General features: G+C 52.5%; 2 protein-coding genes across 9 annotated transcripts in view; one reads left to right on the plus strand and one right to left on the minus strand.

Annotated features, from left to right (window-relative positions):
• Positions 1-3199, plus strand: part of ADRA1D (adrenoceptor alpha 1D) — an 18622-nt gene extending 15423 nt beyond the window's left edge. The window contains exon 2 of the mRNA XM_036093339.2: positions 1770-3199. Within this exon, the coding sequence (XP_035949232.2) occupies positions 1770-2371 (602 nt within the window). The 3' untranslated portion in view covers positions 2372-3199. The remainder of the gene's footprint in view (positions 1-1769) is intronic.
• An 8539-nt stretch (positions 3200-11738) lies between these two features.
• Positions 11739-60190, minus strand: SMOX (spermine oxidase). 8 transcript variants are annotated; one of them, XM_078056976.1, is made up of 9 exons: positions 60006-60190; positions 35577-35810; positions 31673-31920; positions 27690-27910; positions 27428-27623; positions 26518-27277; positions 25699-25859; positions 23749-23838; positions 22847-23307 (listed from the first exon to the last, which is right to left on the minus strand). In XM_078056976.1, the coding sequence occupies exons 2-9, from the start codon at positions 35782-35784 to the stop codon at positions 23170-23172; spliced, it is 2022 nt and encodes a 673-aa protein (XP_077913102.1). In that variant the 5' UTR covers positions 35785-35810; positions 60006-60190; the 3' UTR covers positions 22847-23169. The 8 variants fall into 8 exon arrangements, with proteins under 8 accessions (XP_077913106.1, XP_077913102.1, XP_077913104.1 ...); XM_078056978.1 differs by having other exon boundaries at positions 31673-31899; positions 60006-60188; XM_078056977.1 differs by lacking the exon at positions 60006-60190 and adding an exon at positions 53979-54201.
• Between the last annotated feature and the right edge of the window lie 758 nt (positions 60191-60948).

Here is a 60948-nt window from a genome sequence, read left to right on the forward strand (position 1 = left end):
ATCCTTTCCGGAGAAATTTTGGATTTCGCAGAAAGCGTGAGACTTGGATGGCTCACTAACTTGCTCAGGGCTGCATGACCGCAGTTTCGAAGGCCTGTGCCTCATGACGCTGGGTGACTCCTTCTGCCACTGCCACCGTGTGTCTTGGCACCGAGATTTCTCTATATGGTGGGAGGTGGGGGATGGGCAAGTGCTCCCAGGTCAAAGGGGGGGCCTGGTGCCTCTGCCCCCTCAGTAGGGGACCCTGCTCTCATTTTTGGGGGGCAAAGGGAGAAGAGAGCAGGGCCCATGATTTGTCAAGGACCCCTGCCCCTGGCCCGCTTAGTCTCACGGACACCTGCAACTTTTGCCTGGGGTGGGATGCTCCTGCCACCTCCCTCCCCCCCCCACCCCCAGCTGCTGCTGAGGATGTGAGAACAAACAAGCGTGGCTTTTGCTTTCTGGGTCATGCCCTTGCATTTTGTCAGGTGCCTTTTGAGGACAAGACCCCCCAAGTCGGTGGTGGGGATGCCAGGGGAGAAGTGTGTGAGGAGGAGGGTCTTTCTGACACAGCTCAGGTCCTAGTGCACACACCCCCTCCTGCCTGGCACTCTGCTCCCTCAAAGCCACCCCCAGAAGCCCCCCCAACCACTTCCACTGGGACAGCCCCGCAGACCTTCGCTCCAACAGCCATGGGCATTGTGTTTATTGAGACTTAATTCTAGGCTCTGTCTCTCGCCTGCTTGAAAATATCCATGGCTCCCAACTACCCACAAATAAATGTGGAAATTCCCAGCATTTCAGGCCCTTCACCTTCTGTCCCAAATGATGTTTTCTCGGCGTATGGCACAGGACATTCCCAGAACCCCAACTTGTACTCCTCTTGCCCACCTGTCCCCTCCACTCCTAACACCCTCTGTCCCTCCTCATCCTGCCAGGCTCCTGTCCATCCTCTGAGAACCCTGGAAACCCCCCGCCCCACATGCTGAGCACTACCATCACCCTGTCTTCATTCCCTTGATAGTTCATGCACATAGCTACTCAGGGAATGGGGCCCTGTTTGCTGTGAGCCCAGCACAGTGCCTGACGTGGGGCAAGCCTTGGTCAACATTTAATTCAAAGGTGCTTACCCTTTTTATGCTACAGACTTCTTGGGCATCTGGCAAAGCTTATGGGAGCCCTTCTTGGAGTTACGCTTTCAACTGCTAAAACTAAAATACAGAGGATTGCAAATAAAACCAATTTCGCTGAAAACATCAAAATATTTGTGAACGAAATCTGTGACTTAGTAAGTGATGTGCTTCTAGGTTAAGGCATTAAATAAGAGGATCTAGTGGTGCGTGCTGATGTCTGTCATTTCCAAATGGTGAGCAGCATAGACAGTATTTCAAAGCATCTGCAACAACTGAATGTGACAGGAAAATATCTGGCAGGACCTGCTCGTATCAGGTTGAATCGTAGGAAACTGCCAATCTGGCACCAGTTTTGAGCTACAAGAACGGTGATTGCATAAATGGCTTTGTCTCCTTCTACTCGGGTTTGTTGCTGACGCTCGTCTTGGGGGAAACGCGCAGTATCAGGTAGATGTGAGTAAAATGGAAGATGATGATTTTTCCTCATCCAAGTTCATGGACCCCTCGAATGATATCAGGGACCCCTTGGGGGAGAGAACCTTGAGAGCCCGGAGTTGACGACTGGGCCCCTAGCTGAGGTCTTTGCGCCCAGGGGCTGCCCGGGCCTCCCTCTCCCCGAGCGGCCGTCTAACAGGCGTGGCTCTCTGCCCCCCGCAGGGTCCCTGTTCCCGCAGCTGAAGCCGTCGGAGGGCGTCTTCAAGGTCATCTTCTGGCTCGGCTACTTCAACAGCTGCGTGAACCCGCTCATCTACCCGTGCTCCAGCCGCGAGTTCAAGCGCGCCTTCCTCCGCCTGCTGCGCTGTGAGTGCCGGCGCCGCCGGCGCCGCCGTCCGCTCTGGCGCGTCTACGGCCACCACTGGCGGGGCTCGACCGGCGGCCCGCGCCCCGACTTCGCTCCCGGCCACGACGCCGCGCCTCCCGGGGCCCCGCTGGCCCTCACCGCGCCCTCGGCCCCCGGCTCCCCCGGCACGCCCGAGGCGCAGGCTCCCGTGGCCGGCCGTCGAAAGCCGCCCTGCGCCTTCCGCGAGTGGAGGCTGCTCGGGCCGCTCCGGAGACCCACCACCCAGCTGCGCGCCAAGGTCTCCAGCCTGTCGCACAAGATCCGCGCCGGGAGCGCGCAGCGCGCAGAGGCCGCCGGCACCCTGCGGGCGGAGGTGGAGGCCGTGTCCCTGGGAGTCCCCCACGACGTGGCCGAGGGCGCCACCTGCCAGGCCTACGAATTGGCCGACTACAGCAACCTCCGGGAGACTGATATTTAGGGACCCCGAGCGAGGCCGGGGAGTGTGCTGGGGGAGGAGGAAAGGGGCTGCGGGTGGGGGAAGGGGGGAGGGCGGTGAGGGAGGCCGGGGCCGGATCAGGGACCCGGACACGGATCAGGGCGGCTGCTCTGTGGCCTCCCTGAGGAACTGAGGCGGGGGTAGGGCCCTGGAAAGGTGAAAAGTTGTGGCCTCCTCCTGGACACAGGTGCCTGGAGCTCCTCCTTTCGGAGAAAGGGGCTGCGGGTTCCGGGGGCGCCATTTGCTCCCAATCCCTGTTTGAGAAATACTGCCCCATCCATGCCCTGAACCCTGGACAGACAGCCTCAAGTGTGGCGAGGCAGGCCCGCCCCTCCTCTTGGGGAGGAAGGGTCGCAGAGGCCCTGCCTGGCTGTCCCCAGTGCCTCCCCGAGGGAAAAAGTCAGTGGGACCAGGGCTTTTCCATGGACACAATTTCTCCTTACTGACGACTGGAGGAACCCAGCGGACCTGCCACCACCACCAATAAGCTTTGGTGGCAGATTGGATGAGCATCCTACAAGCCTGTTGTATTTACCCATGGACTCGCTCCCCCTACAGAGGCTCCTCCATGCATACCACATCACCTGGCCCTGCCCCTCATTATGTCCCAAGGGCCTTACTGTTTACACTCTGTACATAGTGCCTGTGCCCATCACTTCTTGCCGGGATCTGGAGCCATCAAATGGGGAGAGCTTTATTTGTCATTTTGAGACATATTTATTGGTGAGAGTACTTCTATTTTGTCCAAACTGTGCAAACTGTCCCTCTTCAGCTTGTAACCCATAAAGAACTACCTTTTTTTTTTTTTTTTTCTAAAGTCCTTCAAGTTCTAAAGCCCCACAAGAGGATAGATTGGGTCTGCATTCACCTTTCTAGTTTCAACTTAACTCTCTTTAACTGATGGCTGCTACCCTCTGGGACTTTTAGCATGACCAAAGGACTCAGGGGTTTTGTTGGCTTTTAAAATTTACATGATTAGTCTTGGGAACCAAACAGTAATCATAAGCATAAATTTTCGCTTTGTAAGTCTCCCTAGATGAATCTGTGATGCCCTGAGGGCCTCAGTGAGGAAGGTGGCCATCAGTTAAAAGGGTGAAACATTACATGAAAAAATATACAAGCCCAAGTAGACAAGTGGGTGAGTGAGAGAACACCTACCTAGGAACCATGCTTGTTAGCTCTGAGTGAAATGTCCAACACTTGTCCCATTCTCAAGAGATTGCAGGTAGTTCAGTCTTCAGCTGGATAATATCAACCACATACATACAACCAGAGTGGGGGTGGTGACTGTGGTCCAGTGGAAAGCTGGTTAGGCGATTCCCCAGGGTGTCTGGAGTGGGAATGTTCTAAAACTGGAAGAGCCAGTTGCTGGGGCCAACATGGACCAGTAGTTTGAACCAGAAGATTCCATCCTGTACTGAGGAAGTCATCTGTTTGAAAGGTCACCCCAATTTTAGACCTCTCACCCCAATTTTATAAGGTAAAAAGATAGCCAAGAGTAGACATTTCATACTGTGGGTCTGCAGCAGATTCTAGACTTTCAGGCCTGGCATCCCCCCCAGGCACAGGAAGGGCAGTTTAAGGCAGGTGCTGGGAACATAATGCACACCCCAGAGAGGGCCCACTTTACAGCACATTGACCACCCTAAAGCTGGGGACAGTCCTTGTTATCTTCTCACAGAGGTGGGGGCCATCCCTCAAATCAGGGGTCAGCGAAGGGGCTGACCCCCTTGTTGGAGAATTGAACATTGGGCTCCTGGGCAGGGGTTCCAATAGCAGGGGAGGGTCTCTGAGCAGGTGAACGTGGGCTCCCATGTGCCAGGGCAGTTGAGCCCACAGGAGGTCAACAGTGCGGACAAGGGAGCAGGTTGGGGAGGGAACCTTCATAAGGGGGATTTTAGGGGCCCTACCTGCCCTGGATAACCCAGTAGGTGTGCAGGCAGGTAGGGCTGGCAGCTTGCCCAGTACTTTCTCTAGGTGCAATGATTAATCTGCAAAATGTATCTGCTGTTCAAGCCTCAGCCCCCATCTCCCAGGCACAGGGCCCTCTGCACACAGCTGTCTCTTCCTGTGCCCCCATACCAAGCCTTCGGGAGATCAGGGAGAGCTACAGAGCCCCCAGAGAGGCTGTGCCACAGGGACCCTCCAGGGACCCAGTTCTAATCATCAATAAAGCACTGAGTTGCTGACCTGGTGTCAGGACATGCCAAAGTGTCGTAGAGTGGCCCAGAGGGATGGAGGGACTAGCAAGAGCCCTTCTAGAGGAGGGAGCCTCTTGCAAGTGATTTTGGGACATCTGGAAGAAGTGCGTTCACTGCATCATTTCCTGAGTCCTCAGGCACCCCAGTCCACACATCTGATTAGAGATGCTGTCTCTGAGGTACATACAGAAAATGAAGCCCTTATCTCCAGGAAGGCCTATGACATGGCAGGGTGACCGGGAGAGTGGGAAGACTCTCTCAGCACGCATCAAAATGGGAATAAGTGTTCCTTTACACGATCTTCAAGGAATGGGGTGAGGCCTTGAGGGAGTTTGTGAGTGGGAAGGGGATGGCCCTGTGAGATGGGACAGGGACAGAACGAGCCTCCAAGAACACTGGCATTTGCCTGAGCCCTTTGCCCCTCACCACCGTAGAAGGCTTCCTTCCTGCTGCCCGCTCCAGGCCCCAGTCCAGTCTGCCTGCCCTCCTCTTGAGCTGGGCTCTTGCCACCCATCTTACCTTGCTTCCCACACTCTTTCAGGGACCTCTGTCCCCAGCCCCCCGAGCTGCTTTTGCAAGTCACCTGGGACGTCCCATTTCCTCAGTCCCCTCTGTCTCTGCCACAGTCCACGCTGGTGGCTGCAATGTTCTTCTCCCTGCCCGAGCCACGCCCCTGGGATCTCTTCTGGTCCCCTGACTACTCTCTCTCTCTCTGCCTCCTGTGCAGGTGGGCGCCTCTCTCTGCCCTTATATGTCCCCCAAGGTTTTCCTCTCCCTTTTCTCAACTCTCCACGCGATCTCATCCACTCCAAATCATCTCAATGACCACTTGTACATAAATGGCTCCCAAGGGTTTGTCCGTAACTCCAGATGTGTGTTCACCCTCCCCTTTGGTGGTTCCCAAGCAGCCCAAATACAAGCCCACTCGCCTCCCGCAAGGCCGTCTCCTCGACTCCATGTGGGCATGACGAGGCCACTGGTGTTGAGGCCATAAGCTCCCGGAAGTCCTGAGACTACCCACCTTCTCCCCTCCTTCATCTTCCCAAGATCTTCCTAGATCCCCTGCTCAAAACTAAGCCTCAAGTGTCCCTCGGCCTCACTGGTGGCTCATACCAAGATCATCCTGGCCTAGAGCCCACTGATAGAATCCATACCTATGTATGGGGAGAGGGCTCCCTGTCCCCAGAGCTGCTCAGGGCTGGGTGTGAGTGTTCATTAAATCCTGGATTGATGGAGTTGGCCCACTGACCCTTCCCTGGGACACTGCCCCACTGCCCACCTAATGCTCAACATCACTGTCTTTGCAAGACCCTCGCCCCCACTGGTTCCACCAGCCCTCACAAGGCTGGAGCCTAGTCCTCCCCCAGCCAGAGAGCAAGCTGTGCCTGGGAATTCTACAGAACACCTGCTCTATGGGTCTTGCAGCCCACCCACCCCTCCACCTGGAGCCCCATCCCAAGCCCTTAATCCCTCCTGCTCCAGGCGCTGACAGGTCCTGGCAAAAGGTTTGGGACCTCAGTCGCCCTCCTTTCAGTGACCTGTCAGAGCCCCGACTCCTCAGTGCCCTCCTGACCCTGTTTCTATTTCCATCCTGTTGCACCCCCAGGGAGTTACATGTTCACCGGCCACTTGGAAAGAATTTCCTTTTTTTTTTTTCCTTCTACTTCTTGTGGCTCCAGCGAAGCACAAAACCAGATGCTTGTCAGGGCTAAACAGGTCCACAGCCTCTGCTCAGAACAGCTCTCTGTGGTGGTGCTGGAGGTGGGGCCTTCGGGCAGGGGGGCTGCCCCGGACTCTCCCACCATTCGGAGCTGGGTTTCTTCCCTTCCCCAGCCACACCCTGGCAGGAGCAAGGAAACAAAAGGCATGCTGAACAGGACCCCAGCCTACATTCTCAAACTGCTCTGGTCTGGGGAAGAACTAAGCAGGAATGGCAGGATGCATTTAGAATTAAGAAGAAATCCAGGAGCTGGGGCCACGACAGCCTGAGCTCCCGAGCCAAAGGGAGGGATGCATCGGAGGCAGTTAGTTGCAGGGCCCTCCCCTGTGAGGTCTGTGGACCGGCCCTCCAGGGCCTCACCATTCACTCAACTCCACCATACCGTGTGTGTCTACCTCTTTCCGTCCTGCCAAATCCGAAGAAGGGGTCCCCATTCCCACTCCTATGAGTGACCCAGATTGGTCCCACTGATCTCTTGAGCCAAGCCACATGGGTCACTGGTCAGCCTCTGGACTGGCTAATTTGGTGCCTGATCAGCTGGGCAGGCAGATGGAGGTGGGTCAGATCACGTGTTACAAAACACAGCTGTCCGGGGACCAATGTCCATGGTTGGAGTGATGCTCCCAGATCAGGCAGAGGCAGACAGCCATGGGCATCTCCAGCATGCTGGAAAGGTTAAGAATGCAACTGCAAGTAATAAGGACGCTGATTGACAGCTGCTTAAACGTGGGGCAGTATTTTTCTCACTTGACAAGTTACAAGGTGGGAGGCTGCTAGCATTGTCCTTTGCAGGTCTTTGCATTCTAATCTCTGGTGTGTTGACTTGTATCCTGTTTGTTGCCTAATCATGATCAATGTTTCCATAATCCACATTCTTATTCAAAACGGGGGGGGAGAAGGAGAAAGGTCTGCTTTTATCCCATGACCTGCAAGGGAGACTGCTAACCTCAAAGGTTGGGTGCTTGGGGGCCGAGGTCTGCGGTCAGCCCACCACCTGATTTTGTACAACCCACAAACTAAGAATGAGTTTTACATTTTTAAATGGTTGGGGCAGGATGGGGGGGAGGATGTCAAAAGATTGTGTCACAATGGGAGAATTATATGGAGGTTTCCTCTTGCCTCACAAAGCCTAAATTTTACTATCTTGCCCTTTACAGGAAAAGTTTGTCAACCCTTGCTTTAGGGCAACGAGGATCACTGCCTCTCATTGGGCACACTGCTATCCTGAATACAGTCGGGATGTGGCAGTAGGAAGAAGGAAGGAATGGCTGTGGAGCAGGCAGCTCTCAGTGCCTACGCCGGGCAACACATTTCAAGCCTGCATCCAGTTAGCTAATCTGCAACGGCAGAAACAGAGTCCCCCCTCTAACTAGGAACCTGATGCAAAGGGCTTTTTCTGGAAGCCCTCAGCCCTGAGGACATCTTCCCAGACTGACCAGACGTATAGGATTTTGAAAGAGAATCCAGGAAATATTGGCACTGGCTATGTCTCAAAAGGCTCAAGGAGGTATTATTTGCTCCACGAACTCGCCCCCAGCCAAGGTGCGGTCCTTGATATTACAAGTCTAGAAAATGGGTCTGGTCAGGATTCCACAGTTACCAGTCTCATATAAGCCGACACAGACAGCCTAACTCACTAGGACGTGAAGTGCACAAGCCCAAGACCAATGTACTAATTTTTAATGGGAAGTGGAGCCTAACTATATACACAAGCCAATATCTTCATGATGACAAACGAACTTGATGGGAAGCCAAACTATCTGAAAGTCCCTTAGTGAGTTCAGAGGCTGAGCAGAGACGTTAATAGGAAGAGTTGTTGATTGAGTGCACCAGGCATAGGGCTCCATCCCTAGTCCACATCTTCACCTCTTTGCGCATCCTGCCTCTGTTCCCATGATACGCCCACCCATCCAAATGACTCAGGCTTCAGTCCCAGCCTTCTGTCCCTCTCTGTGCCTTTAAGTTCACTTTGCCTGTCTCCGGTTTCATCCATCATGGACCCATTTCAGACTGGAACCCTCAGAAACCAGTCTGGACAGCTTTTATGTCTCAGCTCTCAGGGAACATCTAGGGCAAGCCAACAAGCGTCAAATGCCTGGTCCTCTTGCAGATTTGGCAGCTGTGTTCCTCCAACCCCAGATGTGAACTGCACAGGTGGGGGCCCATGTGCTCACTGATGCCTTTCAACCAGCTAGTCTCCACCAGTCAATAACAAATGGCCACATGATGGTCGTTGAACAGTGCATGCATTTGATAATATTTACTGAGCATCTACTTATGTGCCCAGGAGATGGGGAGGCATCAGGGGACAAAAGAAAAAAATCTCTGCCTCCACAGAGTCCTCATTTCAGAAGAGACAGGAGTGATGGGTACTAAACGACATAAACAAAATATACAGTAGATGGTGACAAGCAAAAGAAACATAACAGGGAAAGGCAATAGAAGTGTTGGGGAGGGGGGAGATTGCACTTTGAGATCAAGTACCCAGAGAGGTCCTCAGAGAGAAGGTGATGTAGGAGAAAGGCCTGAAGAGGGTAAAGGAGTGAGCCGTGCTGATCTCTGGGAAAGAGCATTCCAGGCAGAGGGAGGAGCAGGTGCAAAAGTCCCAACTTAGGAGGAGGCCTGGTGTGTCTGAAGATTAGCGAGGAGGACCGAGTAAGTAGAGCCTATCAGGCAAAAGAGGGGAGCAGGCGCTGAAGGGGCTAGCTGCAGGAGGTGATGAGGGCCAAAGTACACAGGGCTGTGTAAATCACAGCAGGACCCTGGCTTTCCAGGTGGGGCAAGGTGAGTCAGATGGGGCCTTCGGCAGGCTTGAACAAAGAAGAGACAGGAACGGACTTGGGGGGAACAGATCACTCCAGCTGTTGTGTTGGGCTAATAAAGAGAGAGAGGGACCAGAGCAGAAGCAGGAGGCCAGTTAGAGAGAGAGATGACTGCAATGGTCCAGGCAAGAGATGGTGGTGTTTGGGCCACTGGCCACAGGGATGGAAATGAATGATGAAAAGAGGTAGAGTCTAGAAGATTTTGCAGATGGCATTTCCACATGCCATCCCCACACTCAGCATTCTCAAGCTACCATCTAGACCTGCCTGCCTTGTTAGGAGCCCCTAACAACTCAGGAATGTTTTTCTTTTTCCTGTGCCTCTTTTGTCTCCCCCTACATATAGGTATGTCCTAAAGTTCTATTCTCGGGTTTCCTTTCTTTCCGTGTCGCCATCCATAGGAATGCCCATGTCCCAAATCCGCATTTCCAACCCCAGCACTATCTCCATACTACAAATTCTGTGGTTGTCCACATACAAATTTTCTCCTGACTTTACTACTGAAATTCATACACACGGTTGGTGTAGGAAAGCCTTTTTTAAATCAAGGACAGAGACTTCCGACTTAAGATGCCATCCTGTCAAGCCCTTTATAAGACCCCTTCCCCTTAAAACATCAACAAAGACCTAAAAAGAGGATAGAAATTCAAAACAGGTCTGAAAAGTAAGGGTATCAGCCAACCATTTGGAAACAGTGGGGACTCCAGAGCTGAGGAAGTTCAGCTGAGGAAAAGAGACTCAGGGGCCCTTGCCCGAGCTTTGCCCTCTATAACAAAGGCACCACCGGCTGGGAGTTGGTATGGAAAAGCTCTACCCTCTTCACTGCATATCTCCCCACTCCCCAGCCATAACCCCAAGAAGAGCCCACCCAATTATCTAACTTCCAGTCCCTGCTCCACTGCCCAAGGACTGCTTTCTGAGTAGCTGAGGACACAGTAATGATGCCCCCATCCTCCTGATTCCCTGCAGGAACTTTCTAACTTCAGCAAAGACTTCATGCTCACTGGACCGTCCAGGCTTATGGGTCTGGGCTCAGAAGGGACCTGAGAGCAGAATAGGACGGTAGAGGTTCTCAGATGCTCCGTTTGATAGAAGAGTAGCCAGCAGCTCTGAATTTTTAGAACAAAGTTCTTCCTCATTAGCTGAGAACTGGGTAGTTGGGGGGTAGAAGATCTTTCCTCAGACTGATCAAACAGAACTAAAAGAATGCCCAGTGGCTTCTGTCTCCAGCTCTCTGAGCCAGAGTCAAGCCATGGAATGCATCCTCCAGGGAACTGAATCTCTTGGCCAATTCCTGCCAGGCCCATTGGCAGGATTGAGCCACTCTTATACCCTGGGTGGCTTCCTCATCTATGGGCCCATTGCTCGTCCTATCACCAGTGCCTAGAAATAACCCTCTTGGACTGAGCAACTCCCCAAAGAGAGGCATATCAGTCAGCTATTGCCACGATAATATTGCAAAAAAGCCACCCCTAAATGCACAGGTTACAAGAGCAAGCATTTTGTTTTTCTTGCTTATGTGTCTGTCTGCAGGTCCTAGGCTTGTTCCAGGCTTCCATGGGTTCGGATCTGTTCCCCTTTCCTCCAGAGTCTCCTGGAAACATCAGCTATCGGGGGCGCGTTCTTCTCATGACAAATGGCAAGTACATGAGAAGCGAAGCCCAGCTGTGCAAGCATATTTAAAACTTCTGCTCATATCACATCATGTTTGTTCACATTCCATTGGGTGAAACAAGCCAGAGGGCCAAGCCTAACGTGACTGGGGCAGGAAACTAAACTGCTCCCAGAGGGAAAGGAGAGTGATTGGATATTTGCTGATTAATCTTCCAATCCATCACAAGTAGCTGGGTTAGGACATGAACATATGAATTTGTGGGGGACCCAATTCAGCCCATAGTAACCTCTTCTGGGGCAGGAGGGCAAGGTCACATGGCAAAGCCTGGGGTCATGGGGAGAAGGGAAGAACCCAAGGTCACTGTCATCATCTACCACAAGTAGCAACACCAATCTAGTTCTTGCCCTGAGCTAGAACAAACACTGGTCCAGACTGGAACACCCACTCCTCTGGCCTAGAACAAGGACCCCACCATCCCCAGCACTAGGTTTCCTGGTCTGTCACTGGGGCCCAGCTCACATTTTTTGTGAGAAGCAAATGATGCCCTGTTGTACATGTGCTTTGAAGAACAGAAAGAGTGATAAAGAGAGACTGTGGTTTTTGAAGCTAAACAGGGTACCATTCAGGCATAAAGGCAAGAGGCAGATATTTCCAAGCATGAATGAATGTTTCTTTTAAAACAGTACCTTTTTAAAAAGCCCAGTCAACGTAAACACAATGAAAAAGAACAAATCTGAAGCAAAAGGGGCGTACGACTAAAGTCACAGAGAACACTGTGAACAATTTTTAAGCAGTAAATGTTTAAACCATCACGAAAAGGCCAATTTTCTAAGAAAATATAAATCGCCAATATTGCATCAACCCCCAAAAAGTAGAAAACGTTCACAGAAAGTTAACCATAAAAGAAATTAACCATAAAAGAAAGTTAACCATAAAAGAAATTAAAACTTTGACTGCAAAGTTCTACTTCCAAAAAACCAAGTCCAACCAGTTTTGCAAGTAAGTTCTTTAAAACTCCAGAAAACAGATAATTAACATTCTATTCATACTTTTCCAATGTATATAGTAAAAAGATGCAAAGCTACCCAAATTATTTTAAAAGCCCAAGAGGGGAAGAAAAAAAGCCCTGGAAAGCCCAAGACAAAAAAAAAATCTTAGGTCACTTGTGAACATAGATACAAAAGCCTAAACAAATATTTGTGCATGAAATCCAGCAACATATTAAAGTAATACTATGTCATGACCAGTGTGATAGATTGTATTATAATTATGACAACATCTGCTGCCCAACTTGCTGGGCACTTTTCTGCAGGAGGATTCTATGCCTATTCACCGACATCAAACTTAGCCACTGATTGGCTTTGACCAATGAAATGTGAATCGAAGTAACATATGCCACTCCTGAGTAGAAATGTTAAGATGTTTCAGTATCTCTCTTTTCCATCTACCACGAGATGCTCCATCAACGTGGGTCCTAGAATTAAGAAGACATGAAATCAATCCTTGGTGCTCACATGACATGAGCAATAAATAAACTTCTGTTGTAATTCACTAAGATTTCGGGATTGTTTGATACCAGAGCAGAATTTAGCTTAAGCTGACTAATACAACAAGGTAAAGACTGTCCCCAAGAGGGGCGCCTGGGTGGCTCAGTCGTTAAGCGTCTGCCTTCGGCTCAGGTCATGATCCCGGGGTCCTGGGATCGAGTCTCGCATCGGGTTCCCTGCTCAGTGGGAAGCCTGCTTCTCCCTCTCCCACTTCCCCTGCTTGTGTACCTTCTCTCGCTGTGTCTCTCTCCGTCAAATAAATTAATAAAATCTTTAAAAAAAAGACTGTCCCCAAGATACAAGGAAAATATTAGAAATATTAATGTAATTAACATATTAACAGATAAAAGGAGAAAAACCCTATGATAATCTCCAATAGATACAGAAAAAGCGTTTGATAAAATTCAATATTCATTCATAATAAAACAGTTATGAACTAGATATAGAAGGGAATTTCTTTAACCTGATCAAAGGTATCCACCAGAAACCAAAAACAAATAGCGTACTTATTAGAAACTTCAGAAGCATTCCCATTAAAGTCAGAAACAAGGCTATGATCCTCCTATCACTGCTTTACTCAACATTGTACCGGTAGCTATACTAATGCAATAAGAAAAGAGAAAAAGAAACAACAGGTACATTGACGGTAAAGAAACAAGGCTACCTAACTTTGCAAGTAATATGATCTTCTACCCGGAAAACCGAAGAAAAATAACTGACAAATAATTGAAACTAATAAAAGAGTTTGCAATGTAGCCAAGTATAAACCAATATTCAAAAACAAATAGCCCTCTTATTCCCCGGCAATAATCATTTGATGACATTTCAAATCAGTGGGGAAAGGGTGGGTCATGCAACAAGTAATATTGGGACGACCAGCCGACAATGAGAAATAAGCGTAAACCCACATCCCTGCCTCATACCACAAGTCCACTGAAGATCTAAAGATATAAAATAAAAGTTTAAGAATTATTTAAAAAACATAGAATACTAGCTTTGTGACTTGGGATAGAAATGCATATTCTTAAATAGGTTATAAAAAGCACAAAATTGATGGGATGCCTGGGTGGCTCAGTCAGTTACGTGTCCGACTCTTGGTTTCAGCTCAGGTCATGATCTCGTGGTCATGGGATCAAGCCCCGAGTTGGGCTCTGTGCTGAGCATGGAGCCTGTTTTAGATTCTGTCTCTCTTCTCCCTCTGCCCTTCCCCCTCCTACTTGCACTCTCTCTCTCTAAAAACAAAACAAAACAAAACAAAAAAAGAAAACGTTGATAAGTTTGTTCATTTCTGAGTGTAAAGCTTTTATATGTGAAAAGACTCCATAAACAATGCAGCTGACTGGAAGAAAATATTTGTAATTCCTATCACGGACAAAAAGACTATTATCCTTAATATATTTTTTTAAGCTCCTACAAATCACTAAGAAAAAGACGATACCAGAAATGTGGGCTAAGGGATAGGACAGACAACCCACAGGGGGAAAAAAAAACCCAAATGTCTAATAATCATAAGAAAAAATATCACTAGTTGGGAAATGCAATTAAAACAAAAATAAGACACCTGGTTTTACCTACCTGATGACAAAAAAAAAAAAACAACACAAATTTTTCATTACACTGAGTGATGGCAAAATTGCATAAATACAAGTGTTCTCATACCCCATTTGTGGGAGTATAAATTTGGTAAACCTCTTTTCAGGATAATGTGGCAGTGTCTTCCAAAACTGAAAATACTCTGCCCCATGATCCAGGGACCTTTACACATGTGCATACAGGGGCATTGCCTATGGTTATTGCAGCATCGTTTATAATAACGAATAACTAGAAACAACAAAACGTCCATCCTTGGTAAAGTGGATACTTAAATGAAGTATGGTCATACAATGAAATGCTATCTATCAGCTAAAAGGAATACATGAGATACATAATTTAAGCAGAGCGTTCTCCTTTTGTTGTGTGAACAAAAAGCAAATTGAAAGAGAATATGTACAGGGCAATTCCATTTATCTAAAAATACATGAACATACAAAACACAATATAATTTACATTCACATTATTATGGATGTAGAAATCGATTTTTATATTTTGGTAGGACAAACACCAAATCCTTAAGGGGGGGATCAGAATTAAGGAAATGATCACAGGAAACTCTAGCTTTGTCTGTAAAGTTCCTTTATTTTCAGGAGAATATTTTCACAACTAGTTATGTCATTAAAAATTACTTTTTAAAAACCTGAGAATTTTACACCAGTTCTATTATTACCTTCATCCACATAATAAACTTTTTTTGCACCCTTATTAAATACTTGGGTGCTATGGGGATACAAAGGTGCAATCTCTGTGAACCACCTAAGACACATGGTCACATTATTAGCAAACAAGACAAGTACAGTGAAGAAGTACAGTAAAGAAGAAAACTGCAGTGCTTTGGGAATTCAGAAGACAGAAATTGACCAGAAGGGGTAGGGAGTTATAGATAAGACAGTAACCTCACCAGAAAACCTCATTAAAGGGGATTACCTGGATGCTGAGTCTGAAAGCTTTGGCAGCTTGAGAGAAACTCTTGAGAGAACCAAGAGAGAAATGACACCTTCTTCTAGGGAAACACAATTCTAAAAACAGCAGATTACTCATCAGAATCATGGAAGCCAGAAGAAAAGCACAGCATTTAAGTGCTGAAAGAAAAGAGCTGCCCATCAGAATCTTACCTCCAGTGGAAATACCCTTCAGGAATGAAGGGGATGGGAGGCGGCTAGAATGAACCATGTGGTGAGGAAGACATCCCTAAGAATTCTCACTTAATACAGACACAGATAGTTACATATTAAAATACCCACAGATATGTATATAGACATGGTTGGTATACACATAGCTCTGTCAGCTGAGAGAGCCTAGAAGCAGCATCACCCCCATAGCAACAAGCACACCTAATACCCAAACCTTGGTTTCTAACACCATCCCCTATCAAAAGGAGCTAGGGTTGCATCAAGCAATGGCCGCTTCTCAATGTCCACAATAGCCAAACTGTGGAAAGAGCCCAGACGTCCATCAACAGATGAATGGATAAAGAAGATGTGGTGTAGATATATACAATGGAATATTATGCAGCCATCAAAAAAAACCCAAAATCTTGCCATTTGCAATGACGTGGATGGAACTAGAGGGTATTATGCTGAGCAAAATAAGTCAATCAGAGAAAGACAAGTATCATATGATCTCACTGATATGAGGAATTCTTAATCTCAGGAAACAAACTGAGGGTTGCTGGAGTGGTGGGTGGGGTGGGAGGGATGGGGTGGCTGGGTGATGGACACTGGGGAGGGTATGTGCTATGGTGAGCGCTGTGAATTGTGTAAGACTGATGAATCACAGACCTGTACCTCTGAAACAAATAAGACATTATATGTTTAAAAAGAAGAAGAAGAAGATAGTAGGAAGGGAAAAAATGAAGGGGAGGAAATCGGAGGGGGAGACGAACCATGAGAGACTATGGACTCTGAGAAACAAACTGAGGGGTTTAGAGGGGAGTGGAGTGGGGGATGGGTTAGCCCGGTGATGGGTATTAAGGAGGGCACGTACTGCATGGAGCACTGGGTGTTATACACAAACAATGAATCATGGAACACTACATCAAAAACTAATGACGTAATGTATGGTGACTAACATAACATAATAAAATAAAATTTAAAAAAATAAATAAAATAAATAAATAAATAAAAGTAAAAAAAAAAAAAAGAAATGGCTGCTTCTATGACTGGGGCAGGACATAGACAAGCTGAGCCTGGAACATCTTGTAGTGCCAAAAAGTAAAGAACTGTTCAAAAAAAGAAACACACACACAAACACACACAAATGTCAAAGGGACATAGGAGCCAACTGAAAGAGTTCCCAATGGTCAAAGCTGGAAAAATTTAATAACAAAACTAAGTAGTATTGGATAATCCAAAGTGTAAAGTAAATATCCATGAGTCCATTCTGATACATAGAAATGACTGAATAAATTAATAAAGGGCTGGGGGAGAGGGGAAAGAATTCTCCTATGCAGAAGAATTCTAACAGATTAAGGTAGATACTCTAAAGGAGGGGAGCATAAATAACTCTTATCTGTGGCTGCCCATAGTGACTTCCTTCCAAAGACTGGGACATGGAAAGGGGGAAAGAATAACTTTACAGTGCAGAAACCCGACCAACACCACCTCTGTCAAGTGAGCAAGGTCAATATCAACAGTCATAAATCCTGTTGGTGGTGTGTGCCCTTGATATGATGAGATGGAATGGCACTTGACTTCTGTGGTTTTCCTCCCCCAAATCTATAACCCCAGTCTAGTCATGAGAAAAACATCAGACAAATTCCAGTAGAGGGGCATCCTACAATATACCTGACTGCACTCAAGACTGATAACCTTGTCAAAAACAAGCAGAGTCAGAGAAAATGTCGCAACCAAGAGGAACCTAAGGAAACATGACAACTAAATGTAACGTAGTATCCTGGGTGGCATTCTGGAACAGAAGAAGGACATTAGGTAAAAACTAAAGAAATCTGAGTCAACTATAGACTTTTGTGAACGATAACCCACCATCATTGGTTCATCAGTTGTAATAAACATATGGTATTAATGTAAGATGTTAATAATACGGAAAATGGTTGGAGGCAGGGGACTCTATATATTTACATTTTCTTAAGTCTAAAACTGTTCTGAAACAATCTATTGACACCACGAAAAAAACTGATAGAACCGAAAGGATAAATACATAATCATAGTTAGATACTTCAACACTATTCTCTCAACAATTGCTGGAAATAGACAGAAAATCTGCAAGGACATAGAAGAAACCAATAATACCATCCACCAACAGGATCAAATCAACATCTATAGAACATTCCACCCAGCAATAGCAGAATACACATCCTTCGCAAGCCCCATAGATCATGTACCAAGACAGACCATATCCTGGACCATTAAACAAACTCAACAAATTTAAAAGGATTTAAATCATACAGTCCAACTTTGGGAAACAAATAAGTTCAATTTTTAATCTATTTAGTGAATGTATTTATTAAAGAATAATTAAATCTTTTTTAAGGCTGGCATACAAAAAGAAAGCACTAGGGGCGCCTGGGTGGCTCAGTCCTTAAGCGTCTGCCTCCGGCTCAGGTCATGATCTTAGGGTCCTGGGATCGAGCCCCGCATCAGGCTCCCTGCTCAGCTCCCTCTCCCACTTCCCCTGCTTGAGCTCTCTCTCTCTGTCAAATAAATAAATAATAATAATAAAAATAACAAAAGGAAAGCACTAAAAGTCTGATAGAGAAAGGGAAAGAGTGGGGAGAGGGAGAGAGGGAGGAAGGAATGAAATGTGGAGGGGTGGAAAGAGGGAGGGAGGGAGGGAGGGAGGGGGGAGGAAAGAAAGAAAATTTTATCTTGGGGCCAACAAGGTCTCTTTTTACTGTTAAGAATGAAAAATAAGTGATACTATAGAAGAAGTTACGATCTTATTTTATTCACTTATTCAATGTAAATTAAAGATACTTCCTGTGATTTGTTGGATGTTCTTGTTGAATTCAGAAAAGCCCACAGAGAATCCAGCACACACGTTCTCCCTGCAGCAAGGAGGCTGTAGTCCCATATGGCCAGCAGATGGCGCCAGAGGACTGCTTCAGACCATAAGTTTGCCCCCTGCTTCCAGACACCCTGGAGTCAGCCCCGGATCCTCCCCACCTCTCCTAGCCTTGGTGAGAAGGGGAGCCGGCCTAGCCCTTCCTGTGTCTCTCTCTCTCTGCAACTTAAGGATCCCCCCCAACAACCGCTAGGGTAAGGACAGTGAGAATGCAGAGAGAGCAAGTGTAGAAAATGCTAGCGTGAAACTTGGCTGAAAGGAAGGCAAGGGAAGGCGGTAGAAAGAGGACGGGACGCTGGGAAAGACAAGGGCATCTTGAAATGTGGATGGGAAGGATGGAGTAGAGAGAAGGGGGAGAGGAAAGGATGAGGGAAGGTCCCTGAGTTTGGGGCATGAGATGCACAAGTGGAGAGTCACATACTTCCTTTGGGGGGGGGGGACGGGGGCAGTCCCAATCAGGATGGGTGTGAAGACTAGCTATTTGTAGATTTGGCAGGGAAGTGGCCTCCAGTGGGTTCTACAGAGACTGTGAAACAGGAGACATTGTTGTCTGTTGACAGTGAGGAGACAGGGGCTTCAGAGGATGAAGGGGGAGAGCTGACAGGGGAAACCCGGGCAGGGGGGGTTCTCAAAATTGCTCAAATACTGAGCTCACTGTAATAAAATATGCTGGCATTTTGCATCTTCTAACAGAGAGCCAGGTTTTGAAAAATCAGTGCCTGCAAAATCAGTGTTCAATAGCCACTTCCAGATTCATGAGAGGCGAGACCAGCTCTTGTATCCACATCTCCTGTTAAACAGTATGAAGCTGGGCTTGTGACCAGCCCCTTCCCTTCTTCTATTACATGCCTACCATGCGCTTAGATGTCCTGGATGCCACCTTAGTAGGGCCACAATTCCTCCCATCTGTTGAGATTTGATTACCCTACACCAATCAGGAGTAGCCTCAACATTATGAGAAAGCATGTAACTCTACCATTATGTTTGGCAGACCATTCATTAAATAGGCGGTTTCTAGAACTGAGCCAGCAGCCCACCTCGCTCTGCACCTTGGGGTTACCCTTGTGCTCATCTCAACAGGCCCAAGTAAATGCAGGGTGGCTCAAACCAGAAATGCTTCTCTCCTACATTGGTTTGTGGGCGGCGCAGACATTCCACGAGGCTCCCACGAAGTAGGAGCTAACTGCTAACCTGTCCCATACCGGCAAAGGTGGGAAGACACAGTACTTGCCACATACCCTGGGAAGGAACATTTCTGAGGCTTCCACCAGACCACAGCTGAATACCTTGCTCATGGATCCACCGATGCCCACAGCACAAGACACCAATACAACCATCCTCCTAGAATCCCGTGCCAGAGGAGAAATTTCCTCTCAAGTGACTTTCTATGGGGGATAGGAACTGTTTAGCAGGCGTTGACGTGGGTGGTGGCCTGTGCATGCCACGTTTGGCACCCCTGGTAGAGTCCTCTGAGTGTCCCTCAATGCCAAGGCTGCCTCAGAGCCCTAGTCACAACAAGGAACTCATCCTCTGTTCCTGGCACATCTAGTCTGTCTTGCTTCTGAATGGCCCTTGCTTCTATCTGCTTCACATCTGTTTGTGGACCTGCAAACCATAAATGCTCCCCACGTTATGTGATTGTTTGATGTGGAGGTGGCACCCTGGAAGGCTGTGGCCAACTCTCCAGGGCCACCCCTCCCGCACCTGTCCCCACCTTCCTCCCAGGGCTTCTCTCTCCCTTTCAGATGGCATGGTCTCCAAGCTGCGTGGCCCTGAACAGTCCCACGCTGTTCTGGGACCCTCGATCTCCTCCGCTGCGAAACAGTCCCCGCCTCCCTCACATGGCTGCCAATGCCCAGATGGGGGGACATAGGCAAGGGGTCCAATAAAGGTGACATACTAGTTAATGCAGGCCAGAGCTTATCATCAGGCAGCCAGGGGGACATAAGTAGGTCCTTCCTCCCTTTATTTGCTCTCAGGATGCTTCATCTCTGCTGCAAGGAGGAAATTCACTGGGTCAACACAACCGTATATTTTGGGATGGGTGTCCTCAGATTCTTTTTTCAACTTCTTAAATTGAGTTATATCATATACACAGAAAAGTGCATAAATCTTCAGTGTATAACCCAATGCATTTTTACGAATGTCTATACCCATTCAACCACCATCCAGGTCAAGATACAGAACATTTCTGTAACCCAGAAAGCACCCCCATACTTCTTCCCAAGCACTACCCCTCCCCTCATATCTAACACTATAGTTTTGTAGGTTCTTGAACCTCATATTTTAAAAAAATCATACTGGGGCGCCCGGGTGGCTCAGTCATTAAGCATCTGCCTTCGGCTCAGGTCATGATCCCAGGGCCCTGGGATCAAGTCCCACATCGGGCTCCCTGCTCGGCGGGAAGCCTGCTTCTCCCTCTCCCACTCCCCCTGCTTGTGTTCCTGCTCTCGCTGCATCTCTCTCTGTCAAATAAATAAATAAAATCTTAAAAAAAAATCATACAGTATATAGCCTTGTGTCTGGCTTCTTTCACTCAACCTAATATTTTTGAGATGAACTGATGTTGCAAATATCAGCTTGCTTTTTCTATTGGTGCACAGTATTCCATTGTATGGATGTAGCACAGTTGGTTCTACTGCTGATGGACGCCTGAGCTGTCTCCAGTTTTTAGCCATCGCGAACTATGTTGCCATGAACGTCCTGGTACATATGTCTGGTGGGCTTATGCATTCATTTCCCTTGGGTGTATAGCCAGGAGTGGAAATGAAATGCTGGGGGGCCCATGCTAGCTTTAGTAGAATCTGCCACACAGTTTCCCAGGGCGGTGCAGCCATTTCCACTTTCTCCAGCAATGGCCTCAGATTTTTTTTTTTTTTTTCCCAGCACCAGCCTCTTCTTTTCAGTGCAATAAATAGAAAGAGCCTGCGATGTGGAGTCAGACCTCAGTGACCTTGGGGGCCATTACATAACTCTTACAGGATTTGTCTCCCCATGGGGATAAATCGCCCTCCCCAGCCTGAGTTGGCATCCATATCAAATTAAGAGACCCGTGTGCCCAGCATTCACAACTGACGCCGTGCCTGGCAGGTGGCTGGCTCTAAGTGAATATTCCCTCCTTCCCCCTTGCCCACACCTGAAGCTGCCCAACATGCAATCACAGAATAAATATTTATGGCCCTTTCACCCTCACAGAGCCCCTTAAAATTCCTCTGCCAGTGATCCTGAGCATCTGTTTATTACTTTCTTCCCCCATACTTATGTTTTAGGCCACTTCTATCCTCCCCACCTTAGTCAGTGGGGAAAATCTAGGACACGGGGAGGGTTCAGCGCACTGGGTCAGTGCCTCCCAAGGTGAAGTCAACAGACGGTGCTTCCTGCAAAGTAACTGTGGGCCAGGAAGGAGACACCCCCAACCCCCCCGGCCACAGTAAAGTCCAAATTTACATTGTCTGCATAAGCGCCGTTATGAAAGATCTCCAAGATACGTTACGTTAACTAAAACAAGCGAAATGCGGGATGGGATGAATACTTTGTCACTTTTGTGTAAAAAGGAGCGAGAAGGGCCCATATTTATATTGACATAGTGAAAATGGATGCCCAAGGCACTAAGAACATAGGCTGGGGGGAGCAGCCATGCTACTGGGGACAGGTGTGGGAGGAGATGGCCCCATGCGCCCTTTCATGACCTTTGAGCTTGCACCACATCAATAGAACCTCTTCTCAAAAAATGTTTATATACTTACAATTTTTTAAGTTATGTGTCAGGTGATGTGAGTCCCTGACACAAGCACCAGGCGGCCCCACCTTGGCAGAGCAAGGATGCCCATGCGCAGCGTGCGCGCGGTGGGTGGGCGTGCAGGGGCGTGCGTGTAAGCGGATGCAGGCAGGCCCGCGGGTAGGCCCGTCCACGTGGAGGGCAGCTCCATCATAACCACAGGCAACAGGGGGGAGCACGTAGGCATAGCAGAGCCGGGCCCTGCGCTTCTGAGAAGGGGGCCCAGCCTGAGTTCACACAGTCCGACCGGGGGGCCCACCTGGATGTGCACAACTTCCTCCACCTCCCAAATCCCTTAATTCTAGGCAATTCGAACTCTATCATTAGCAATCTGGAGTAAGAACATGACTGAATGTTCTTTAAGGTTCTGTGTGTGTGTGTGTCCGTGTGGTTGTATGTTGGTGTAAGGGTGCGGGGTGGTGTATCGTGTGGGAGTGAGTGTATGTGGGTGCGTGTGTGTGCTCACACGTGTATGTGCATGCATGTACGTGTGTGCGCGCGCACAGGTGAGTGTGTCTGTGGGCACGTGTGTGCAAGTGAGGGAGGGGAGTGTGTGTGTGTGTGCTTTCACTCAGCAAAAAAAAGCAGAAAGGACTAACGCCCCCAATAAGTGATAGGCCCCCGGAACACAGCAGGTGGCGACACGTAAGAACATCCCCCCAGAATGGCCAGACTATCCGCCTGCCCAGAAGTCAACAGCAGCCACCACCCCAAAGGCCAGACCTAGGGCCCCATGGCCAGGTGACACTCACTAATAATTAGTACATCTGAGCTTGACATGAAGCCACAACAGATGTCCCCTCCCGTGGAACTCACCTTCACTCCATGTGGCCATGCCACCCAGTAGGGCTCTGAGAGGTCCAGCAAAGGGCCAGTGGGCAGCCACAGGCCCATCCCGGAGGAGCTGAGCTGAGTAGTGAGGAGCCCTGATCCCTGAGGGGTCTCGCCGGCAGGAAGGCAAACAACCACAAACAGACTGAGGTGAGGGGTTACTCCTTCCAGTAAGAGCTGATACCTTACCTCCGGGGGGCACAGCCAGGTCACAGCCCTCCCACCATCCCCTCACTCAAAAAGGATGAGCTAAAAAAAAAAAAAAAAACAACTAGAGACACACATACACGTAAAGAGGCTGAGGTAAACGGAAGAAGAGAGAGAAGCTGAGGAGCATGGGAAGGGCAAGCCTCTTTTATTATCCCAAAATGCAAAGTATTGAAGGCACTTACAATAACAAGGCAGGAGGGGAGGGGGGGTCAGAGCACAGAGGTAAATCAACGGGCCCCACCCTGGTCACCACCCGGCATGGAGAAAAGGAAAAGCTACAGGACCAGATCTGAAGCCAGTCCGGGTGGCTACCTCTACCAAAGATACAAATCCAGTCTACAGAGGATTAGAAAATGAGGAGCACACAGCAGCGAGGGGCAGGGCTGGTAGTCACAAGTTAGTGGCTCTGTAAGGAACACGCTCGGCAGTGAAGAGGGCCCTCAGGTCCCCTGCTGGAAGAGGTCCCGGTACATCTCGATGAGACGGGCGGCCTCGCGCTGGCCAGAGAGCAGAGCACCATGGGTGGTGGAGTAGTACTTGCGGTGAGTGGCCTCACCCGAGAACAGCACCTGCATGGGCTGGGCCAGGGGACGGGGAAGTGAGGGTGGAGGAGCGAGAAAGGCTGGGAGGCTACCTGTCTGCCCCCGGAAACCGCCCCCCCATCCACACTACAAGTCAGACAGCAGGTACTGCTGCTTCCGCGGGATGAGGAGTTGCCCGTCCCACCTGGCCACCTTCCCCTGCTTCTTCCCCAGACATCCAGGCCTCAGTTCTTTCTGCTCAGATGCTGTTAGGAGTCCTGGTTGGTTCTGCAGTCTCAGAGGCTCATTGTATCTCTTACAGTGAACTCAGGGCTAGTGGTTTAACCTCCTAAGCCTTGATTTTGTCACCTGCCAAATGGGTTTGTACCACCTGCTTCTGAGGGTGGCTGTAAGGATTAATTGAAATAATGTATCTAAAGCACTTAGAACCTGGAAGAACATAAGCACTCAATAAAGTTAGGCGGTAATTTAACAAACCTTTATGGAGCCCCTATTAGGGTCCAGGGACTGTTCTGAGCACTTGGAAGATAAAAGGTGACCGGGCCGCTGCTTTGAGGAGTTTCCTTGCTGGTGGGGAAGCCAGACACGAAACCCAATTACTAAACGGCGTCATGTGTGACATGATGGGTGTTTGGGCAAGGTGCCGAGAGCCCAGAAAAGAGGCCCACTGTAAGGGGGATCACACAAAGCTTCCCAGAGGACAGGATCTTTGGGCTCCTTCTCAGAAGATGCGAGGTAAACAAACAGGCAAAGGACGTTTCAGGAGGAAGGAAAAAATGGGGGCAAAAATGCATCAGAGCAAGGGACAGTGAAATATTTTGGTACAGCCAGGGCTCACCCTCGAGAAAGCAAGCTGTCTAGGTGGGGTCCAGGCAAAGAACAAATGCTTGCATCCCAAGCTTGAGCTGGGACTTAATCCCACTGTATCTCAACCTGAACGTACAAAGGCACCAACTGGGGACCCTGCAGTATGTTGTTTCTCATTCAGCAGGTCTAGGGGGTGCTGCGAGCCTGCATTTCTAAGGCGCTCCCCCATGAGGCTGACGCTGCTCGTCCACAGACCACGCACTTGGCATAGGGAAGCTTTAACCCACCAACAAGGAGCAGCCTGAAGAGGTAGTTGGGCTGGAGGAGGGCGGGGGGAGGCCTATTGTGGCAGAAGGCAAGCTGCCTCCTCCCACATCCATTCTCCTCTTTCTCCTCAGTCACAGAGCCCTGATTTTTAACCGGCTTCATTGCCATCCAGAATGAAAAAAAAAAAAAAAAGATACCTCCCAACCTCTTTTGCAGCTGCTATAGGCATGTGACTTAGTTCTGGCCAATCAGCTCCAAGGGCACTGTTGCTTAGAGGCAAGTCTTGGGGCGGGGGGTGTTCCCCTCTTTTGCCTCCTCTGCCTGTCACAGCCTCGCAGCCCTCTAGAACCACAAGGTGGCCTGGAAGATGGAGCCAGGTGCCAGTGACGTTGGGTCCTGATACCTACCTCTGGATTTCCCCTTGTCTGATAGAAGGAAACTCTGTGTGGTTTTTAAGCCCCAGTTATTTTCATGTTGTTTCGCTTTGTGCTGTAGGCGCTAGTCCTAACTGATGCCGGTGACAAGAGAAGGTTTGGTTTTTAGGAGGGCGACTGTGGCAGCAGGAAGGGCCTCTTCCCCCTCCCGCTGGGCACAGCCAGGCCACGCACAACACCCGCTGGAAATCTTCACCACTTACACCAAAGAATTGTTCTAAATATAATTCTGTTCGGGTTTGAACATTTATCGTACGTGTGCGCTTGCTGGGGGAAACTCGAAATCCACTTTGTAAGACCAGAAATATATACAATTGTTTCTCTCAGATTTATTCTTTTTCTCTATGATTTATTATATAGTTGATATAATTTGGGGGAGGGTCAGTATTCTCAATTTTATTTTCTGAAACATATCAGGCAAAAGAAGTAAATAAACCATGTTGGGGAAACTTACTCCTGTGGAATCAGTGCTGTCCAAGAGAACTTTCCACGGTGAGAGAAATGCTTTATGGCTGCTACAGAACCCCACACAGCAACACTAGGCACACGTGCCTATCAAACTTGGGAAACGTGGCCAGTGCAACCAAGGAACTAGATATTTAACGCATTAATTTCAATTTGAATTAGTTCATTTCAATGAAATGTGGCTAATGGCTACCATATCGGACAGCAGAGCATGGAATGGCTCAGCTTCTACCAGCTCAATAAAGCGTTTAACATGTCAATTTTGATCCTAACTTTTCTTCCAGATGTTAAGTGCACATGTCCTTGTTTTCTCCTTCATCACAGGAGCTACTCCAACCGTCTCCGCTTCGCACCCCTCGGTGAGCACCGCCCGCCCTCCGCCCGCCAACCAAGCCCGCACCCAAAACACCTGCCCCCGGCCCCCCGGCCCTCCTCAGCCTGCACCCACGCTCACCGCCATCTTGGAGCTCTCGGTGTACGGCAGGGGCTTGGCCAGCTTCTCCACGTCTGCCCCACTAGAGCCCACCTGCGTGTACGAATAGGAGCCTCGGAAGTAGGGGTTGCTGCCCCAGGCCGAGCGCAGGATTCGCCGAGGTTTTGGAATGTTGGGGTTCCCTGTTGGGGAGTTGGAAGAGCCAAGGGGAAGGAAGATAAGAAATGGCTAGACACAGAAGACACCCCTGAGCAGGCTACTGCCAGCCCACGGCCGGGCAGGCATGGAAGACGCAGCAGGAAGGACGGATGCTGGGTGCTCCAGCTATTTACCCCCGCAGCGCCTCCTTGTGGACACCCCCGGCAAAACAGCTCATCCCTCCGGGGTCCTAATTTTCCCGTATGAAAAAATACTCCAGATCATCAAGTCTCCCCTTCCCACTTCAGGGGTTCTCGTGAGGCCCTTCTGGGGTAGTGGATGAAAAAAATGTTCAACTAAAAGAATCAGCGAGTGAAACGCTAATGCATCTCCTAACAGGACAGTATGAGTAGGAAATGGGCAATCTGAGGTTTGGGGGTGATACCCGAGTTTTTTACCATCAGCCCTCAGAAGAAACACAGCGCCCAAGGTTCTGAGTGTTTCAAGTTCCAGAGGGGGGCTGCGGGGAGGAGGCCGCAATCTGGGAGCCCGGGCGCCGTGCGGCGGCTCTCCCAGTGGGCGCGCCCCTCGGCTGGCAGGATCAGGGGCTGCGGAGAGCTACTGCTGGGGCAGGAGAGGCAGAGGGTGGGGCAGCGGGCGGGGGGGGGGGCACAGGCGGAGGCCGGAGGCGCGGGGACACACCTGTGAACTGCCGCAGCATCTCTGTGCAGATCTCGGCCACCGCCTCGTCGTCGCACTTCTCCATGACGAGGGCCTCCTCCCCGCAGATCCAGCCGCTCAGCACGTGGCCGTAGCGCTCGGGCGGGTAGAGGACATCGAAGCCACAGATCTTGCGGTACCAGAGCTCGGGCGGGTAGGTGAGGGTACGGCTCTCCGCCTCGTCCTCCCACACAAACTGTAGGCTGTTGCACTCGGGGCCCCAGAAGGGCTCCTCAAATTCCAGAAAGATCTTGTCGGTGGTGCCGATGCCCAGGCGGTGGATGGCAGCCACCTTCTCGGCGGGCAGGCCTGGCCGGAAGAAGCTGGTGTACTGCCTCTTGAGCACGCCCAGCGACACGGTCACGATCACGTGGTCCGCCGGGATCACCTCGCAGTCCTCACACTCCACCAGCACCGGCCACTGCTTGTCCTCATCCCGCCCATCCCCCCGGGGCTCCTCTCCCCCCTGGCCGCCCTCCCCGGCGTCATGGTTGTGGTCACCTTCGCCGCGGGGCTCAATCTCAGGGCCCCGGGGGCGGGCCGAGGCCTGGTCCCAGTGCACACAACGGACGGGTTTCCCCAGCTGGATGACATGGGTGGGGATGCCCTCGGCCAGCAGCTCCACAACCCGCATGAAGCCCGAAGGGATGATGTGGTGGGCCCCGGGGATCTCGGTCCACTCCCCGAAGGCGCTCAGGGACACCTCGTCCATGCTGTGGGAGCTACTCTCACAGCTCTCCACCTGTGGGAAGAGCCAGAGAGGAGCTAGGTGACCACCAGGGCCGGGCAGGGCTCGTAACAGGACCTCAAAGTAGTGCCATCCTGCTTGGACCCAGACTCCCCAGAATCGGTCTTCCTCCCACCAGCACCTGCTCTGAGTGGACAAGGATACCTTCAGGTACTGCTGGATCATGGCGAGCTTCAGGCGCTTGGTGGCCTCTGGGTCCTCAGGGTCATCCCTGATGCGGTTGCGCACCTCCTCCCGGGTGAACACCCCCACACTGTTCTGACTCTCAGCATTGACTGGTTTACCATGCCGGAAGAACTCCTGGGTCAAGTTATAGACCTGCCAGAGAGACCCCAGGAGACTGAAAACACACTCCCTCATCCCACCTCCATTTCAGACCAAAGAACCCCAACTCAAAAGTCCCCACCTTCCAAGTGTTCCCAGATACACTGAGCTCACGGCTCCTCTTGCTTGGTGAATCAACGTGGCACTGGGTGCCACACTCAGGCTGCACCAACAGGGCCAATGTTCAGGCTGACAAGTTGCCCCGGGGCAGCCAGCCTCCTTGCTTCCAGATGGCCCTCTAAGACCCCCTGGGTCTGTGAGGGAGAGGGAGGGAGCCCTGGAGGCTCTCGTGCTGGGCCCTTGCTGAAAACAAAGCAAAATGTTTGGTGCCCAGTGGGAAAGGAACCGCCCCCGCCCAGGGCGCTATGTGGCCAAGCAGACCAACCATGGGGGAACCCAGGTCTGCACACATTTCCTTCTTCCCAGAACCAAATGCGCAAACCCTTTCCCTGCAACTGCTGCCCAAGTGTATCTGCTTCACCCTCTCCCAGGAGGGAGAGTCTGGAACTGTGGCCCGGCCAGTGTTTGTGGGGGAGAGGGAGCAGAAGGAGCCCTGAAATCTGACCTTCCAGGAGACCCGCCCTGGCCCTGCTCGGGTCCACACAAAGTGCCCCTTTTACTGTGGAACCCAGACTTGTTTAAGCAAGATGGCCATGTTGGGGCAGGATGTGTGGTGGGGAGGGAGGCCCCAGTATGCCGAGGAACAAAAATACATTTCACAGGCATATTTTGACAAGAACTCCAACCCATACCTTATCAACAGAAAGCAACAAACAGTCCCTTGGAGCCCAGTCCTATTGCGTCCCCTGCCTGCCCGGCACATAACTCCCACCAAACACTGGGCTAGTCTCCCTGAGGAAAGGAAGCTAGTCCTGGGTCAGGCATGGCATCCCCGGAAGGCCAAGTCCGAGCCCCAACATTCACTCAACAAACAGTTACTGGGCTGTACCCAACACAGATTATAATCATGAGCAAGAAAGAGAGTCCCCTGCCCTCGCTCAGATTGGGGAGATATCATAACTGAGCTGTTTCTACATGATGCGCTGTGATCGGGAAGAACCCAGAGGTTGTGAGATCAACCCAGATGACCTTGGCGAGTTGGCAGTGAGAGAGAGAGGAAAAGATGAGGGAGAGGTGAGAGAATGTAAGTGGCTCGGGCTTGCCGAAATGGGCAGCAAGGAAAGAGAAAGTTACAAGAGATGACTTTGAAAAGGCAGGCAGGGGCGGGGCATGAGGGACTAAGAGTCATGTCAAGGACTCTGGACACTAGCATCACTGAAGGGTTGTGAGCATGAGCACACGCCCACTCTCCCTCCCAGGACACTGGCACATGTGGGCTCCTTGGCCAAACATCTGTGGCTGGTGTCAATTAGTGGTTTGTTTCCCCTCCTAAAGTGAGTTTGAATTTGGTCAGCGCACATTCATGGGAATGATGTCTGCCCTGTAACCCAGCCCTGGTACAGGGCCCTGGGCTGCTCAGTAGAGGAAGGAAGGTGACGCTGCCCATCCCCCACCATCCCACTCAAGAGAAAAACCTCCCCATGAGCTAGAAATATGAATTAAACATGTCTCTGAAGTATACAATATAAAGAAGAAAATGAGTTAAATTGTTTGCTTTTCCTCCGTGCAGTCACAAGATGCTGGGCATTTGGCCTTAACTGGAGTCCTCAGCAAATTCCTCACCCAGTACCACTGCCAAGGAGTCAGGCTTTCGGCTTGCCTCCTCCTCCCTGAGTTTTTTTCCTCTGGTGATAAGCAACATGGTAGCCAGTCCTTAGCTTATGTTGACTAAAGGCCGAAATGTGCAGCTGGGAGTGATAAATTTAGTCCATCTACATGATTCTTTGTGTCAACCACCAACTGGGACAGCCTTCACTGAACATGGGTTTGTCATAGGGCTACAGTCTCCTGCCCTGGATTAGATTACATCTTCCCAATGTGACCAAGGGAAATGGCACAGGCCTGTAACAGCTAATAATACTCACCCTGATTCTCATTAAGCACTTTACATCAGGATCTCATTTAATCCTCACGACGCTCTGAAGTAGGTTTAACTGTGTCCATTTTATAGATGAGGAAAGTAAGAGTCCTCAGAGAGCCTCAACAACTCGCTCAAGATCATACAGCTCATAAATGGTAGAACTAGTATTTGAATCAAAGTAGTCTTGCTCCAGGGACTACATTCTATGATACTAGTGCACGAACTCATTTATTTGTTAACAAATAGAATGGATTCAAATGAGCAGCCCTTCAAAGTCGTCACCTTTGGAGGAAGGCTGCATATTTCTTATGAAGCCACCCTCAGGCAGCGCTTCATAGGCTTAGAGCGTGCCTCTTAGAATGGCCTCCAGCTCTGGTTAAAAGCCACACAAGGAAACCTCTCTTTCCTCAGGGTTAACACCTCTTCCTTCTGACCCAAAGCATCACTGCTCCAACTGATAACCCACCTTATCCATCCTACTCTCCACAACTCACATTCTTAGCTTTCAAAACTCAAACCCACAAGCAGAAGCCGATGGTGATCTACTTTTAAGCACATTTAAGAGTACAAGCAAGTCATAGACCCTGAAAAAGTCATTCTCAAGAAGCATCCATGCCTAAAGCACTCACAATAACCTGGAAATAAGGATGTGACTAATTCCCAGGAGACCAGAAAGGTCTACTTTGGAGAATACTAGTTCTTATCTGCTCGTTAACAATTCAGTCTCTTTGTACGTGAGTGAGAACACACAATACCATGGGATTGCACACAGCATACCTTGTGGGTGCACACACAGAAGTCACAGTGTGCCTGCCCCCCATTGAGCAAGGACTATCCCCAAGAGTCATTTCTCCTTTCCCATGCCCAAGAGAGAAAATGTGCAATAGGTGCTGGTTGGTCAACTTACTGACCTGGAGTGAAGGGTCATTACACTGCACATGACAAGCTATCAGAAGGCAAGACCTACGTGCTACCTTGCTTGTTAAGTGCAGTTCACAGGGCCACTGAAAGATACTAAAAACATGAACATTTTTTTTAAAAACCTGTATTAGATAAGGATGTGTGCCATTGCCACTTCTATCCAACACTGTACTGGAGACACCAGCCAGTGCAATAAGGCAAGAAAAGAAATAAGTTGTCTTAGACTGTGCTGTCCAATACAGTAGCCACTAAACACCTGTGGCGATTTAAAATTAATTAAATTAAATATTTAGTTCCTCAGTGTTACTAGCTACATTTCAAGAGCTCAAGAGCCACATGTAGCTAGTGATTACCCTACTGGATAATGCAGGTCTAAAACATCTCCATTATTGTAGAGAGTTCTACTGCACAATGCAGGTCTGAGGATTAGAAAGAAGGAAACAAAATTGCCATTTTTTTGTATAGTATGTACATAAAATTCCAAAATATTATTAGAATATAAATTAACATGTTAATGGCTGTAATATTAGCATTAAAATAATACTTTATCAAGGTAGCTAAAATCAATATATAATAATCAGTTATAGTTCTATACACTGGAAAAAATTAGAAGGTAAGTTTTAAAAAATTACCACTTGCAAGAGTACCCAAAAGCAATAACAACAATCACCACCCAAGCACCTACTAATAAATCTAATAAAAGACTTTTTTTTAAGATTTATTTATTTATTTGAGAGAGAGAGAGAGAGAGCAGGGGGAGGGGCAGACTGAGAGGGAGAGAAATCTTCTAGCAGTCTCCCTGCTGAGTGCAGAGCCCAATGTGGCCGATTCCAGGACTCTGAGATCATGACCTGAGCCAAAATCAAGAGTCAGACACTCAACCAAATGAGCCACCCAGGTGCCCCCTAATAAAAGATATTTAAGGTCTTTCTGAAGAAATATCTAATCATCTGTATCAATGGTCTCTTACCTAGTACTTCCCCACTCATCATCTTCATTCTATCCTCAGATTGTCCTGATTTTCCAAATACAGGGCCCAGAGAGTATGCAAAAACATGACCAGAATCACAGAAGACCCCACAGGTCACCCAACTCTCCCCACACTGCCAGGGTGCTCCCTGCCTCCCACACCCATGTGCCCAGTTGCCCTGCTAACACCTCACCTCGTTGTATAAATCACTGAATTCCTCAACCACGTCCTTGGGGATCCTGCAGCCACGGTTGGTGAGGTAGCAGGCCACGCCATTCTTGGAGTAGAGGCTGATGCGGCCCACGCTGCGCTCCCCATCAGTTGTCTCTTCAAGGAGGCCATTGGCTTCTGCTAGATGATAGATGGGATTCCCATGGGAGCCATGGATCCAGGTGGCTCCCAACTCAAAGGTGGCGTGTCCTGATGGTGACAACAACAGCCCTTAGAGGGGCAGGGACTTCTTCAGAGAGGGCCAGAACACCACCTCACCCTTCTTCTTCCAAGAGGCTCCTTCCATCCCCACAACAGGGCAAGAAGGGAGTTAGGTCCCAGTCTGGCAACTAATCAAAGTCTTCAGTGAAAAGTTCCCAGTGGTAACCACATGTGGCACAAAATGGATTCCGCTATTCAGCTGAGATAACTGCCACCCCTGAATGACTTTGTGATCTGCTCCAGAGTCACTTCACTGGACTAGTTAGAAGGCTCTCCTTTTCCATCCTACCTTTGTCTAACATAACACCAGACACCGGACCCTCCTTCCTCATTGGTGACTCTCCCTCAGGAGACACTCTGTGGCCACCTGAGGGTACAGCGGTCCCAGCGAAGGGAGTGAGGTTATCTGAAACACCCAGTAAGGAGACCCAGGAGGAGGGCCTCTGGCTCAAGGTCCTCATCTGACCTTACTCCAATTCCTCAACATCTCCAGTGGCCCCAGAGTCTAAACCCCTATCCCAGACAGAAAGTGGCCCCTCTCCCAACTTAGTCTGGGGCAGAGGAGAGACAGCAAACATTCCAGTCTGGAAGGCTCCTCCCCAAGGTAGTCTAAAATAGACTTCCAGAGAAAACTAAGCTCTCTCATCCTAAGGCAGAAGAACATAAGGTGGCAGAACCCTGGGAGTCTGACTAGGGAAGGGGGCAACTCCTGGACCCAGGTTGAGACAGGGCTAGGGCTGGGGCTGGTTCGACCACCCCATCCACAACCAAGGCACCAGATGCTCTGGGGCATCTGTGCCTGGGCCTCAGTTTCCTCTTCTGATGCTGCAGGGACTGTGGCACATTGTCTCCTTCCTTGCCTAGCTCCCAAGGAAGTTGAAACAATGAAAGAAGAGAGAGGAACTTTTTTGTGTGTTTTGTTTTGTTTGGGAGGACTGATTCAAGATATCATGTGCAGTTAAATTTTTTGGCAAGATGATCACAATAATTCCTCCTATCCTTGTACACATGGCCCTTTGCAACGTGACCTTGCCAGTCCTCCCATCAACAGGTGGGGTCTATTTCCCCACCCCCTTGAATGAGGGCTGGCCTCTTGACTTGCTTTGATTAACAGAACGCAGTGAAAGTGATGTCTTTGGCTTCAGAGCCGAGGCCTCAAGAGATCTCAGGGCTTCCACATTCACCCTCTTAGAATGTGACCACCGTGGACAGGCTTATCCTGCTGGAGATGTGTGGCCCAGCCAAAAAGCCAGTGCCAACCACCAGACAAATGGGTAAGGCTGTCTTAGACAAACCAGCCCCAGTCAAGCCACCAGATGACTGCAGCTGAGTGGGAGATCCCAGGCAAGACCAGCAAAAGAACCACCGAGCTGAGTCTGGCCCAAATTCCTGACCCACACAATTTAAGCAAATAAACCGTGCTGTTTTAAGCTGCTACATTTGGGGTGATTTGTTAGGCAGCAACAGCTATCTGATACGCCATAATAGACAACAGTATCACCCCTCACCCCACAAACTGGACATTCTTTTTTTGTGTGCCTTCCCTCTCCTGGGTTGTTTCTAATTAAACCACCAGTTACTAAAAATAGCCCTGTATATACTATGTACCAAACACAGAGCAAGAGAAAAAGCAATCAACCTCCTGCTGGCAGCCAGTGAGAAAGAATTTACTCCTATCTCTGGAGGAGGCAGGAATGTGTATGTCCCTTTGTCCAGGAAAAGTGGGCGGATGGGAAGGCACAAGAAGCTAAAAAACCCAGTGCCATGCCTCCAGGCTTGGGGTTCCCCAAGGTGTCTTGCCTGGTTTGAGCTCCCAAGAGAAGAAGGGAGCCAACACCTTGGGGAGGGGCCTGGGCCCTCCCCAGGGCATGCCAGGGAGCTCCAAATCCCACAGCCACTGGGTAGCGACATCCAAGCACGGGGCACCCTTCCTGGCTCAACACATGGCAAAAGCAGGTTTGAGGTGAGCAGCCTGGGGTCGGCCACAAGGTCAGCATCCCACCTCTATTCGCCAGGCTCTGCAAGGAGGTGGGGTGAGCAGGCCCAGTCTAAAGATATCTCCTGCCCTCTCCTACCTGCCCCTCGGCTGCTGTGATCCTTGACACCCCTGCATCCAAGGGCACCAGCACCATCTCCTCATCTGCCCCACAGTGTCCCCAGAGCCTCTGGCCTTCAACACCTGCCCAACACCCCTGAGACTCACAGCTACCGTGTCACACTGAAGCAGGCCCAACTGCAGCCCGGGCATTCAGCCCTTCGAGTCTGCACACACAACACATGCAAATTTGCCCTTCCCCGGACGTGCTCTCCCCACTCCTGGCAGGGTCTGCCTCGATCTTCTTCACATCCATCGCTCCACGCATATCGCCCCCTCCTTCTTCTGCCCACCCAACTCCGCCCATCACCAAGCTCCCCCAGGTCAGGAAGGCTTCCGCCACCAATAGATGGATAGATGGTGCATCCCCTCAGCTTCCTGCAGCCCCAAGCTTCCACCTCACTGCCTGTACCATGCACGGTGTGTCTCAGCGGTCAGCGACCACTGAGACTGGGCCATGTGTCCTCTCATCTGCTTCTGTGTCACCCACTGAATATCTTATCAAGACTCAAGAACCACAACTGGAGCTGCCCCTTCCCGAAGCCTCCCAGCCAGCCAATCAGATGTTGAGCAAAGAGTCCCAGGGCTTCCCCGCTGGCTGTCCCCAGGTTTACGAGTGCCTTGGATGGCACCTTCATCCTCACTGCCAGCACACTCCTATGCGTGCCAGCAGAAGACAGACGCAACTCATAGACGCCTTCCAGGAAACGCTCTAGAAGACTCCCAATGTGTCAAAGTTTCTGAAAGAGAAAAGGGCCCCATGTGTGTCCTCAGTCTCTGCTCGTTCTAAGCCTGACCACCTACGTCTCTGAGCCAGGTTCCATATCCATCAAATGTGGGCACATGATATCTGCATGGCCTTGCTGCCCCATGTGGGAACGGACCCAGATACAAAATCCTCTGGAGGGTCAATGTAGCACGTGCCTCAGGCCATCATGCGTGGTCCCTACCCACTCAGCCTCTCATTGGCCAGACCCCTGGCTGGGAAGCGCTGACCTCCAGCTGCATTTCAGGCAAGTTCCCCACCCATTAGAACCCCTGGCAAAATCTGCCCACCCCTGGGGTAAGTCTCTTTCCTGGCTCCTTTCTCAAGAGTCTTCATTACTCTGCAACCTAGACTGATCCTCTTCCCAGACAATCCTAAGATCTGCCCATCACCCACAAATCCCATCCACCTCTACTGCCCTGAGCTCCTATTGCCCCAGGACTAGCTCTCAGTCATGATATACTAATTCACACTCAAGAGTTAATGACTAATACAAACTTACAGAATTCCTCTTCTTGTGAAGTAGAAACCGGTCCACCCACTGCCAAGACGGTTTGGCTGGGTGTCCTCTCCTTCCTAAACACTGTGAACTCTAGGTCATGTTCCAAAACGAAGGCCAGAGCCCCATCCTGCCCACCTCAGAGGGTTGCTCAAAGGGCAAAGGAAGCTTCTGGCAAATGCCCAGGCAGCATGCATGATGGAACATTTATCGCAGGGAAAAACCAAAATAATGAGATTCCAGGCAGGGCCAGAGCACTGAAGGACAGAAGATGACCTTGGCCTAGGAGCTGGGGGGACACTCACCGAGTTTCACGCTCTGCACGCGGCCTCCGATGCAGCTGGAAGCCTCAAGCACAGTGACATCCGTGAAGCCCTGCTCCAGAAGTGCTTTGGCTGCAGCCAGGCCAGCCAAGCCAGCGCCGATCACCACCACACGAGGCTGTCCCCTTCTCCGTAGGCCACGACTGAGAGGGTCATCCGCACTGTCGCCACTGGATTCACAACTTTGCATACCGTCCGCACTGGCCTCCTAGGAACCTGCGAGGGGCAGGGGTGTCACGGCTTACCTGCTCTGCCTTCACTGCCCACATGCCCTAAGGGACACTCATGAGCTCTGTCCTCAAGGGGGGAACCTCGAGCCCTCGGGCTCCTCCTGAGACCTGGACAAGAGGACCCAGGGAGAAGGACAGACAGAGGGAAGGAGAGAGGTGGGGAAGAGGCACCGTGGGCCCCCACAAGCAAGCAGGACTACTGGGAGCCTGCCCCAAGCCCCCGAAATCCATCAATCCCATCCCAAACCTGCTCGGCACTGCCTCTTCCCTGAGCCTGAGACAAGAGCCAGTCAGGAAGGGTTGAGCAAAAAAGCCAAAGTCAGGAGAAGCTGACACTGCTGACCCTGAGCCAGCCTGCCCCAGCACAGCTGTTGTGGTCCAGCTCACACCAACCCCGGCTGCTCACACAGACCTTAGGATGCTCACATGGACCCCAGGATGCTCACACGGACCCCAAGACGCTCACACAGACCTCAGGACACTTGCACACGCAGCGCTGGAGCCTCTACTTTCCCTCCCTTGCGTGGTTCTTCCCTGGCACTCTTTCTCCTTTACCCCTTCTCTTCTCCTCTAGCTTTCTGTTCGTCTTTCACAGCCTGAGCGAAGTGGCAATTTGGTGGGCAGGACATAGTCCCGCCCTCCCCCCAGAAAGTGCCACGAGGCTGGTATCGGACAAGCCTCTGCTATTCCGGGTAGGTCTCTGGTTGTTTTCCCCAGCCACCCAGCCCCTCAGTCACCGCAAAGCAGCAAGGAGCCCAGGAAACGGTGGACTGTGAGGACCCATGGCACCAGAGGCCAGACGTCAAATTGACAGTTACACTAAGCCAGCTTGTTCAGAGACGCCAGGCTAGGGAGCTGACGGCTGGGCGGCCAAGGGGGGGTCCCTGAATCACCCCAGTTCTGGGAGAAGCTACCCTTCTATTCCCAGAGTGACCACGAGGGTTTGAAGGTGTCTGTGGGCCATCCCAAGGGGCCACTCAGCTCTGATCCCGTCCCTGTTCCCTCCCTGACCCATGCAACTCTGATTCCAATTGTCTTTACTGAGGTTTCAGTGGCAGAAACTCCAGACTCTAATAGTGTCCAGGACCTAACAACACAGGAGGAAGGGTGCGCGGAAGGTGGCTGTGGGCAGTGGAGTGGACAGGGGACATAAAAAACTGTCTCCCATACCTAATAAAGCTCAGCATAACCCTTCCAGTGATGAAGCAGTCGCACCCCCAAGAATAAACCCAAGAGAAGCAGGGCATGTTCCACCAAAGAGACATGCTAAAGAATATTCATAGCAGCTTTATTTATAAAGGCCAACAAACAGAAGCAGCCCAAAGGTCCAGCCATGGAAGAATGGATAAATAAACTGTGCCATGTGTAGCATTTTCGTACAAGGGAATATCCTTCAGCAATAAACAGAACTAAATTACTGATACCCTTAAACGTTACATTGAACAAAAGAAGTCAGAGACCAAAAGTACATAGTGTATGCCTCCACTTACATGAAGCTCATGAAGTGGCAAAATGAACCTGTGACGAGAGAAGAGAGATTGGGAGGAAGGGAATGACTGAAAAGCGTCAGGACGGAACTCTCTGGGGTGGAAGGAATATGTATCTTGATCTGAATGGTGGCCACACATTGTATATATAAAGATCCACTGACTTGGACATTTAGGATTTGTGCCATTTGTTATGTGTGTGTACCTCAGTAACTATTCAGATATCCATTCCTGGCCCGAAAGCGGGGGGGGGGGGGGGGGGGCGGTTGAGAGAGAGAGGGGAAGAGAAGAGAAGAGAAGCGAAGCGAAGCTACACACCGACTTCCTTCTCGCGTCTCCTGGTCTGACCACTAAAGCTTCCGTCCTACCTTGAACCGCGCCCTCCAACATCTCTTTATCATAGGATTAGCAAAGGGGCCTTTTTCTGAATACGCTGAGGCTGCGAAGCTGCTCCTCACGCCTCCCCCACCCGCTCCGCCTGCCGACGCCACACCTGGGCACCAGGGCTAGGACGGCCACGGCCCCAGACTCCCGCCCGCAAACTCCCTGCAAACCCCCCAGCCCCAGGCCGGCCGCCGCGGTTCCCTAGAGGGCCGGAAGGTGGCGCCCGCGGCCCCTCCGAGGCCGAGTCTCCGTTGGAGGCCGGGGCTCCCCGCCCCCTTCCAGAAGAGTCCGGTCTGGCTCTGCCTTTCCTTCCTCCTTCGGGGCTCCTTCGATCCCTGCCCGCTCCCTCCAGCGAGGTGCTGTGCGCATCTGGGAGCACGGGGTCCAGCGGCCCGCGTCCTCCCCTCGCACCCTGCCCTGGCCCGGGTTCTCCTTCCGGTGGACTAAATTTAGAGGGGAGGGTGTGGCTGCCTGCACCCGGGGCCCGCGCGGCCGGCGGGAGGAAGGGTCCGCGGGGCGACGCGGGCTGGCGTCAGGTTGGTAAACACACACGGGGTGCTCAGAGCTGCCGCTGACGCCACCTGCCCCGCACCCCGCGATGCGACGTGGAGCTGCCGCACGCCCCGCCCGCGTGCCTCAGTCCCCAGCACTGGGGGGGGGGGGGGGGGCTGCCTCAGTCCTGGTCTCCGGGCTCCATCCGCAATCCCCCCCTCCCGCGCCCGCCCAGGGCCACCCTCCAAAACCGCCTCGCTTATGCAATAAAGGAGGGGATTGCTTCAGGGGTCTCACACCCGACTGGTGACGACCCCTTTTTGGAAAAGTTCCGGGGGGGGGGCGGGTGTAACTGGGATGAAATGGCGGGGGGGTGGGGGGGTGTCCCCACTCCCCTCTGAAGTCTCTTCACAGAACCCCCAATCTCCGTGGGCCACCGCGTCTGAAAACCCGGGGTCCAGTTAAGCTGGAAGCTGATAGCGGGAAAGAATACTTGGGGCGCAGCGCCTTCCCAGCCGGCGACATGAACTTCCTGGGTAGCCTCAGAAGGGGCCAGCTTGTCCTCACTACATTGTGATAGTCAAATAAGGCCCTATGTGGATGTCACAAGATTGACAATATTTGTAAGAGCCTCAAGTGTGAAAATCACCTGTAAAGTTCTGTAACTAAATTATAAGCAGAGTGCCTCTGGGTGAGGGTTCAGAAATGCATGGTGGGAAATGGCAGGTGGGCAGGTTGCCCATAAGAGGAACACAGAAAGAACCCCGAGCTCCCAATGTATCAGAGACCTTAAATTCAAACAGACAGCACAGGGGTGGAAGTAGGTAAGCAAGGGCCATGTGGGTCACCTACATCTCTGATCTTCACAAGGAACCCCACAGTCCAGTTCCCTCCACAGGCCTTGTCCCAGATGGGACTCCCAAGGAGCCAGAGAAGCCCTACACACAGCCCACAGAAGGCAGAGAGATGAGGAGTCCGCCCCATGGCCCCCCATATCAACCCAGGGAGCCAACACCCCCTGGGGTCCAAACGGAAAGGGACAGAGAAAACCATAGGCAGGAAGCCCTACTGTGTGCCAGGCCCTCAGCTAAGGCCTGAACTGGACCTTCCAGTGCTCTGGTATCTCCAGCCAGGGTAGAGAAGAGGGGGTGAGAAGCAGCTTGTTTTCTGTTGGTTTGTGGCATCTTTTCCTTTCAGATTTTTTTTTTTAATTTTATGAGAAAATGGCTTATTGAGGAAGAAGACTCACTTACTGCTCCTCCATGCCTGCCTGTCCTTCTCTCGCCTTTGGGAAATAAATAAATAAATAACATCCTCTCCTTGATCTGTATGCACAGGAGAAACAGAACACCCTGTACTTTTCGAGCAGATAAAGGAGAGAAGAAAAAAGTGCTGGTTCAGCCAGGCAGGGAGGAGGAGGAGGAGGAGGGGTGGGGGAGGAGGGAGGTGCAGGGCAACAGCCACTTGTCTTCTTGCTCCTGCTTCCATGGCAAAATGAGGGTGGGAGCCTGGAGCTCCCATATCCCCAGGCAGGCCAAGCCTGGTAGCTTCGAGAAATCAGGTCCGGCCATGGCATGAGCATCCCACCCTCATTCAGAATGCCCCACTGCCTGACCTCTGCTCTGGCCTGCAAGCCAGCGCCTCCCCCTGCTGCCCAAAGCCAACACTGCCCTGATTGAACCTGCCCAAGAAGCCAATCTGGAAAGCAGGCGGCAGCAGGGGAAGAAGAGAGGAACAGGGGTGCCTGGGTGGCTCAGTCGTTAAGCTTCTGCCTTCAGCTCAGGTCATGATCCCAGGGTCCTGGGATCGAGCCCCGCATCGGGCTCCCTGCTTGGCGGGAAGCCTGCTTCTCCCTCTGCCACTCCCCCTGCTTGTGTTCCCTCTCTCGCTGTGTCTCTGTCAAATAAACAAATACAATCTCAAAAAAAAAAAAAGAAGAAGAAGAAGAAGAAGAAAAAGAGAGGAACGGAGGGAAGAAAGGCCCTGTCCCTGGGGCAGGGTCACCAAAGAAAGAAGGATGAAGACTAGCAGGCCAGGCCCACTGCACCTTCTCTCAACATGCTCACCAGTTTCATTGCATCCCCCTCAAACTGACCCTCCAAGAAGTGCCTCCTAATCGCCAAATACCAGAGACATGCTTTAGTGCTGGCCTCCTCCTGAGCCCCTCTTGGAAATGCCCAGAACGGAGCTGGGGACAGCTCATATCTCCGTGTGCTTCCCCACCATGGTTAACACCGCTGGACCTCCGACCTGGCCCAAGGCTCCAAGCTGAATGCACCCTTAAGGGAAGACCGCCCTTATCCATCAGGTCAAGTCATGTCCAGCCCGCAGCCAGAATCACTGTGGCCTCCACTCTCCACTTCCCCGTGCACTCGCCTGCCTCCTCCCTCGGAACTGTACCCCTAGAGAATTGCTGGGCCTGCCCCAAGTGTCACCCAGGCCTCTCACTGACCAGGAACCTAACCCAGCAATTCACTGAGCACTAACCATGTACCAGGCATGGGGAAGGCCTCGGCATGTCAGCCCTTTAGCCTCGGGACCCGGCTGACCTTTCTGGCTTCGAGTCTCGCTCAGACGCCGCCAAACATACACACATACCCCAACTTCACTGAAGTCTTGGGATCCCCAGCGCTGCCCACCCGAAGCCCTAGAGGAGACACCCCTCCCTCACACGCGTCAGAGAAGCAGGCTCTGGCCTCTGTTAACACGCACACCCTCGTGCAGGGCTGGGGCTGGGCAGCTGCGCGCCGGCATGCACCCACCTGCAGGGCCTGCTCCACTGATGTTTCCCGAAGCAGCCGACCCCCTGGAAATGTGCGTTCCTTGCACTAGCTGGGCTCCGCGATCACCCCCATACACCCACCCAGCCCCCGCCGCCATCGCTCTTCTGTTCCCAAAGCAGGGACATCTCACCCCAGGAAATCCTATGCTACGATTCAGTAATGAGGCTGCAGCCCCACAACCACCGAGTAGGGTGTGGTCCCAGGCTACACGGGGGACCCCTCCGCAGGCCGTGGGGGTGAACCGCAAGGATGGTCAGTGGCCCAGCTCGGCACAAGGCGCCACTTCCTCCTCAGGACTGGAGTCCGCTTCAGCTCACCCGGCAATCGGCAGGTCACTTCCCGCCCCCCACAGTGGCCACTGCCACCAAGGGCCAGTTTCCCAGGTGCCCCACGCCCTTCCAAAGTCCCCCCTCACCAGAAACAAAAAACCCTTACCATCCTTGGCTCCCCTCTGAACACAGGCTACTCCCAAATGTGTCTGCCTCACTGTCCTTTTCCCAAGGTCACCTCATTGTGAATGACCCATTTCCGAGAGGAGAACAATATGGCCAAGGCAGTTAGCCCACCCGGCTCACCTCACCTCACCCTTAACGGTCCAGACTCCACCAGGTGAAGCACTCCAAAATGGGCCCACCACTTCCGATCAGTTGCCTTCTCCCTTCCTATAAGCCCCATGTTTGCTCCTGCAGGGCTCTGGGGGCCACCTGGACCCTCCCCTAAGCAACCTTGGGGACTTGGAGAGTATCTCTCCTTCGAACAGATACTCCTAGTGCTCAAGGGCTGCAGCCCTACCTCAGTTTCCCTGGAGAGACTCCTCTCTGCTTCAGGTTTCTAACAGAAGGGAGGGAGGGGGAGGGAAGCTGGGGGGCTGGTCCAGGGGAATCTCTTTGGACTGCCTGGCAGGTCTGGGGAGGGATTTGGATTCTCCTGGGCCCCCCAGACAATGCAATTATTCTTCAAATGTAAAAAACGCCCAGAAATCCCAGACCAGCTGCTTTGCACAGTGACCCAGACAAAGGGGCTCTGTGTCTGCACATGAGGCCCCTCCCAGCCCTCAACCCCAGGGAGGAGCTGGGCCCAAACTCCTCCCAGACAGACCCTCCCCAGGCCTCCTCACCCAGGCCAGGCAGCCAGGAAGTGAAAGAGGGAGGGCCAGGCCTGGCCGGCCACAGGGGCATAAGGGTGGGCAGTGAGACGGTCTAAGCATGCGGACAGGGCAGGGGCAGCCTGGGAGCCCAGTCTTTCACTTACCAGGTGACCCTAGACTAGTGTCTTCCCTTCTCCGGGTCCCACCTGGCCAATACCTCTGAACTCACCCCAAGGATGCAGCATCGGCACCCCACCTCCTGGACACACTGGTTTGAGCCCCATCTGATGCTTAACTGCCTCATTTAGTCTTCCAGCTTTCCCATTTGTAAAATGGGCATCAGTACCGCTATGTGGTAGGACAGCTGGGAGGATTCAATGAGACAGCACAGACAAAAGGCCCCCTGCCAGGGCCATCTCTGAGAGAGCGGAGAGGTAGGAAGACCCCTGAAGAGACCAGGACAGAGATGGGAGACCTGGGGGCCCCATCTCACTTCTAGAAGAACCCCAGTCAGCGTCTGAGCTCAGACCCAGGCCTCAGCCTTGGCCCCAACCCTAGTATCAGACGAGACCTTGACCCTGACATCAATCAGAGTACACCACAGCCTATGTTTCGCTGACCTCCAACTCTGAGTCAGCCTACATCCTACCCAGTTCTGGAGGGTCGGGCATCAGAGACAATGGTCACCAGCTAACCCCAAGCTCATAAAAGGGACAAGGCGTGGGAGCCTCATTCCACAGAGCGCACCCACCAGCAGTGTTCTCTGGCTCTCGAAGGCCAATGTGGGGAAAGGGCTCTGGAGGCCCCATCTTCCTTACTAGCACTTGGACTTCTCTCCCAACACAATGTCTTTGTTAGCCATCTTTCCTCCTCATGACCAGATGTGTAAAGTCCCTGAAAGCACAGCTTTAAAAGTCTTTGTAAGCCTTTTCAGGAGAAGCTGGGAGCCCACTCCGCATGGAGAGAGGCAGCCCTAGACAGGGTGTCCAGGGGGACAACACCAGTGGCACGGCCCACACAGGCAGTGGTGGGCAGGAGAGGGAGGCACTCCTGGAGACATAAGCACTGTGGTCTGGCCTCTACTTCCCTTGAGGCTCTGCAAGGCATGATAGATCCAGGAGGATTGTTCCAGGACCCCAGCTTACAGCTGCCTACAGAGACAGACCGTGGAGATGACCCAGCCCGGGCTAGAAGCCTAGCTGGGGGTGGAGGAGGGGAAGCAAGCCTGGAAAAAGCCAGAGAAAGGGTAGAGTCCTTCTGATGGGCATAAAGCTCAGCTGGCAGTCTGAGAGAAACAGAGGTAGAGATGGGCCAGGGCAGAGCCCAGGACTACACTCCTGCTCCCACAGCCACACTCAAATGGCTTTGCCCCACACCCCGCCCTAGATATCCCACCCTGAGCAAAAGTGAGTGAGTGGTTCACACTCTGACCATAGATCAGATCAGGGGCTGGTCATGACTGCTTCTAAACAATCAGCGATGAGCCTTTCCAAATCTGGGCCAGCGCACCAGCCCAGCTTCCATCTCCGACCCCCGCTCCCCATAGCCCGTGCCCTGGGGTCCCATCTCTGTGCCTGACTGCGTGCACACATCATCTCTGGCCAGGTAGGCAGCCACCTCTCTGCAAGCAGGGCCCACGGTCTTCCCCTCAGATCCCAGAGCTTCCAGATGCAAGCAAACACCATGACCTCCCCCCACCCCGCCCCCGCCAGCCCAAAGAGAGGTCAGGGGGCTGAGATGATGACTGCCACTCCTGGAGGCTCCTAGAGAAGATGAAATTGCCCCAGACAGCAGCCTCTGCCCCAACCAGGGTGGCCTTAGGAGAGTCCATGAGCCCTGAAGCCTCAGTTTCCCCATCTGTAGAATGGGAATAATAAAATGGCAATAATCCCTATTAGCCAGCCTCCAGTGTCCCCCAGCAAAGTCCTAAGGGCACAGATCTCACTGTGGCTCCCTTCAGCAGCCCTTAGGATAAGATCCCATGGCCTGGATTTCCTCCTCTGAGCAGAGAACCTCATGCCCAAACTCTGAATCCCCCTCCAGGAAGTCACCAACCACCCAAGTGTAAGAGACCACAGAACTGATCACTGTCCTAGTGACCACACTGTTGTGGGACTGCGCTTGGTGACACAGACCAGATGTGGGCAGAGGAGAGCTCAAAGGAGATGGTGCTCACAGTGACTCACTCTTCTGGGAGGAAGCTCTCCTAAAAGGGTGAACTTGAGAGAAAATTAGCCTCAAGCCCAAGTTACCAGCACTGTTTTGAGGCACCCAAGCCACTGTGGCCCTTGAGGAACCTCAGAGAGGAACCCTCCCTCCTCTACTCTCTCTCTCACACACACACACACAATCACAAAAATATACTTCCTTATGGTTCACTTGATGATCTAGCTTGATAAATAGTCCTCCTTTGAGGACAGGCTACAGCACCATGGTTTTCATACAGGCCCTCCCTGGGATCAGATCACTTGTTTTTTAATACCAGTGGTTTGAATCTTTACCACTAATTAGATGAGTGACCTATAAGCCTCGGTACCTTCATCAGTAGAATGGGGATAAAGCGTGCCTGCCTCACGGAGCTGAGTGTGACAGTGCAAAATACCTAGCCCAGAGCCAGGCATGTAGCAGCCATAGTTCTTATGTTTGTTTTCCTACAGGCCCAAGTGCATGCTGGTCAGGGTCATGGGGCAGGGGGGAGGGGACGGGGAGGGTGGCCTGGGCCAGGAGACCAAATGTGGTGGAGATGGGGGAAGTTGAGCCAGTAGAGAAGTCACAGACCCTCCTGCAAGATGACTTCAGAGCAAGACCTCCAGAGAGGACCGCCCCACCCCACAGTGATACTGCCAGAGTCTGATGACAGGAGAGGAACAGAGCATTAGGAGAGAAGGGCCACCCCACTTACGGGGGATGCTTGGACCTCCCAGGCAAGGCCTGTGAGGCTGAAAGCGCAACAAAAAGACAATCCATGTGGTCACCAGCCTCCAAGATGGCCCTCAATGACCCTTGTCTCCTACTACTTGTACCCTAATGTAGTCTCCTCCCACGCTGGCCTGTGTAACCAAGAGGATATCATAGAGGTGACAGAGCATGACTTCTGAAACTGGGTCAGAAAACACCCTGTGGCTTTGACCTTGCTCTCTTGGACTGCTTCCCAGAGGAGAAGCCAGTCACCACCTTGTGAGGACACTCCAGAAATCCTATCAAGAGGCCCATGAGGCAACAGACTGAGTCCTACCAACAGCCAAACCATCTTGCCAAGCTGTGAGTGAACCACCAGGAAGCAGATCCTCCAGCCCCAGGCAAGCCTTCCAGTGAGTGCAGCCCCAGCTGACATCTTGTCTCAACCTCCTGAGAGACCTCAAGCCAGGAACACCCACCTAGACTGCTCCCAAATGCTTGACCCACAGAAACTGTGAGGACAGTAAGTAGCTGCTTTAAGCTACTATGGTTTGGGGTCGTTTGTTATGCAGCAATAGGTAACTAACACAGTCAGCAATTCTGTCTCCCCAGAGACCCCCAAGGTGAAGACCCCCCTAGGCAGACTCTCCATTTGACTCAGGATCCCAGCTCCCTTTCTTTCTGAAATTCAGGGCTGTGTTGGAGTGAAAGAGAGGCTGGCCCAGGCCCTACAACCTACAAGCCCAGGAGACAGGAACTCTTTTCCCAACCAGTGCATTAGGCTCACCTGGAGATTTTTACAAATGACCAATACCCAGCCCCCATGCTGGGTCATTTATATCAGACTCTTTGGGATGGGACTGAGCATTGTAAGGGCCCTATATGATGCTACATATAGCCAAGGCTGAGAACTACCACTCTAGAGCAGGCTCCCAATGCAGACTCCAGGCCAGCCCGGAACATCCAGGGTCTGCCTGTGCAGGACGAGGAGGCAGAAAGAACAGCAAGGCCAAGCAGTGCCTAAGATCCACTCCCTCCCCCAGGTTTGGCTGAGGGTCTCCCTCTACCTCCCCTCCCCTGCTTCCCTGCAATGCCAGCCCCACGCCTCTAGTGCACCTCAGGCCAGACGAGTCCAACTCTGCCCATGAGGACTGCTCCCTTAGAGAGGACCCAGCGTGCAGGACGGCGTTGAGCTCGCAGTGGTCCTGCGGAAAACTTTATTTTCTCACCTATCAAATGGTGATTGCCATCATATCTGCTCTGCTTTCTCATGGGTCCTAGGCTCCCCCTCAGACGTCTTCAGAGAGATTTATATGTTTTGCCTCCCCCGAAAGACGCGGCCCCGCCTGGCACTGCATTAGCCCCAGGGGAGGACACAGCAATGGATTAAAGAGAGAAGGTACGGGGCGCCTGGGTGGCTCAGTCGTTAAGCGTCTGCCTTCTGGCTCAGGTCATGATCCCAGGCTCCTGGGATCGGGCCCCGCATCGGGCTCCCTGCTCGGTGGGGAGCCTGCTTCTCCCTCTCCCACTCCCCCTGCTTGTGTTCCCTCTCTCACTGGGTCTCTGTCAAATAAATCTTAAAAAAATAAATAAATAAAGAGAGAAGGTACGACAGGGATGTGATAACAGCCATGATGGGGACTGGGGGAGAAGATGGGACAGGCACCTAATGGGGGCAGGGAGAGGAGTCAGAGAAGATTTCCAGGAGAGTCCTGAGAAATGAGCTCTCGCGGGGGAAGGGCAAAGGCCCAGAGGCACTGTCTTCGAGATCAGCTCTCAACACCACCCTTCCCACCCCCGCCACGACTCATCCTCCAAGCTCCAGGCCAGGGAGCCACGTGGCCACACTCACCCGACCTTCCTCCGCAGCCGAGGCAGCCACCACCTGAGCCACTCGGCAGGCGTGCAGGGCACCCCTCGGCTTCCCCAGGTGACGCAGCCACACACATAAGCTTGTCCCCACAGGGGCACCCAGGAGAAGGGGCAGGATGGCCCTGGCTCCCCAGAGGGCACCAGGCTCCTTGGGCAGCACCCCAGCCCTCCAGAGAAAGGGGCAGGATGGTCACACAGTCCCTCGGCAAACAGCACAGGCACTGCAGACTCAGCGTAGAGCAGGGTGAAGAGCAGTGAGAAGTCTGGGTGGGCACAGGACCTGGGGGGGCGGCACGTTCCAGGCCTAGGGTGTAGCCAGCGGGGAAGCCCCTGGAGGTAAGCACCAGCAAGGTAGGAGAGAAAATGAGGCCTGAGGGGAGAGGGGAGAAAATGGGGGCAGGAGGAGGCAGAGGACGGATTTTCATTCATTCCTTCAAAAATGTTTCATCCTCGGGGCGCCTGGGTGGCTCAGTCATTAAGCGTCTGCCTTCAGTTCAGCTCGGGTCATGATCCCAGGGTCCTGGGGTCGGGCCCCGCATTGGGCTGCCTGCTCGGCGGGGAGCCTGCTTCTCCCTCTCCCACTCCCCCTGTTCCCTCTCTCGCTGTGTCTCTCTCTGTCAAATAAATAAATAAATAAAAATCTTTAAAAAAAAATGTTTTATCCAAACACCCATTAGGATGGCTACTGTCAATAATAAATAACAAGGGTGGGTGAGGATGTGGAGAAATTGGAACCCTTGTGCACTGTTGATAGAAATGTAAAATGGTAGGGCTGCCTTGGAAGACAGTGTGGCAGTTCCTTTAAAAATTAAACATAGGGGCGCCTGGGTGGCCCAGTCAGTTAAGTGGCTGACTCTTGGTTTTGGTCCTGAGACGGAGCCCGGCGTCAGGCTCCAAGCTCAGTGCCCAGAGTTTGCTTGGGATTCTCTCCCTCTCCTTCTGCCCCTCCCCCTCCCAAATAAATAAATAAATAAATAAATGTAAAATTTAAATATAAAGCTACCATATGATCCAGCAATTCCACTCCTGTGTATATATGTGAAAGAATTGAAAGCAGGGCCTTAAAGACATAGTTGGACACCCACGTCCATAGAAGCATTATCCCAAAATAGCCAAAAGTTGGAAGCCAGCTAAGTGTCCATCGACAGATGGATAAACAAAACGCATTAGGCATATACAATGGAATATTATTCAGCCTTAAAAAGGAAAGACATTCTGGCACCTGCCTACAACATGGATGCACCTTGAGGACATTATGCAAAGTGAAATAAGCCAGTCACAAAAGGACAATTACTGTATGATTTCACTTATATGAGGGACCAAGAGTGGTCAAATCCAAAGACACAGTAATTACGCAGGGTGGTGGGTGCCAGGGGCTGGGGGGCGGGATATGGGGGGCTAGTGTTTAACGGGGATAGTCTCAGTTTTGAAAGATGAAGAAAAGTTCTGGAGCATAGCAACATGCATATCCTTAATACCACTGAACTGTATACTTAAAAATGGGTAAGATGGTAAATTTAATGTTATGTATCTTTTACCACAATAGAAACAGTAAGAACAACTACAGCAACAAAGATGATTCGTGAGTGCTACTCTGTGGCAGGTACTCGGGATACGGCAACAGCCGGAAGCCTCCATCACCAACCCCCCAGAGGCTCTAACAGGTCAGGAGTGACAAGTGCCACCACACGAAATCAGGGTGAGGGGAGAGGCGGCCGCTCTGTGTGGGGAGGTCAGGGAAGTCTGGCTGATAAGGGGACACTGGCGCAGAGGAAGTGACCGGCAGGAGGGGCGCAGAGGATGAGAGTGCTGCCGTGACCTCCTGGGGACTGGCTGACTGACAGGATGTGGGGGTGAGGGCGAGGGCAGGGTCAGGATGACTTGGGTGACCAGTCATGATGCCATCAACCCTGACAAGTTCTGTGTGAACTGGCTGTCTCCTCTCCCCTTCACGACAAGCCTGTGGGGAGGGAGGATGAGAAACTGAGACCAAAGAATTTGGCAGGAGGGCCACCCCAGCCCCCCCCACCTCCCCAGGGAAGGGGGCTATCCCAGCTCCCCACAGCCCCTGATGGGGGTGAGCCGCCCGCACCCGGAGATCCACCCATTCTGCGGATGGGGCCCTCAAAGCCTGGGACGGGGGGCGGCAGACGAGGAGGTGGCTTCCCCGCGGGGCTTCTCCCCTCTCCCTGCCAGGAGCCACAGCAGCCTCAGTTCTGGGGTGAAGGAGGACAGCCCTGTCAGCACTTTCCATCGACTCTTTCAAAACCACTGACAAGAACCGAGGCTGGGAGACAAACTCAGCCCGGGCACCGTTCCCCCCCCCACCCTGAGCCAGCCCCTCGTGACTGCACAAAGCCCGTCTGTGCTTGGGCTCCAAGCCCCGGGAGGAGGGAGGTCTCCTGCAAGCCCATCCTCTCTCCGGAGCCACGGGGTCCCCGCTCTGCCTCGCCGGGGACACCCTGCCCACAAAGAGGTGCCGCAGCCCCGACGGCAGAGCCGGGCTGCCCACGGCGGCCGGCGGGGTCCGGGCAGTGTGTATGGGGACCTGAAATGCTTGGCACGACTCTGTCCCCCCTCCGGCAAAGCTCCCTCTCCTATGGCCCCCACTCACCAGAGTTTATCACAGGGCAAAGGTGGCATGCAGGATCCCAAAATGAAAAAAAAAAAGGAAAACATCCTCAAAACACCCAGCCACCAGATACACTCCATAGCAAACTTGTATTTAGGGAGCCCATGCTGGGGACTTGGCATTCACTGAATTTTTTAATACGACACCCTGCTGCCCATTTTACAGATGACAAAACAGGCTCAGAAAGGTTCACAGATGGGAGGGAGGCCACCCGGATAGAGTGAGGAGCAGAGCAAGGCTTGACAGCACTGAGCTCATCTCTTTCTGCCCAATGCTCGCTGGGTTCTCAGGCTCCCACTCAGCCTCCCCAGGCAGCAGGCCTGAGGACTGCCCTCAGCTTGGCACTTCTCCTGTCTTCCCCTCCCCACAGACTGACACTGAACACATTGTGCCAGGCACTCGGGGCTGGCAGGAGGCATCCCCGGGCCTGGCGGCTCAGCCCAGCTGCACTGCCAAAACCTAGGGCTGCCACTGGGAGGCCACCTGCCTCCCAGCCAAGGAGCTGGTGGGGCGCGCTGTATGCCACCCTAGCCTCCCTACCCCATGAGGGCTGGCTTAAGGCTTGCCAGGCACGACGCTGCGCCGGGCCACAGCCCTTTGCCCTTGGTTTTGTCCTCCATAAACAGGGACAGAAACGGGGGTCTAATTGCTTTTCTAAGAGCAACTCACTCATACTTCCCTCTACACAGTCCCCTCCTCCTTTCTCACCGGCCCAAGACATTCCCCCTCCTGGTAACTTCAGAGCGGTTTAACTGTGCTCTCCTAACGAGTCCTAACACAGGATCACCCAATAAAGGGCTCTCCATAAAGTCCAACCCTGAAGCAGAAACCCCCCACCCCCGCCCCCACCAGTGCCGGAACCCGGTCTGGAAAGCCAATGGTGTTCATTTCAAAATGCACATGTGGGCCCTGAGCCCATGATTTAATCCATAAAACACCTACAGAGTTAAGACGCTGAGCTTGGACAATAAACATATTCTTCAAGTCCTTTTGTTGAGTTCAAAGACTCACCAGCTTAATAACTCACCAGCTTTTGAAATCAAGAAACATCTGTTCTTATAAATTCTGTCATCATCGTTGTGACTACTTTTGCTGAGCACATGTGAGGTAGAGAGCACAGTGCTGAGCACTTCCCATGAAATATATCAGCTGATGCTCGCATCGATATCCCCATTCCACAGAAGGGGAAAACTGAGGTTCAGAGAGCTTCCACAACCCCCCCATCTGGCATAATGCGCTCCAGAATTCACTTAGTAGGATCTTAACGCTCAGGTTCTACTCTTTTGTAAAACCAAGGAATGAGTCAGTTTCATTGTCTTTTCTAGAGTTACCTTTTCAGATTTACTCAAAAGTTAATCATACCATTAATTGTGTATGATTTTTTAAATTTCTAAAATAAAAAAAGGAATAAAAGGGATCTCTGTGTTTAACATTTAAAAGCCTCATTTAAAAATCTTTCCTAAGGATGTCTGCACATTGGTGATCCTGAGTGTCTCCTGCTTGAGTCATCTTAAAATCTAGCTGACTCGAGGTCTCGTTTTTGGCCAGTCTGAAAGAAGGACCCATCAGCCCCTCCTCCCTGGGGTCTGGAGTTTGGGGGGCTGGGCTGGGCTGGCTTGGGCAGGAGGTCTGGTTGTGGGTAGGGAGGCATGGTTGCAGGTTTGGGGACAGGCTCTGTGGGGGCCGTGAGGGAAAGAAAAGGCATCAGACCAGATGTCCGAGAACCTGGCTTTGAGACCCAGTCATGCCATTTGCTGGCACTACCAGTTTCTCCATCTGTGAAATGGGGTAACAGCTCATGCCGGGTGGGGCCGTGTGGAGAGGACAGGAACTATGGGTCTGCCAGGGCCTGGCACAAAGTTGGCAGAGGGTAGCTAGGTTCTTTCTTCTGTTTTCTAATAAATTACAAATCATTTCCCAGTGCTTCTTAAATCACACCTTCCTTAACATCCTCCCCCAAGAAGCAACTAGAGGATAAAGGAATCTGGAGTGAGGGGGCAGGGGTACTCCACTCCCCCCCTCCCCCAGAGCCAAGCTGCCCTGCTGTGGCTGAACCGAAATGCTTTTCTTCATCCTCCGTCCTCTCAGCCTCTGATGTAGAGAGAGCAAGAAGGAGGAAGGAGCCGGGGCAAAGGAGGACAGGAGCCTGGCACTGGGCTGGGTGAGGACGCTCGGGAGCATCCTCTGCCAGGGGCCACCCTGAGTGCCTTCGTCACTGCGTGCGCCATGACAGCAACTTCTCCTGGGTCACTGCTGGAGCGGCCACACCCCGTCTCCTCCACCTGAGCTGCCAAACAAAGAGCCCTCACACCTCAGAGGAAATGAGGTGTGGCAAGGGGCGAAGCAGGGTAGCCTCCCTGAAGGTTCCCCCTAGCCACGGGGGAGCAGAAACGGAGAGGCAGGGAGCAGGGCCCTGGGACTCTCCCCCTCCCCCTCCCGCACTGGCAACACCCCTTCCTGGAAGGTGACAGGGGGAGATTCTTAACCTTTTGGGAAAATGGACTCAGAGCTCTGAGAATCTGAGCAGAAGGGTCATATAAGCAACCTGCCCCCTCCCCGTGCTTTGAGCCGGGAAAGGGCACAGCTATTCTGGAGGAAGCCCAATGTGTGTATTTTAAGGGGGGGTGTCCTGCACCGCCACCCCACCGTCTCTGCCCACCCGTGCCACATTTCACACTAAAGCATCGTTCTGATCAAACCACTACCCTGCTCAAAGACCTTTGATGGCTCCCCAAGGCAGGCCCCTGCCACCTTCCCCCTGCCCTTGGCACCCCGTCTCCTAAGTGCACCCACTGGACCTTCTGACTCCCACACCCAGACTAAGCCTGTGACATCTCATTCTGTCAAAATCTCCCCCCCCGCCCCCGCCGGCCACTCCTCTAAGCAGCAGGTCCGGGCTACCCTCGCCGTCCCTCTTTCTTCCCCTCTACAGAAGATTACTCCTCGGGTCTAATGATGGAGTAGACATAAGCAGTTTGCCCAAAAGCACTGTCCAGCTTGCTTTGGGGATTTCCCAGGCCCCTTGCTGTCTGGGCCCTACACGGCCTGGAGGGGTGGGAGGAGGGTGGTATCTGAGGGCCCCAGTCAGATGAGATCCCCAGACAGGACCCCACCTTAAGCCTCACCATGCTCTCTGCTGGCCTTTGTACCTCTTCATGTCCCTGACAACTGTCCCCTTCCCTGGGTCCCCGCCCCCCCCGCCAGAGACACTGCCTACAGCCATGTCAATCACACAAAGAGCAGCCAACCAGTATTTGAGTGTCACAATGGCCCTACAAGGGAGGTCATATCATCCCCACAGTCCAAATGAAGAAACTGAGGCACAGAGCAGTTTAACTTCTTGCCGAGATCACAACCCCACTCTCGGGAGAGGAAACGCTGGGAGACCTTGGAGAGCAAGGAGATGGTGGGGGAGGGGTCGGGGGAGGCCGTCCCAGGATCACAAAGACCCAGGCCTGGCTACCACAAGGCTCCTCCCAGGTCCCTTCCTCAACCACCCGGTGCAGCGGAACAGAGCTGTTGCCACAAGAAGCCAGGGCTGGCTCTGGGCCCAGATCCCTTTCAGACCAACCCTCTTTCTGCAGTGCCCTTTTCTTCCACTGACGGTCCAAATAGTACCCACCCCACCAAGCCTACCTCCTCCAGGAAACTACCCGTCTATCCTTCTTTCCCTACCTGGTGCTTCCAGGCCCACCCATCACCCGGGCTTGTGGTCTCTTGCAGAGGAGCATCTTTCCACAACAGCCCCTCCCACCGGGTGTTTTCCTGGTCAGTGGGACATATTATTAGGCAGTCTTCCCCAAAAAAGACTTTCATGGTCAAATCAGTTTAGGAAACACTAAAAGCTTTCTTTTTTTCTGCAGGACTTATCAGAACCTTTAATTCTCTTAAATGCATTCTGAATCTCCCACAGGCTGGTGGAATGAATTTGCCAGTTTCTACCCTTATCTGCCCTGGAACCCCTGGGGTTTCTCAGAACAGTCTGAGAAATGCTGCCCCTTCCCACCTCTTCAGAACAGCCTGGCACAGCACAGGGCAGACAGGCAGGGATCACAGGGGGATATCCTTTTAGGACATATAGGGGACATTTGGGGAACTCAGCCTGAGAGCCCCTCTTGGCACTGCCCTCAGGGTCTGTCCTTTCTACCTTCCTCTGGGTGAACTGACTGCTTCCCCTCCTGCCAGCATCTGGAAGGGATCTCATCTGACTGGGGCCCTCAGATACCACCCTCTTCCCACCCCACCAGGCCATGTAGGGCCCAGACAGTAAGGGGCCTGGGAAATCCCCAAAGCAAGCTGGACAGTGCTTTTGGGCAAACTGCTTATGTCTACTCCATCATTAGCCTTGAATTTTAATATTAAACCAAAATTTAAACATATGAAGCTGCCATTCTGAGATGCCGGGCCCCACCCAGGAAACCCTGTAACCCGCCACCCCTCCAACCCCAACTCCCCAGGGAGGGCACGGGGTCCTTCAATTTACAGGAAACTAGGGCCTCAGAGGGGAGCAGACACTTGCCTGTCGCGGCCCAGTCAGGGGCAGAGCAGAGAGAAGCACCCAGATACGCGGGGAGGTGGCCAGGTGGGATAAGACCCCAACGGCGGCTCAGGTAACCATCAGTACCAGCTGCAAGGACTCACACAGGCCAGAGTGAGGGACGCTGCACACCCTGGGGGTGACAGCTCAGCGGCTGGGGTGACTCTGGGGACTTTCAGAAGAGGATGGCATGTCTGGGGCTGAAGTCAGCTGTTTCCCCAATCTTCTTGGCCCCACCCTGGCTGGAGGAAGAGTGCTCACCCCTGATTGGCTACCCACAGGGCCGGGCTCAGCTGTCGGCAAAGATAAGGTGCCCTATACGCTGGCCGAGTGTCACCCTGCCTTGGAGCCATCGCCTAAGACACCCTCTCGTGGTCTTGAGAGTTCCTCACAGTCAGGTACTGGAAAAATCAGGCCTACGTTACCGGTCTAAGACCCAAACTCCCAGAGGCCCTCCACCCAGCCCCACCTCCCAGCACAGTGGCCCCTGCATCCCACACCCCTACATACTCCCCTCCCCCAGGACCCCACACACGCAGCTCCTATGCCTCCTACCACAGAGCCCACAGGACCCAGGATGGTCCCCTCTACCTGTTCTAGGTCCCGCCTGACCTGCACCTGGCCCTGTACCTGCCTGCCTGGGCCCTGAGTCCCCAGTCTCAACCCTCCCTACACAAAAATGGCCACGGACCAGCAGGTTTCCACCATCCGGGAGCGTGTGAGAGATGCAGAGGTTCAGGCCCTGGCCTAGACCCACTGAATTAGAGCCTACATTTTAACAGGATGCCCATGTGATCCATGTGTTAGAGTTTGAGAAGCACTTTTATAGACCACTGGTCTAATCAAGTCATTGCACCCGAGGCCTATAACTTTTGATGGCTCCCCAGGGCCTAGGGAATCAAGTCTAGACTCAGCAGCTTGGCACTTAAGGCCTTCCCTGACCAGTTCTCCAAGCTTGGGTTCCCCCTCCACCTTGGGAATGCCATCTCCCCCTCTGTTGGCTAACGCTGCCCAGGATTTCAGGACCCTCTAAAGCATCACCTCCACCAGGAAGCTGGTGGAACTATACCCCCTTATATCACATCTGGCATGGCTCACTCATTTCCTGCAGAGTGGAGATCTTATCTTGTCTTCCCAGTGGCTCTGAGCACCAGACTGGGGCACAGGTGCTGACCACAGGTAACAAGGTCCAGCTGAGGGGCAAGTCCACCCTTGGCTCCAGCCTGCCAGCCTCAGGCTCTGCCACCGTCTTCACCTCAACTCAGCATGCAGGGACTCGGTACGGACAAGTCTCCCTGCCAGAGAAGGGGCACTCCCAAGAACCATGGGCCTGGTGAGCTTCTGGCGGCAATGTGCTTACGCTGTGCCTCAGTTTCCCAAAATGAAAAGAATGCCACCAACTCTTCCTCCCTCTTTTCCGGGGGAGACTGGCAGGATCTGCCGAGATAGAGGAGCAGATCTCTTCGTCTGTGGGGCTCAGAATTTGAAGCAGAGACTCCATCCCTATATAAGCAGCAACCCTTGTTCAGCTAGCCGGCCAGGCCCCGGGGAAGCCAAGTCACCTGCCCAGCGGCATCCTCATGACCAAACAGGAAAGCCTCGAAGGACAGGGCTGCCACACCCTCCACCCGCCTCCCTCCTTCCTGGCCCAGTTCCTCGAGGCTGGCACCTCGTGGGAAATCCTCCCTCCTTCATGCTGGGTCTGCAAGAAGGCACTCAAGCATGTAACCTCTAGGAGTTCCCAGCTTCCACAACCTCTGGGGGGCAAGGAAAAAGTCTCTCCAGTCCCATTTAACAGACAGACAGACAGACAGACAAAAAGAGGTAAGGACAGGACCAGTAGTGATGTGGATTAAGCTCTATTCAGGTCTCATTTCTCTGTGCCCCCAGCTCTGCTCAAACCTCCATCCACACTCCCCAAGGCCAAGTCTGAAGCTCCACCTGACAACATTCTAAAAGTAATTCGAAGCAGGTTATCTGCAGATTCCCCTACCTGACCTCTTGAGCTCTCCAGAGGCAGATGAAGAGGGCAATGGGCAATGCTAAACCCAGAGAGTTGACATTCTAATGGCATCCCAAGCAGGGAGCTGTTTTTGCACTTGACCTCCCCAGCACCCCAAAATCACAGTCTGCATGACACCCAACTACTTGGCCTGGGCCTGGAGCCCCTCCTGGAAAAAATGGGGCATGAAGCAGAGAACCTCAGCTGCCCACTCTGAGTGAGGACCCCTTCTACCTTAGAAGGTATGACTTCTTTCCTACCTCCCCAGCCCCCAAGGCCAGGCACCTCTGGGAGTCCGGAAAAAGCCCTTGTTTGTTAAGAAGGCTTCAGCTGGTGCGGATCTGAGCGGCATGGGAGAAGTGGCAGAGTGGAGTGGTTTAAGGCACAGTTCCTGGAGCCAGGTTCCCTGGGTTCAAATCCTCACTCTGTCCCTACTGAGTTATATGACTGTGCCTCGGTCTTCCCATCTGTAAAATGGGAATAAGACCTACCTTATAGAGCTGTTAAGAGGATGAAAGGGGTTAATATTTTCAAAGTCTTTAGACGACTGCATGGCACCCAGTGAGTATACCAGGGCCCTGGCCCAGCCTCTTGTGCTCTGCTTGATTTCTCCCACCCAGGATACTCCCCTTGCTCCAAGCCTTTCCTAGGCATGTCAGCACTCCCCTCACAGTGTCCCCTTGGTCCATCACCAGTCCCTCTATCCAGGGCCCTCCCAGAGCTGAGGTCCCCTGACTCTCAGCTCTCAACTCTGAGAGCACCAGCCACACAATTTAATTCTCAGCTGGCTCCTTTGTGCAAAGAGGAGAGCTGTGGGTGGAGAGACAAGGGTCTATAGAAAAACCCCCAGCCCCAGCTTCTTCCTCCCCTTCAACTCCCTGCCCCCAGGGCTGGGCAGCCAGCAGGCACCCAAGGTATAGGCCTGAAATAAATCTCTGGCTGCCCAGACTGCCCCCATCTCCTCAGTTAGATAACACACACACACACACACACACAGCCCTCTGCTGATCCAGCCTGGATTTCCACCAAAGAGAGCAAAGGAAATCATTGATGCCCAACCCACCACAACCCACACCAACTCCACATCCCTCAAACCTACCTGATCCCCCTCTAGGCATACAGGTCCGCTTTTGAGCTGCCTGTACCTTCCCCACTTCCATTTCATATCCCGATTTTACAGCAATTTGCACAACTTCTTTAGTGGACAGAAAATAAAAATCCTCAGGGTCGCGTAAGGTTTAAAGGGGGGCTCTTGCAATGACTGCAATACCCACGTCTTTCTGCCTAACCCAGCCCTGACCTTCCCACCTGGCTCAAGACTTCCCAAGAGTCAGCTACATGCCAGGAACTATGCTAGATGCCCCAGACACAGCACTGGGCCATTCAGTCAAGGTCCAGCCCTTGAGAAGCTGGACAAAGTAAACAGACAACTGCAACAAACGGTTATGGACTGCGATAAATATAATGAAAAAAGGAAACCAGGTGCTATGATGAATTACAGGGGAGTAGGGAGGGGGCCTCTACCAAGACTGGGAAGGCACATTAAAGTTGAGACCTAAAAAATAAGAAGGAGTAGAACCAACCCAGTAGAAAACCCTAGAAGAACATTCCAGGCAGAGAAAATGGCACAAGCAAAGGCCCAGGGCAGGAACAAGCTTCTGGTGTTCAGGCGGCAGAAGTGATTCAGACATGGCTATCAGGAAGAATGCAAAGGGGACAGTGGTCAGGATAAGGCTGGAGGAGGTCAATGGTGGCCAGATCATGGAGGGTCTAATCAGTACGCTTTGAAATTTTATTCCAACTGCAACAGGGAGCTATCAAGGGTTTTAGAGGAATGTGATTATCTAATCACTATTTTTCTAAATCATTCTTGCTGCTCTGTTACAATAGATTAGAGGTGGGCAAATGGGAATTTGGAGAAAGCAGAGAGCAGCTACTACAGCTTTTGGGCAAGACATAAAAGGTGGCTTGGCCTGGGTCAGTAGCCTGGGGCCATAGCAGTGAGTCTGAGCATGAAAAACAGGCCTGAGATAGATCTTGCAGACAAAGCCAAATGGACGTGCTGTTGGACTAGATGTGGGGACGGAGGCAAAGGGAGGAGTTGGTGCCACCAGCTGTCTTTACAGGTGGGTGGGTTATGGGCTGTTTAGAGAGATGGGAAGGCCCGCAGAGGGTCACATCTGGGGAGTGCCGTCAGGGTTCTGTGTCATCCATATGAAGTTTTCATATCTACGAGACATCCAGGACACCCTAAACCATCAGATGGGTGGCTAGATAGAGAAGCTGGGGCTGGTGACAAAATTTGCTACTTAAGATCATGAGAAGGAAAACAATGTACATTTAAGATCAGTGTGTTTGTAAATTAATGCTTGATTTTATAAATCATAAGAATGAGAGCTGGGAGGATAGGTAAATAGCGGGAGTCAGGACAGAGGAGGGACTGAGGACAAAGCCCTGGGATCCTCCAACATTTAGAGTTGAGTGAAGGAGTTGTCCCCAAAGACGACTAAGGAAGGGCTAGCCAGGGAAGGAGGAGGAAAACCAGAAGTCAAGAGAGGATATTGATTCTAAAGGAGAGAAGATCAATAAGACCAAGGGGGTCAAGGAAGACCTGCTTGTGGGAGCGTGGAAATCACTGGAGACCTTGACTGGGGCAGTTTCAGTGAAGTGCTAGGACTGAAGCGAAGGAATGCGCTCCAGAGAAGCAGGTGCAGACAGCTCTTTGGAGAAGTTGTGCTGTGCAGAGAACTGGAGAAGTAGGTCTGTAGGTGAGGGAAAATGAAGAATGAAGGCAAAAAAGGGGGGCTATGAGTAAGGGAAGGAGGGCATCAAGGTGTGTTCTTATCCTGTTGTGAATGATCCAGGAGAAAAGAAGCCACTTCTGACACTGCAGAGAGGGGAAGTAATCCAAGAGTGTGGGACAGGGAGCGAACCACCTTGGAGCCCAAGTGGCGGCCTGGGCCTGTGGCAGGAACTGAGATGCTTCCTCCCCCTCACAAGAAGGAAGGGGGGGGCAGAAGCGCCAGATTCACGGCACACACTTTCAGATGCGTACCTACCAACCCTCTATTCATGCCCACTCCAACAACCCCTGCGGCACCTGCTTGCCTGCTGCTGGCTCCAAACACCAAGTTGCCCCCCACGGACTGGCACGGGACGTGTCACCACCAGCCCGGTCTGCAAACAACCTGTGGGTACATGTGAGCGTTCGTGCCAGCCACTGCACTTACCTCACGGGGGCTCTGCCTCTTCCTAGGGCTAGCTCTGAGGGGGTCCACGCACCCCTCACCTGCCCTACCAGAGCCCCAGCCCCCAACCCCAAGGCAGTGGCCTCTTTCTCAGCCCCTCCCCCCAAAGTGAGCACTCAGTACACCCTACCCGTTTCCCAGCCTGGCTCCCCAGTTGGCCCTTCTGAGAGAGCTGCTCCCCACCCTGCCCGCCGCCCCCCCCCTCCTCGAGACCACCCGGAGAGCCGGAGGAGGGCGGGCTGCCCAGCCTCTCCCGGTGTCCCGGCCGTCGCCCCGGCGCCTTCTCTTCTCTCCCCAGCGCCCACCCCCTGGACCGCCCGAGTCGCCGCGGGGCGTCGGCGCCCGGCTTTGTCTGTGCCCACCGAGCGCGCCCGCCGGGCGCCCCGGGCGCTCCCCTGCCGCACGCAGCTCCGGGGGTCCCGCCTGCCCTGCACTCCCGTGCGCTGGCCTGGCCGGCGCAGCCCCCGCCCCGGGATCACCCCACCCGGCCGGACCACCGCTTCCCCGGACGCGAGCGAGGGGGGCGCGGCGCCCACTGCGGTCCGCGAGCCTCCCCGGCACAGCGCACCCCAGCCCTCCCGCCCGAGCGCCGCGCTGGCCGCCGCAGCCCGGGGCCGCCGGAGCCCTCGGGGCCGCTCGGGGCCGCTCGGGGCCCCTCACCCTCCCGTGCCGGCCGCAGCTCCTGCCGGCGCGAGCGAGAACTGGGGGCCGGGGGGCCGGGGGGCCAGGGGCCGGGGGCCGGGAGCGGGCGCGCGGTACCTTTCCCTGCTGAGCCGGGGAAGTGAGTCTGCGGCGAGCAGCGCTCCAGCCTCGGCCTCCTCCGCCTCCCCTCCTCCTCCAGCCGCCTGGCTTCCTCCTCCAGCCGCCGCCGGGACCGTAGGGGCCCGAGCCAGCCGCCGCGGCCTGTGTGGGGCCCCGCTCCGCCTCGCGTCCCCGGCCCACCCCGCCGGGTCCGCCCGGGCCCGGCCCCCAGCTCCGCCTCGGGGCGGGGACGCGCCGAGCTCCTCCCCCGCCCGGCCCGCCGGGGGCGGGGAAGCTGGGGCAGCCGGAGCCGAGGACCGCCGGGCCCCCGCCTCCAGAGCCCCAGGCCCAGCGCTCCGCACCTGGGCCTGACACCCACTCCTCTAGCTGGGCGCCAGACGTCCCTACTCAGCCCCAAAAGAAAAGCAGCCAGCCCAGCCCTGCCCGCCCTGTGCTGGGCGTAACTCGGGCCAAGGCTGCCTGTGAGACAACCCGCGGAGCCAGGACGCGGGCTTCAGTTTACCCGCGGAGCTCAGAACCCTGCTTTTAGAGGGAAGGGGCGCCCCTCTCTCCTCCTGGAGCTGCCTTCACTCGCGCAGACCCTACACTGGATCTCAGTTGGGATCAGAGGGCTCGTCCCAAGGGGCCACCACCAATCTCATTTTCTCTTCAACACCGGGGCCTCCACTACCACCCGCCACCACCCCACCACCCGGCCACCGCGCCTCTGAGACCTCCGCGCCTCACTCTCCAACCCTAGACAGTAGGGGGTCGGGGCAGGGGGCTCTCAAACAGCCACAGCCCATCCCTTCGCCGCCCACTGAGCGGAAGTGGCCTTTAAGAAAACAGCCTTCGCTAGTGCCCACTGCCTCATCCTCGATTTAATAAAAAACCGGAGCAAGTAGGTGTGAGGGTCACTTTTTCTTTTCTTTTAAAAATCATAGTTATTTGGAAATTATTT

Source organism: Halichoerus grypus, chromosome 10 (genome assembly GCF_964656455.1).
Source record: "Halichoerus grypus chromosome 10, mHalGry1.hap1.1, whole genome shotgun sequence".
In the NCBI taxonomy this organism is placed as follows: Eukaryota; Metazoa; Chordata; class Mammalia; order Carnivora; family Phocidae; genus Halichoerus; species Halichoerus grypus.

What these genes read in the sequence shown, in the direction of transcription:
- SMOX (XM_078056976.1), bottom strand. Translation starts at nt 35,784, where the DNA reads ATGCAAAGTTGTGAATCCAGTGGCGACAGTGCGGATGACCCTCTCAGT. An exon ending in TGATCCAGCAGTACCTGAAG is followed by an intron (nt 27,278 to 27,427) that starts GTATCCTTGTCC and finishes CTCTTCCCACAG; the next exon opens with GTGGAGAGCTGTGAGAGTAG. An exon ending in GATGCTGCGGCAGTTCACAG is followed by an intron (nt 25,860 to 26,517) that starts GTGTGTCCCCGC and finishes ACTCCCCAACAG; the next exon opens with GGAACCCCAACATTCCAAAA.